Source organism: Sphaeramia orbicularis, chromosome 5 (genome assembly GCF_902148855.1).
Source record: "Sphaeramia orbicularis chromosome 5, fSphaOr1.1, whole genome shotgun sequence".
NCBI classification, from domain to species: domain Eukaryota; kingdom Metazoa; phylum Chordata; class Actinopteri; order Kurtiformes; family Apogonidae; genus Sphaeramia; species Sphaeramia orbicularis.
Window position 1 is genome coordinate 48,432,470 of NC_043961.1, and position 72,089 is coordinate 48,504,558.

General features: G+C 38.7%; 1 protein-coding gene across 2 annotated transcripts; it reads left to right on the top strand.

Moving 5' to 3' along the window:
- The first annotated feature begins 4,999 nt into the window (after positions 1-4,999).
- Positions 5,000-46,870, top strand: cbfa2t2 (CBFA2/RUNX1 partner transcriptional co-repressor 2). Of its 2 annotated transcripts, none has more exons than XM_030133937.1 (11): positions 5,000-5,238; positions 33,644-33,802; positions 33,970-34,211; positions 34,398-34,487; positions 36,432-36,616; positions 37,061-37,314; positions 40,908-40,993; positions 41,748-41,940; positions 43,610-43,678; positions 43,874-44,064; positions 45,033-46,870. In XM_030133937.1, exons 1-11 carry the CDS (start codon positions 5,037-5,039, stop codon positions 45,375-45,377), a joined length of 2,016 nt encoding a protein of 671 aa, XP_029989797.1. In that variant the 5' UTR covers positions 5,000-5,036; the 3' UTR covers positions 45,378-46,870. The 2 variants fall into 2 exon arrangements, with proteins under 2 accessions (XP_029989797.1, XP_029989798.1); XM_030133938.1 differs by lacking the exon at positions 5,000-5,238 and adding an exon at positions 21,381-21,805.
- The last annotated feature ends 25,219 nt before the right edge of the window (positions 46,871-72,089 follow it).

The following is a 72,089-nucleotide window of genomic DNA, read 5'->3' on the forward strand; positions in this document are numbered from 1 at the left end:
ACATGTTAGAACCATATATGTATTATGTCTCCTATGTATGGAGACTTATGGGACACCCTGTAGATGGCTGATGTATACAGAAGGCCTGAACTTAAACCTCACGGCACGCCACTAAATTTACTATGTTTCATACTACATTGAACATACTTGAATTTATAATTTGCACTTTATGTGAGTTTTTTTTTTTTTTTTTTTTTTTTTTTATCGCTACAATTCTATGGCAAGTCTATAGCAGTTTAATTACAGTGCACTATTTGTTTACAAAAGGAAACATACTTGAATTTACAGTACACTTATTTGATTTCAAAGATTTTTTTGTTTCGTACAAAAGTGAAAATACTTTGTTTTAGTGGTTAAAAGCTTTATTTATGTTTAAAGAGTATATTTTACATTGTTTTGGAAGAAAAAAATAAACAACTTTAAGGTTAACAAATAATCGTTTTTAATAATCGTGATTTCAATTATTGCTAAAATAATCGTGATTTTTTTTTTTTTCTATAATCGAGCAGCCCTAGTTCACATTAATATATACTCACATATAAAAGGTTGATATGAAAGGCATTTGTGCAGGAATGTTGAAATTATATGCATCAGTAGTTCACAGAAACATACAATAGAAATAGTTAAATCTGGCTTATGAGCTGCATGTTAAGGATATAGCTCAAAATAAGAATCACAGTTTTGGTAATGTTAGCCTATACCTTGCTTTGTTTTCTCTACTTTTTATGTGTTTTTTTTATTTTCAGAGGTTAAAACTAAAAGCTTGTCGATTACATTTTAAATAATTTTTTTTACATTAATACATTTTTACAGCCCATTTTGAAATACACCCATTTGCATACAACAGATGATGACAGACAATGATAATTTTTTAGCTTACCGGCCAACAGGCTGTAAGCTATTGTCGTCATGCGGCATCTGTCGGTGTCGGCATCGTCTGTCGTCTGTTGTCGTCGTCTGTCGTCCATTACAAAAATTTCAATCGTTTTCTTCTGCGAAACTACAATTCTAATTGACTTCAAACTTCATATACAGCTTCTTTATGATGATGTCAACAAAAGTTAGAGAAATTATTTGGATCCGGATCTGATTCTGGATTTGGTGCGACTTTGAAAAATATCCTTATTACAAGAGATAGGAAGAGGATCGATGCAATAACTCAGTAAATATAAATGATATGAAGTGTAAATTTCTACAGTCCAGCCCTGATGGGGAGATGACCAAAACATAATGGCCACATGCTGATCAGGATCTTCTTCTGGATCCGGGAACTTATGGAAAATTTAACATGGGCTCTTATAGGGAAAACATTTCAATCGTCTTCTTCTCCGAAACTACAGTTCTGATTGACTTCAAATTTGGTATACAGCTTCTTTATGATGATGGCAACACAAGGTATTGAAATTACTTCCATCCGGATCTGATTCTGGATTTGGTGCGACTTTGACAAATTTTCCCATTATAACCAATAGGAAGTGGACTGATCCAATAAATCAGTAAGTATCAATGATATCAAGTTGGAATTTGGATTTTTTACAGATCTGATTGGAATATGACCAAAACATGGGCTATTTCTGTAATATAATAAATACACATAACTGGGTGATAATAAATGGCATCTGGATACATTTCCCAAAGCTTTTAATTTGGCCGGTAAGCTACAGGGCCATTGGTCCTATTTTTTTATTTATTGATCTGCCTGTGAGTGTGGTTACAGCGCAGTAGGCTATATGTTAACACTGTCACTGAGTCAATCAGTGGGTCAGGTTGGCTGATTTGCTGTGTAACAGTCCTACTGATGTGATTAAAGAGGCCTGTGACAAAGATGCTGAAAGGCTTTGAAAGGGGCGGGGGGGCAATGGCCAGCTGTCACAATGAGACACCATAATGGCCACAGCAAATCCCACCACTATCTAAGCTGGCTTCTTCTGTGACTCCAGCCTCCTGCTAACTGACTAGTCATCTCTTTGTTAACCTGTCACATAGCTGGTTGACAAGATGAGTTAGATAGGACATTGTTGTCACCATCAAAGGTTTAGTCTGCTTTGACTGATGGTAGGGGTCAGTCACTGAATACGTTAGATTACACTGAATGATGGATTTACATGGTGACATAATAAATGATCATGCTGGGATACAGAAATCACTTATAAGACAGGAGACAGGAGCTGCTAAAAGGGAGATTTGGGACAGTTGATACATGTCCAAAAGTAATTAAAAAGTCACATATTCTATAAAACATCTTATCATATAAGTAATTTAACTCACACAACCAAATAACCTATTTTACTACAGTATTACATAGTTATTCTTTTTTGCTTATACCACTCAGGATTGAATAGTGTCTACTTGTATCTTCATTTCCTCCACCTCCACAGCTGTCTTCTGTTGCATCTTATACCAAAATGAAACTTCTTTCAGTCACATATGATACTTAATTTTTGTCACCAAAACACTGTGTAAGCCCAGTATTCAGTAGATAAATGAAATGTACTTTAATGTTGGAATCAAATTTGACTTGATTATCCTCAAGAAAATAAATATTATCATGTTGAGACCAAAAAGACAATTCTGGTGTGTCCCTGGGTTTCACACTTATAATGATGAATTGACATTACATTTTTTACAGACAACACTAATGTTGAATAAATGTGTTCTGTTGCCTAATCCAAATGGAATGAGATGGAAAGTCAATCGCAGGCAACAAGATAACACCAGTAATCGCCTCTATCATTGACCAGCAATGTTACTAAGCCAGTACATAAATGCACCATGTACTGGCAGGGCTGAGATGGTGAAAAGAGTGTCTTCCACTCTGTCCACAAATAAAACCAGTCTGAACACACAAACTTGATATTTGGCATTAAACAGTTTGTAGGAAATGTGTAAGAAAGTCAAAAACATTTGTTGACATTCGGATGAATAGGACACTGCAGTTAAATATCATTATGCAAAATATGGGTATTTATCCAGGTCATGATGCAAATATCACAGCATTTTGTCTTTTTTAATCACCTGGTGACACAGACAGAGAAGTCCGTAATTCATTTTGGACCCTGTTTTTAGAAAAAGCATCTCTTTTGAAAGACAAAACTGCCATTTCAATTTCTATGTCTTCATTTTGTTTCCTCTCATTTGTTTCTTTCCATTTAGTGAGTGCACCTGCTGTAGACCATGTGGGTGGTTTATGTGTGGACCTACCCTGTACCCCATACGTAACTACTAAATGTTGCACAAGCTAATTTTTTTATCTACTCCATTTCTTCCTATTACTTTCATTCCTGATCCAATAAAGCTATGAGCATAAATATCTATAAAGATTTTCTTAAATTAAGGATGAATGACTTAAAGACAGACCTGACTATTGGAGTTTTTATGATGTCTGTATCTTTTCTTTTTCCTTTTGGCCATGAAACAACACAGTCGTGGTTGGTGTCATGCTCTTTACACAGCAAGTGGTGACTCTTAGCTTCTGGGGTCCTCTGCTCCACATCAGAACAATTAGTGGCCCTTGGCCCCTGGCTTTACACATAAGGAGAAACGTGTGCCCCCCCACATACACACAGAGGTAGTGGCTGATGTGTCTTTTGCTCTAGTATAACAGGAGCAGTAGGTAATAGTCGTGCCTGCCATGGTGGACCTTAATTTGTTATTGTAGCAGAGCAGCTGTGCAGCATGCTGCTGAGAGCAGGTGGCAGCCTGGCAGGAGTGGAGGATGGGGGGGCTGGAGGGAAGGGAAGGAAGGGAGGGAGGGAAAGGGGGGTGGGACAGGAGCGTGTGGCATATGTGGGTGGCTGTAGGGGGGTGGATGGAGAGATGACGATGTTTAGTGTGTATGTGTGTGTGTCATAGGGGTAGTATAGTGCATGGCTCTCTTAGCCTGCATCAAAATATTATGCTTGTAAAGAAGAATGACACGAGAGGCTCTGGAAAGAGTCCAGGTTAGTCCTGACACCAAGAACCATTTTAGTTCAACCTGACCTGTACTAGTTTTATTTTTTTTTCTTCCTCTCATGAAAAAAATAAGGAAATGTGATTTATTCTTGACAGAATATGTGTAACTAGGAATCAGTATGTAATTATTGCAATTGGCTAAAGGTGATTACTGATGTGCATAAATGGAATAAAGAGGAATATGTCTGAAAACAAAATTATTCCAATTTCATGGGAAACGTGGTCAAAATCAGGTGTCAGACATCATCTGATTCACAAGTACCTTGATTTCATCCAGTTCATTTAAATCACCATTTTCATGAAAATGAAGTATAGGGTTAAAATATGATTTTTTTTTTACTTTGTACATCAGACAAAACCAGCAATTTTTTTTTCTTATTTAGAAAATTGAATGTAGATGTTCAAAATAAATTACTGTCTGACCTAATTTCCTACCTTTCCAAAGCAAGTTATCACTGCAAAGCTGTGGAACTCCACTTTACTTTAAAGCATTTGTGGATTAGTGGTTCATAAATTATTGAACGTTTTGGAAAAACAACCATTTAAGCCACAGTTAATGGTCTCAGTCTTAGACGGTTAAACGCTGAGTCTGCTTTGGTGTTTGAGGTTTCTCACTTACACTCATGAGACTCAACAACATGATGGACAAAAGATTTAACTCTGTCTCTGTTTGTCTCCAGAATTCATTACTCCGAGGGCATTATCAGTACATACACATACACACACACACACACACACATACACATACACATACACACACATTATAAACACAATCCACCAGCTTTTATTTCATCAGGCTCTAAATGTCCTTCGTGCTGCAATGACAATTTGTACATTTCAGGGTATAGATTTAGGCCATAAAAAGCAAAAAATCTATACACGAACACATCGGGGTCATAAACGACTTTGCTCAAGGCAGTGGAAGTGTCTGCTGTGAGGATTATGAGGGCTGATCTCCGCTGGTGCTACTGTTACTGGACAGAGTTAATCATTAGTGATGCACAGTTCCCCTGCTGTAACCAGTAGAACCGCCCACACTAATATGAGACTGTGTGGAGCAGAGAACTGATACCTGATGCCCAATGGTGACGGACATCGATCATCTCCAGCAGACACTGCATTGTTTCACTATAGAATCTCAATTTTTTATTTTTTATTTTTGCTTTTATATGTGTTTATTCAACAGAACACTTAAGGACTTGAACCTCACAATCAGCTGTTCTCCAAAGAAAGGAAAACACGCAAATACAAGGAGCATGGTCGGAATGCCGAGTGCTTTAAACTGTAAGTACGATTATAATTACATTAAATACGGTATAATCATTTACAAAAAGCCTCATTCTTCCACAGGTATGTTTTCTGAGATGCTTTGTCTCCTCTTGTCCTCGCATTCTTCTTAACATGATTAACTTCATGAATTCAATAATCAGGCTCTCATGAAAATATAGGAGGGACATTTTCCTTTATTTATCTGACTGTGAAAAGAACAAAACTTCTTCGCGCCATTATTTTCAGATTCTTCTTCCACAGAAGAGGCTAAATCCCAACAATTGACATTTAAATGTGTTACTTCAGATCATATCAAGTCATTTTAATGACCAAACAAAAACTTAGTCATCCCTTTGTGTGTTGAGTTCTTATGCTCATTAGGATCCATTAAAGTGTGGATAAACTATGCATAACACATACTCTATTGGATGCATTATCCTTGATATAGCCCCCACAAGACAGCTATTATGCTCCAATTTGATTGAATAGCAGCTTTTGGTCTGTGTCTTTTCTGCTGAGGATTTGGAGCCCTTAATCCACCAGGCAAAGTTTTTTTTCCCTCCTTCCACCATCTGGAGTTTACAGCTTTTCAAGACAAAAACACCAGGCGGTGTAAAACCACCCTGGTGCTGCTGCCGCTATATGCCAGGAGGAGGTTTTTCCCCTCTTTGCCTGCCGTTTCTGCCTGTTAAATATCAGGGGTCAATCGTACAGTAGGTAATACAAATGGGGTCAGAAGGGCCTGAGAGCATGACTAGGGTCCCATGCGTCTCTGGAACTCCCATGAGGACAACTGCTATTCTTTTTATGCACAGAGTAACAGTCATGTATGCTGATGGTGATGATGATGATGAGGAGGAAGATAAAGTGTTACAGTTTCCACTAGGGTGCAGCAGAGTGCACACTGTAATATGAAACTATAAACAAGAAAGGAAACTGAGTTTTTATAGCTGTATTTGTTTAGGAAAATATGGTTCACACACAGAAAGGGGTTTTCTTTTGTTTTAATATAATTATTGTTTTGTTTCATTACACTGATTCTTTGCAGAAAGCAAAAAAGACCCATGTGGGAACCAGGGATGCAGTGTGTACACTGGGAGAAAATGTGTTAAAGAGCTTGTAGGCTCAACATCGTGCACACTAGTCAATCATCTCCATTCTGCCTTGATTCAGTTAGCTCTACTCAGAAACATGTGCATAATTTGGAACCCCCGATAATTTTCCCCTTTGCCTTTTTCCTTCTTTCTTTGGGGTGGGTTATAGAGTCAGATTCCAATCCTCTGACATTAAAAGGGGAAATAAACGACAAAGGGGCCCTGCAGGTTTGCATTAGAGACCTAATTGGTTTTGGCTTGAGCGGACTGTTAGTGTTGCCAGACGTGAGCCCTTTGTGTTTTGCCATGTGGGAGAATTTGCTTGTGCTGCTGGTGCTGGAGGTAAAGAGAAGTGCCTGTGTCTTTTCTGAGTCAGTCCTGTGCATTTCAGCATTTCCTCAGGCTGCATTCACATGTGTCTCTGAAAAGTGCTTGTATGTGAGTGCTGTATAACTGCAGATACAGTCTGAACATGTGCATTATTTGCATGGGCTCCTGTGTTTTTGTCTTTTTGTGCTACAACTGTTTGTTTCTGTGTCTCACTATGTGTCATACATATAGTTGGCAGTGTTTTTGCAAAATGTGCATGCTTGGGCGTGTGTTTGTGTGTATCAGGCTGTGAGCCCAGTATCCTTCTCACTCCCTCTGGTCTCTGCGTGGGTCTTTTCCACCAGCACCACCACCTGTTAGTGTTTTACTCGGGCCCCAGGGCTACAATGACTGCAGAACCTTCCAGATTTGCTCATCAGGCCCATCAGATCGGCTCCTTTACCTCAAATCTGGCTCCCATTTCCTATCACAGGATCAATCTGTGCTGGATTCCCCGGTGCTGTTTAGCTGAGTCAAGATGGTGCGCAATTGAACTGGTTCAAGCCAAGCCAAGTTTGATTAATGGCTCATGAGCGACGACATTTTATTCACTGTGCTGCACTGCTGGATCACGCTTAAGTGTTTGCTAAGTGTGGTTTTAGTGGGAAAGGAGATGTTTAAATACTAAATTTATGGGGTCACTTTGTTGTCCAGAGCTTCACATGTGAGAATTAACACAAAGAATCCGGTGTCTTCTGGCTGAGTAATGAAGTGTGACGAAATTATAATTGAACCAACTTTAATTGCTTGCGTCACTTGTCCAAGGCTGGGAACAAACGTTTCACATGCAGTGAAAATTGTAGTCAAAGATTTAAACAGATCCTAATTGTAATCAGACATTTACTACTCAGTGAAAGGAAATGAAAATAACTCATCTCTGCAGCCTGTTATCAAGTTCCCTTTGTGTTGAATCCCAAACCACTGCAAACAGCATCATCAGTCTCTTCAAACAGATGCCTTGTCATGTCTTGTGTTTCGTGAGACCTCTGAGCTCTCTGTCCTGTAGTCTGGTTCTAATTCAGCACACTGAGCTCCCCAGTCAATTACTTCAGACAGTGTGGCAACCTGAAGAAAAGCTTTAAAAAAGAGAGTAGTGACCGAACAGTTAAAGGAGAAAAAAAAAGAAAACAGTGAGAGAAGGAGAGTAGAAAGGGATTAACTGTCAGAGAGAATGTGAGGCTAATTGAAGCCAGTTTTGCACAGCTGTTTCTTGTTGCTGTGCGGCACTGCATGGAGCGGCTGCGAGGATAGGATCCAGATGTGATCCTGCACTGAGAACCACCCGCCAATAACAATCCTTAGAAATACCAGCCGTACAGGAGACGAAGGCTATTAGAGTGTCCATGCTCACCTAGCCCTGACAAAACATCGCTTTTTTACCTTTGAAACATGACCCGGTTTGGGGCTTTTTGCTCCTGATTGCAGGTCTCAGCTCTACTCCTTAGTGTTGTTAACAATATCATTTGGTTATCCTGGGAGCCACCTCCATAGCCTCTGCATTCAGGTATCAGTCGGGAGCATAAACATTGCTCTGACACATTTGACTACTCCAAAAGGCGTCTCGCAGCGTTTCAGAGTAGTTTTGCATATTTGTCATATGGCTTTTGAAACACTCAACAAAGAGGGATTAAAGCCTCCATTGTGCATTCTGCTGTTTAAAGTGTTTTATTTAAATCATCATGGACAAAAAACATTGATCCTTTATGGGGATGGCGGGATGCAAGGCCCACGACTGTGCACAGGCATTTATACGCTCCTCTACTTTAAGTGGGAGAACACTGACTGGGAACAAAAGGGCCCCGTTACTTCAGAGTGCATCTGAGTGGTCAGGCAAAAAAAAAAAAGAAAAAACAAGTGAAAGAAACGTATCACCATATTATGCTTTTTTTTTTTTAATGTTCCTGTTTGTTCCCACTCCTTATGCCTGTCACTCCCCAACACCATTTTTTCCCTCTCAGACAAAGAGGAGTTAGCATTGGTTCCCCCTTTTCTCCATGCTTTCCAGGGTTTCTCCGCTGCTTCTTTCTCATCTCCTGTTTCTGACTCACGTTCGGCCTCCGTCCATCCATTCCCTCTTTGTTACCCCTCTTCTTCTCTCCCTCTGTTCCCTCCCAGTCTGCCTGCCCCTGTTCTACCCAGTTTCCTTATCCCTTTTACCTTTGGCTTGGCTCGGCCACCACGCAGAGTCGAATTGCAGCTGGTGTGTCAATGACAAAAGAAAGCTGACATTCTGCAGTATATTACTGTTAGAAGTCTCATGTCATGCTTTGATAAGATATCGGCAATACAGGTGGAACCTCTGCGGAGGATATGTTCAGGAACTTTTTATCTGTTTCTTGGAATGCTGAACCTAATGTAATTCGTCTCATAATGTTGAAACAGATGTGTTAAAATGTTAAAAGTCAGTTAAAATGTCAGTGTCAAGGGCAAAACATCTTACGTAACTTTCAATGGTAAGCACTAAAACAAACCATCTCTGACCCAAATAATCATTGCTTTACATCCTGCCCTTTGTGGCCTTGGATTGGTGTGACTTTATCAGTTTTCAGAAAGCACACAACCAGTGAATGTGACAGAGAATCTCAGCCTAAGCCAGCATCACTTTGGAGCTCCTCTCCCCACATGTCTGTTGTGAGTTTTATGACTTTTGTCAAGTTCACCTCATCTGTCCCTTCTCTGATTTCACTCCTGCTGGGCGTCCTGTTGTCAGTGAACAGGACCTGCTCTGTAGCTCAAAAAAAAAAAAAGAAATCAACGCATACACACAAATGCACACTGTCGTCTGCTCTTGCTTCTAGGGTGGAAATTGTTCTGTTGTTTATGTGCCTTGTCCTCAGCTGGTGTCTCTGTTTGTTGTCTTTGCTTGTTTGTCCTAGCAGAGTACTATGGCAAGATGTCATACCCCTTGTGGATCTGCAAAACAACAAAGCAGGTGCTGCCACAGTCCCCTGATGTTTGATTAGGACATAGTTGTAAGATTTGGTCCACAAAGCTGAGCCAAAACAGCAGGGAATAAAGAGTGAAATTTGGTTTCATTTGTTATGTCTTGAAATAAATACAACCATAGCAAATAAAACCTTTAAAAATACCTCTTTTCCATTATGCATACACTCACACGAGGAGGATTGCATTGCAACACTGACAAGTCCAAACATCCCTGAGGCTTAACCTTGGGAAATGCCAACACATGTCTGTGTGTGTGTGTGTGTGTGTGTGTGTGTGTGTGTGTGTGTGTGTGTGTGTGCGGAGGGGGAGTGGGTGGGGGGGCAAAGCCAGCCGTTATCTTCCCTCAGCTTTAATTGAGCTCTTCAGAAATCCCAAAAACTATTACATGCACACACAAACACACACACACAGAGCAAAGCCTGGAGGCTCTATCTCTGCCTGGCCAGGTGTTCTCGGCTCTGCTGCCAGATGAACCACCTGCAGATCACAGGTGTGGCCATCGCCAGGGAAGAGAACAACACAGCTGCTCCTACGGCCTCGGGGAGAGGGGAAGAGACATTGAAGGTTTATATAGATTCAACGGCTGGTAGCAGGGAGCCTTGTATATACACACACACACACACACACACACATACTGACACACATACACATACACATCAGGCAATGATGTACAGATGCAGCTATAAAGTAGCAGTATATTTATGTCGTACTGTAGGTGGGTTCCTCATCACTGGTGTGTCTGAATGTGTAGATCTGGTGACATAATATGATGGCTTTGACAAGTTGATATGACTTTAGACATCTTCTTAGTGTGACTATGTTGAAAACCAAAAATTATATTATTGGTATTGTGTGCCTTTGTTACTTTTTAGTGCTTACTTTATTGCTCCCACTAATAAAACCTAAAATATAATATCATCTGGAAGGGATTAGCTAAATGTTCGGTCTGACTGCAGAATAGCGCATTGCTAAATTTTGACTATTTTCCACCTCTGTTGCTTGGATTCATTGTTCTGACACTCAAAATGAATCATTAAGCCCCATTGATGTACATGGGCTTCATGACAACTGGAACACCCCTCTAACGAGGTTTTGGTTTGTTTTCCAAATATTTTTTGCAAGTTCTTATTGCTAGCCAATAAATATTTAATTAATAAAATCGAGGAAAGTTCTATTGGATTAATGGAGGTTTTTCTGTTAAAACAGGTGGTAAATTTGAACAGTCCAGGTGTGAACAAAACACAGCACAGTTGCAGAAAAAGGTAGACTGTTGGGATGACGTCTCTGTCTATTGTATAAAGTCGTTACTCAGTGTATGTGTTACGTCTGTGTGTGGGCTTGTTCACGTCTTAGCGAGCTCACACTCTCACACACTCTTTTAACACACGAGTTCTCCCAAACATGGAGTTGTTTATGAGAATTATTCATGTTTATGTGCCGACAATTGGGTGAGGCTGGCAACTCGGAGCAAGGTTCTGATCTGCAGTGTCATTTTCCAATTAGCAAATTGCTGCATTTAAGGACTTAACTGTGAGCGGCGTAGATAGCTATCCCTGACGGCATATCTGGTACTTAAGTTAAACAAGAGAGCGGTTGGAGAGACTTGGAGAGCGGTTGTTGAATATCATTTAAGGAGAGTTATTGGTGAGAAGGCTTTGGCGTCTGGCTATGCACTTGGCCTCCCTCTGTGGAAACTTTAGGAAGATGCAGCCAAGTGAGCGTGTGACTCATAAATTTGAAGCACACATGCAGCCACACTCTTATACCAACACACCAACATTTTCCTCCTCTGTCACTTTCCCTTTTCCCCTTTTCCTTCTCCTCACACTCATCCATACAAACTCACTTCTTGGCTTCCTTCATATCTGCACCTCTTCGATTTACTTGTCTTTATTTCGCCTCTGCCTCATATTTACATTCACACACACACCCGAGGAGCAGCCGTGTGTCTCCCCCTCTGTGTGTCGAGTGTAATAGGAGATCTGAGGGTTTTCCGTGGGTGAGTAGGCGGGTCAGGCCTTACTTAAACTAATGGCTCCCAGCAGTGTTGAATAGCCAGACACACTGGAGCCGAGGCCTGAGGTTTTGGAATGCCACTGCCGGCTCAATGCCTGCCTTTCATCGGCACCGAGTGAAGGAGAGAAAGAGAGGGAGAGAGTATGAGAGAGGGAGAAAATAACAGAAAGAAGAGGGGGAGGAGAAGTAGGAGAGAGGAAAATACGGGACCCATTTGTTATGGGTGATATGAGGATGCCTGAAAAGAAGGACACAATAGTCATGGAATGGAAGGACAGGGGGGGGAGACGGGCGGGGCAGCGGACTGTGGGGAAAGAGGGAAAGGGAGAGGCATGTTTGGGCTGGTGGGGTGTCAGGAGGGGGTAAAGTACCAGTCAGTGGTCGTTTTGTGTGAGAGCACCATGGGGACCCCCCCCTTGACCAGAGACCCATTTGTTTTTAATGCTTTCAGGACGAGTTGTGAATGAGCCAGGAGGGGATTCATATAGTTGTGAGCTAAGGCCATGTCCAACCTAATGCTGGTCATCTTAAAACCCCATTTACTTGGCCATTCCTACCAAAAACATGACTAAGTAACTTGACAATACGCCAACACATCATATTTGTGTTACAGGGCTGGGTGATCTGGATGAAAGATTATATGTCATGTACAGTACTATGCAAAAGTCAACATTGGGTCTGTTGGTTTAGTAAAATTTTAATGTCCTCTTGTCATGGGGTCAGGGGTCACACTAAGTAGTGACTTTAACCTTTAGAACACATTTAGTTCATGTTTTGTATCTTTTAAGACTGTGCATTTCCTGTTTGTGAGGATGAGAAATAAATATGTATGCTCATTCCAACCGTGGAAAAACTAAGTTAAAGGTTACCAAAGACTTTTGTATAGTACTGTATCTTCTGAGGTAGAATTACAATCCATGAAATCCCAATCACAGTTTTAGTCTACATTAGCTACATATGTAGCTGAGGTTAAGTTTTCTTGTAGTTTTCAGGAGGATTAGGGTGTGTGTGCTTCTTGCCTGAATATAAACTCTACATTTTGCAGCATTTTGGACTGAAACTATTGCAATATTTTCATAGTTCCAGGATGACGCAAACTCTATGTCCACATCCTCCAAACTGTAGAAACAGCAGTGTTATCCATTAATTACATAAACTGTGTGTGCTTCTGGAGTTTTGCAGGGAACCACGAAAATTCTATTCTAACTTTAAAGCATCTGTAAATCAGATGCATTATGTGTCAGAGTTAAGAAGCTGGCTGACTTCAGTCTTCTTCACTGTCTGAAATGGGTTGTTGTTGTACAGCAGAAATACAACATGTTATACAAACTCTACAGGTGAACGTGAACTAAAACTGAACAATTTATTGTCAACAGGCAATGAAGAATCCATATAAATGTACTCAAATAAACTTACTAGCTAAGTAACATTAAGACATCCACAGGTAGTCAGGCCACTAAAAATGTACATTAACTGAGCAGAAGATTGTACAGTACTGTTAGGTATTTATTCAAATGTAATCTGTACAGTACCTTTAAAAAGTAAATAATAGGACAATTTAAAAAAGAACACAATTTAAGATACTGATTCGCCCAACTCCAATTCCTAATGTAAAGTGACATCACAATGAAATGGGCCCATCCAAAGCCCATCATATGTCATACAAACATGCAATTAGATAGTCATGTACATTTACACAGGGGCCACATTTATTGTGATTTTACTGAAAAAAAGCCAAAGAAATCCAGCATTAACCAACATGAGCTGTTGAAATGATCACCCAGGATGCACCAATCCATGAACTAGTGTCTGTTTTTTCTGCTTGATTAACCCTTCAACAGTGTCAGATATTGTTGTACTGTTTATACTATATTTATACACATGAACCACACAATGGGTGATTTAGGGCTAGTTGAACTCAAGATCTTAGATTGGGATTCGTCTTAATTTACCATTTACCAATTTACCACAGATCATACAGATTGTGGTATTTAAAATAAATAACATGGCTGTAAATCTTTTCTACTCAGCTAATCATTTTAAATGACTCATTTACCAGTGTAATTTTTGTATATTACAGAAAGCATTGCACCATGGGTTCATACTATTAATGATTTTTGGCTAATGAGTTTATCTCAGTCCATCTTTAGCAACACTCCAACAGCTGTGACACACTGAAGTGTTCAGTTTTAGTCTGCTTTATCTTTCAGAGTTTGTGTAACATTTTTTTGCTGCTGAATAAATAATGACTGAACAAATAACAGTGAACAATCACCATTGTGAAGAGCATCAGCTGGTGGTCCAACTTCTAAATTCTGACATGCTGTGACTCAGATTTTCAATTTCATTAGTTACATTGAAGTGTATTAATGTTTTTGATTCATTCTAAAAAAAAAAAAAAAAGAACAAAAAACATTGGGACAAATTAGGCCACAGTGGAGATAATAAACAGTGCAGCTGTCACAGATGTTTGTATGTATAGGAATCTTGACTGTTTGCATCATCTATCTATTGGCAAAATATTCAGATAATGTTGATCCAATGTGCTAAAATGCAGACTTTCTAGTCTAATAACAACAACAAAGAGCCATCACATGCAACCTAACTTCCTGAGGAAACTTCAGAGGTGATGGAATTGTGATTCGCATTGTGGTTCAGGATTTTACCTCATACCTTTAGCCACACAGTGACACAGAGAGTAATGTCTGCAACTGCTACGGTGATAATGCAGAACAAATATGTTCGATTATGTAGGATATACAATGCATCTTCTGTCGGGCTTAATTGTGCAAAGACATTTCTATAAGGTGTTTATTATGGACGTACTACTGAATTTTCCATTAAAGAACAGTCCCAGCACTGTTTGTGTATGCTGTTTTCCCTGAGCGCAGAATTCTAGTTCTTCAAAAGAAAGAAACTCTGAATCAGTGAAACTTTAAATATGCAATGGATAATACCTCCATATATTTTTTGAGGTATACATCAAAATGTACCATGCAGTGCATAAGTTAAGATCTAAAAAAGGGGGCACAGAATTAGAACATTTTGGGAGAGAAGAGGATGTAATTGGGCATATTTGTGAAACAGTTTATCCCTTCAGCCACACTGCAAACCAGAACTATTTTGTGGTTTGCCAACTACCATTTAACTAAAAGTGGAGGAAGAACGATAAATTAAAGTGTTTTTTTCACATATTTATTTTGTATTCAAGCACATTGAAGTTGAAGAAAAATGAGTGTGGTGGCAGGGTGATGTTCTGGTAACCTCATCCTTCCACTTCCCACCCTCCATTATGTCCAGAAGCAACACATACAGTAAAACGTAACTGTACAATATCTGTTATATGTTCATGTAACCTATCATTTATCGGAGCCTGAGAGAAAATAGCCTGACTGTACCCTCAATTACTACAGAGAAACATTTTATTTGATTTCTAACTGTGTTTTTTCTAGTAGTAAATGGTCTTCTAGACAGAAATTGACCTGGAAAATGACGTGTCCCCATTAGATAGAAGATGCCATGGAAAATGTGGCCATGCAAGATCAGACAGGGAAATCTGACTGCATCAGATTAACAAACATCAGGAGTCTGATGAGATGGAGGGAAAGAGGAAAGAAGGAGGGGTTGGGGGCATTGCTGGTAAGATGGTTAGTGAGAAGGAGGGGTTGCAGTGATAAGGTTTGGTGGGAAAAGTAGCAGGAATATTGATAATTAACTAAAAGAGAACGACTGATCATTTACAGTGCCATTTTCAGCTGTGTTTTTTCACTCATAGCTATCAATTGCCGTTTTTCAAGTGCAACTGTAAGTGTGAATGTAAGTTATGATGAGGCAACGTCTTCTCTAGTTTTCAGAAGTCAGTTCATTCCAAACGTTATAATGAATCCCATGGTAAGCCACCTAGAACCTGATGGGAAGGGAACAAGCGAGCCACTTTGCACACAGAATGACAATAGAAAGTTTGATAAGTGATTGCCACCATGAACATAGAAAACCTCAAAGTAAAGTTTTGGAGCTTCTGTGGGAAACTGTGGCTGGGAAGTACAAAGCCATATCCTTACTATTATAATTTCTTTTACATGAAAATTTCTGTCATTTCACAGTGATTTGACAGCATCTTTTTCTCGCTTAACCCCCTTTTCTCACATTACCCTTTCAGACTCAGAGACTTCAGAGTGCTGAGAACAAAATGCTCTCACCAAGCATGAGCTGCATCACTATATGAAATCGTGGAAGTGTGAGTTTTCTTCAATGTTGACTTCTGCCTTCTGCCAGAGAGAGCTTGTTTTGTTAGAGGATACCTCACATTTCACACTTCCCTCCTGGTCTCAGTTACTTTAGAAAACAGCTGATGAAAATACCTTGGTATTCCACTGGGACGCCCATACAATGTCAGGATTGTGGGTATGCAGTGTACTCTTATGCTGTCACATAATGGCATGATGGGAATTTTTCCTGTTATTGTGCTGGTTAATCAAAACAATATTTACATGTGCATGCTGAAGTCTTAAATCACCATGCCCTGGTTACTTTGACTGTATTTCTGCATCTATTGTCATGATAATTGCACCTTATCTTAAGCCCTTTTTCCAAGCAGTTGCTGTTAAGAAGACCCCTTATTATGCTGGTTTTGCCTGTTTATATTGACAAAGACATAAAGCTGCCCGTGTGGGATTTTAGCAAAAATAAGATTGCGTATGTAGCACATTGGTAGGGTTATCACAGTTAAGAAATTTCCCCTGCAGTGGTTTTGGGTGTTGAGTGAATATTTTTCACCTGACCAGTAACCTTAACATTTCAGATCTGTAACACAGTATGATGCTTTGGCAAAGTATTAATATAAAGTCAGACTTACTGCACAGTTGAACATCTGTACTTGCTGCTCCCTGACTTACTGTGCTGACAACTCATTTTATTTCCTCAACAACACTTGTAGTGCTGACAGACTCTGAGGAATCAAACCTACAATTTTTTGTCATGAATATTGAATTTTACACCATCACTTCAACAAAAACATCTCAGGGTTCATAAGCCAGAGTCCAGAGTAACTGTAATTCTATGCTCTCTGTTGTAATGTCATTCATTGTTTCTTTAACAGCAGAATAAGCATGTTAAGCAAGCTCTGCAGGTTCCTATGTGGACTTTCTGAACTGGACAGATACTAAAGTACCACTATAAACAGAGCGAAATATACTTGCTAGTCTAGCAACGTCAACGCTAACAACCCAATACAATGTTCTCTGTGTTACTGAAATGAAAATTATTGGATTAGGAAAGATTGATCGGAAAAGCAGATCAGCGAACAAAGGAAATATCAATTCTGTAGAAAACTACTCTGCTTTTATAGCAGAATAACTGTGACAGTAGCAGTTGACATGGTCGTTTACCGTCATCTGCAGTCGACTTGACATCAGAACACTATTATAGTTTGCAATAGTTGAAGTACAAATATACTTGTGTTGTTTTTCCGTAATGGGAAGTGATTTCATTATCTTCTCAGAGGGTGAGGATCTCCCTGACCTCGCTCTCTCCCCAGTTCGCCTACATATTTGACAGTGGCATCTCAGTTCCAGTTATTTCTTCTCTGTGGTGCGTTGAACCAGTAACACTTCATCGAAGCACTAACCCCTTTCTGCAATAACAGCGCTCTGTGATTTCTTCTGTTATCGTAAATGGGGAACAACAATGGCCTCCAATGCCACAGCCCATTTTGTGTTTGTACTTTTTCTACAATGGAGATATGAGCAGATAATTCAACAGCAGGCTGTGTAAATAGAGCAAATGTTTGCACTAATAGCTGCACTTGTTCACTGTGTGATTCAGAAGTGTAAAGAGTTGTATTAATAGTGAATGTGCAGTCTTTATTGTATATACACCCACCTGAAGAATGTAAAAATACATATATTAAAAAGCAAACTGAACATGAATGGTGCGCTAATTAAAAAAGAAACATGAATATATGTAAATTGACCCATGATATTCTAAACATCTTGTGGCTTTAAATGCACACATGTACATGTAAATAATGCATGTTCAAGGCTGACATGATTTAGGGTTTTTTTTTCTTGGTCATAAAGGCTTCTCCCTTTTCCTTCTTCTCCTTAGTCTTCTCTTTTTTTACCCTTTCTAAAAAAATGCTGTTTACTTTTTCTAAAAGTGGAAGTTTGGCGAGGGAGCGTGTGAACAGAAACAGATGCTGTACACTCTTGTTCTGTCTCTCTCTCTTTCTCTTGCCGTCTCACTCTTTATCTCACACACATGCATGCAATAGCAAACAGCTGTGTGAGGCTTAAGCAGTAAACGGAATACAGTCTGCATGCATACATAACAACGTGTTGAATTTCTCCGAGAGCAGTACAGTTTGCTTCTTCTCCTTGTTTAGGAATATTTTTAAAGGAACAATTCTCAGAGCTAAGGAACATCATGAAGTTCTTCTATGGATGTTTCACAAGCATAAGCTTTCATTCAAGAGCCCTCTTAATGGTTACACTGGTTTTAGGTCTTCAGGTCATGTGCAATTGTTTTTCACTGTACGTTTTTCTTCTGGTCTGTAAATATCTGTATATGTGTATATTGTAAATTTTTTATTACTGTTTTATATATTTTATTACTTCACTGTCACTTTACTGTCACCCTGCAACAGACACTTGAATTTCTCAAAAGTGGGATCAATAAAGTCTTGTCTTATCTTATCTTATCTTATCTTATCTTATCTTATCTTATCTTATCTTATCTTATCTTATCTTATCTTATCTTATCTTATCTTATCTTATCTTATCTCTAAATACCATACTTCTCTTGCATCCTTTAAGAAGTAGGCTAGCTGCTGTAAAAAGGTTTGTACATATGGAACTTGGTATGTCGAGATGAGTGGTTACGTGACCTAGTTCAGTTTAAATGCATATCCAGCTGAACATCAACCACCTGGATGATGAAAGTGGTGATTTGAGAAAAAAGTTTCTCAACATGCTACAATAACTAATGAACCGTGTCTGTTAGCAATAAACAGAAAATCAATTAAATGCAAAATATATTGACTTTTTGGACAAATTAATTATTTTGTCAACATAATTACTTTAATTTGACATTTTTAAATAAATAATTTGTGAAAATTTACCTGTGCTTTATATAGAGTTTATGTTGAAGTCTGTACTTTTCTTGGAGCTAGTTGTTTGTTGGTATTAGCCTCTATTGCTCTTTAATGTAATTTCATTCATGGTATCTTTAAAGGCAGAAAACCACGTTAAACTATGGATATGCAGTGCAATTACTGAATATTTTAGGGTGGGCACTTGTTTAAGTTTCTCTATAAACTGAGCTAAATACACTTGCTAGTCTAGCAAACTCAACACCTACAGCCCTTTTAGCTGAATGACATTCTAAGCTAGCAATAGCTAGTGTTGCACAGCGTGGCTGCTGTAGAAGAGCAAAGAGTGACCTGGGTGCAGAAAAATCAGCCGTATCTTCCTCCATAGAAATCAGTGCACAGGCATGGACGCAAGCAAAGGAAACAATTGTTTGACTAGTTGAGTTATATCTAATGTCAAGAAATGATCAGGTCTAATTACAACAGACTTAAATTTTACATACTGAAACCACGACTGGGTTATTTGTAGTTGTGTGAAAAAATAATCCAACTCTGAAGAGCTGGTGACAGTCATTTTCCTGAATGCACCACACATAATCTTATGTGTCTATAGACAGTATCGCTCACTTGAGTATAGTGTGAAACTTGTTGTTTACAGTACATGTGTGGGTTTTCCCCTTCAAAGAAAAATCAAGATAAGAAAAGATTGGTTTTATTTGTCACATGCAAGGTTATACACAATAGCCTTCAGTGCATAGTGAATGTATTGTACTTGCAGCCAATAGTAAAATAGTTTCAGATACATCACACAAGATAAAAATATAAATATAAATATAACTGTATATCGGAGGGAGAAAAAAAGGAGTTATTTCCAGTCAAATTAACATTTCTGTCTTGTAATCTGTAATCTACTCAGTTGGTTTAACTTTACTTGAGCAGGAAAATATTGATGGTAAAACCACTTTTGTTTTTCAGTTTGTTTGGGGTTGTAGTTGTCAGCCGCTGCACCTACAAAACATTCTGAACTGTCCAAAATCAGAACTGTCATAGTTTAACCTGAAATTCATATAGGCATATAACAAACTCAGCAAACACAACAGAATAAGAGTAACATAATCAGAGGCTAATATTAATAAATCAACCTAAAACTACAACAACATGACTGAGTTTGCAGTGTTTCCTGTTTTGTATTTAGTGATAAAAGAGAACAAGGACTCTAATGGGGGTGCTCACCCTTCTGCCACCTGATGCCTAGTGCACCTGGACTTAAATCTAGATATGCTACCACCTTTTGTCCAGCAATAGTGTCAGTTGCAACTCACCAACTCAATAGTAAGTATATAATAGCAGACAGACTGTATTGCTTCAGACCTTCCTGGTTTGCATCTTTCCACCCCCCCTTCCCCCTCTTCTCTCAGCCACCTGGCCCTGCCTCTGAGCCTGCTGGCTGACCAGATGCACCCTGAATAGAGCAGGCCTTCAAGGAGACAGGAGGGGAGATAGAGGTTATTATGGGTCATTATTCAGTCAAATCCTGTTTTTTGACAACTCATAGAAACCACGTAACCCATAATAAATATTTCTGTAACTGCTCAGTGACGTGTATGTGAATTTCACCTGTGTTCAGAGTTGTTTTGATTAGATTACACCTTAAGTTTTTCATCGTCACTCAGACGTGTGGGTGTAATTGGGGCAAAGTGAAGGGGCAGCACCTTCTCCTAATGAACTGCTCGTGTTTATCCGACAGCGCTTGCTTGTTTGTTTGCATAGCCAAGTGTCTGTGGATTCTCACACATTGATCTTGCTCTTACAATTGTCAGTCATCTAATTAAAAACAGATTAATGTCTTATTTACCCAAAGCTTAGGATGAACTTCACACCCTCCTCTGTACTTTTGTGGAGTTTAACTGATGGAAGGAATAAAAGGTGGGAGTGAATAAAGCCCAATCTGCGGCAAGCTCCATCATCTTAACCTGCATTGTCCCCACAGCACCACTTGTGTGCAAAGCTGGGCATAAATCAGACTGTGATTTAAGTTTAACTCAGTGAAGATGGAGAGCAGAGCGTAGGAGAGGAGAGAAGAATAACTCATTCATGCTCCTTAAGTGTCCCCCCCCCCCATGGGTTGGCCAGTGAGGCAGGGCTGAGCCGCATGAAGGAGCTGAGACAAAAGAGGGCACCAATAAAAGAGCCTGAGAGGAGGTGTAGTTGGTATAAAAACATTTTAAAGGGAGATCCCCACTTTTCTTGGGGGTGGGGGGGTTGGTAGTGAGTTGCAAATGGACCCCTCCTCACATACATACACACACACTTTGTCTCCCTTGGCACAGGCTCTTGTTTAGCCTTTAGGTGCCAAAGCAATTAGTTATGTTAATTGCAGGGTCCATTGCCGGTGAATACAGGTTGAATAGAGCCAGTCAGCAGTCGATGATTGGCCAGGGTCCATGGGGGTGGGGGGGTCATGAGATGGGGTGTGTGTGTTTGTGGTTTGTGTGTGTGTGTGTGTGTGTGTGTGTGTGTGGGGGGGGTGACGCAGCAGGAGCACCCAGCCCATGAAAACAGAGAAGAGGACAGTGTGTGGGAAAACAGGGGAGGAGCTAGAGCTGAAAGAGAGAGACTGAGGGTAGGAGGCTCAGAGCCTGAGAGAGCGAGCACAGGAGAGGATGCAAATTCAATGACAGAAACAGAGAGTGAGAGACACAGCTTGAGAAATCCACCGCAGCAGCTGATGACTGAGTGAACAAGTTGGTAGGAGTGAAAGAGTGAGCTTCATGCAAAACGAAAGGAAAGGAGCAAAGAGACAGGCAGAAAGTCAGGGATAGAGAGTGAGTGTAGTGCGGCGTTGCGCTGGTCTGCTCAGTTATCTGTCTCCATCTGGGTGCCATCTGTGTCTCTGGCTCTGGCCTTCGCCACACTGGAGCTCACATATGTGGGAATGCAAACACATGCCTGACATATGAAGGCGTGGAGTCACCGAAAGAGACAAAAAGGAAAGGATAAGAAACCAAGAACCTCAGCACTGCAGCTGATTTTCTCTAAGGACTGAACAGTGGACTCTGCTAGAGTGGAGGTAGGACAATTGAGTGGAGATCAGTCTGGAGTTTTTGTTTGGGTTTATCTGGTTGTATCCTCAGGGATTAGTCTGCATTTTTCTTTTTTAGAAGTCTGTGTGTGTCTGCTTTCACAAACTGTGCATTTATGTCTTTAGTGTGCATGTTCCATCCTAATTCCCAGAGCTGCTCTGTACTGTACAGATGGTGCCTCATCCTTTCCTCTTTATCTTTTCATCTCTTCATCCTTGTCTGCTGAGGTAGAAGGGATGTTTGTGCCTGCTCACTTTCATTACGCAGTAAACTTCTTTTGCCATATGGATAAAATACTCATTTCTTGAGAAAAAACTCTGTTTGCATACTTGTATCTAAACATCATGTTGTGGAACTTTATGATAATTTCCCAGGTGGTGTTGAGATGTTAAGCTTGAGAAAAAATCTGGTAGAGGACCTGTATGGCTGTTTTTAATTTTTATTTTTGTTCAGTTTTCTTTTGGTTTCTTTAGAGTCTCTTTTCCAAATACATCTCAACTGAAAAATATTGTGACCACTTTCACTGTTCATGTGGAAACCTCAGGAGCAGTGGTTGATGTTCTGTTTAAGATGGTTCTGCAAAAACGTATCGTTGCTGTACTAGTGAGAACAAAAGCAACAGTCTTCACAGGTTTTGCAGCCAAAGCACTGAGCCTTCTGTGGTTACTGTATTGTCACTGTGCTTCTGCTCTTTAGCTTTGTTTTCACTTGTGGCAAGTATCAGTCTAATGCACCTGGTTATAATTGTGGAAACAGACTTTTTTTTTTTTTTTTGCACTTTGACTGATGTGAACATGCACATCAAAAACCGCTACCTCAACCAGATAAATAAACCCAACAGTGTGATTGGCTCCATATGTGAAAGGGGCTTATCTTCCTCAGCTGTCATTTACTCAGATAGTAATCAGTTTTTCCACATGGCAAGCAGAGCAGAAGAAACTAGGTAAAGAAGACGTGCGCATCTGTTGTACAGTATCCCAGACATATGGGAGGAGGAGGGAAACTGCTGTGTCTGTCTTTCATGCTGTGGCTACATGTTACACAACACTGACATCAGTGGGAAAGTGGACGGAATGCCAACGTCACATTTTTGTCCTATGGACAGGGTATAAGTAGCTCATTTTGTGATGGTTGGGTGTGTTTTCGTTGATATGAGTGGCTTTTCTTATAGTACCTTGGAGGAGAAAATTTGCTTGTGTGTGTGAAGGAGAGACAGACAGAGAGAGGAGAAAAGGCAGAGAGACCTGGCTAGTGTCACACCAGGCCAGGCCAGTCCATCTGGGAGATAGGAGAGACTAACTGACGGCTGCACAGTCTCAAAGCAGAGACCCCTGTCTGGTCTGCTGGACACTGTCACAGTCCTGACAGCAGGCACTGCTCTACTGTCAGATGCTGTGTTTCACATCCAGAACCTGATCTTTTACTTTATTTTATTTAGATCATTCACTGTTTTTTATTACTTGGATTCATTCACAATGAGAAGCGTCTCATTTTGCAACAGTGTGTGTCTTTGAAGTGTCTGATCGGAAGTGTATAGTCATGTCTGTGTTTGTGTCCATATGTGTACCAGGTGTCCTGTAGACATCGTGTCTGCTCAAATACAAGGTTGCTTGTCTCATAGTGTTTTGCAGCTTTTTTTTTTTTTTTCACTCACAACCCTCACTCCCAGCTGTGAACTTCTCGGCTGAAAGTGTAGTAATAAATAGCGAAACAGACAACCATGACCCTTGCTCACCACGCTATTATCTGAAGAATCCATCCATAGAATACCCCCCTGTTCAACATACACAAACACACACGGAACAGAGCAGCTGCCTTAAGAGATGCATACAGGAAGTGCTCTATTAGTTCCAGTGGCAAGCTCTGTGATATGTGGCCCCAGGGGTTCAGTGAGAGGTTATGTGTCTGAATTTGTGCACTTGCTTATGTGTTTGTCTGCGTGTGCACATGAAAGATTTAGGTCGTTTACTCAATAGAAACTGATCAGTTACTTACTGCTAGTAGCTCTCTGAAAGACGGTGTCATCACGGGGAAATGGCTCATGGTGGTGTAAATGTCTGTGTGTGTGTTGGTCAGTGTGCAGGAGCGTATCTGTGTCACTGAACGCCAAACCACCTGCGTTCTCTTCCTCCAAACCCCACTTACATTGTATTGAACGACCTCTCCTCATGCTTAGCGCTGCATCAGAGTTTTCATGCTGGGGTCTAATGACCCCTTGGTGGCCTGCTCACTGACCCGACTCAAGACTTTTATTCACTAGGATGGTGTGGTCTGAGGAGGATTGAGAGTATCAGCACATGCTTAACAGGCTAAATAATGACCTCAGTCTAGTTTGTCAAGTGAATGAAACCCAAGTTCTGATTTTAATTTGAATACATAGTTTACTATTGTCACAAACAGATAGCATAGTATATATTAGTTTTTATAGTATTTATAGATAATATAAATATGTTTTCTGAATATCTCCCTCAGCACTATTAACTTCTCATTTTATTTTCCTTTTGTTTAACACATTTTTAGCTTGTTAGATGCCTGATCCCCTGCAGTATCAAGTAGAACATTGTTGGCCATCAATAGAAAGTCAAGCTATAGTCCATATACAGTATAGGCATATCATACAACAAAAATAAATAGCTAAGATGTGTGCACTTAAACATTAATATAGTTAATATTATAACAAGGTCATAAATGAAATCTTCTAATAAGTAACCAATCCAAAATAAGATAGGCATTAGGAGCACTATCTTTTTTGTGGGACTTTCATAACAAATCTCGAGCATTAGGTTGTATTTAACCTTGTGTAACTTTCTTGGAAAGGCTGTTATTTTCCAGCGCAAAACCCAAATGGGAAGATTCAATTCTCAAGAGAACTTGCAATTGTAACATTTGTATGAGTTTGTGTGTTGTTAGGTGTGTGGGTGGACAAGAAATGGGTGGTGCTGCCTTTCTCCATGAATCGTCTGTCCTAGTCATTATTTTTCTGTCTCTCTTTCTTTTCACTTCATTTTCCCCCTGAATCCTTCTGGGAAAGCGTGGACACAAGATAGAAACACATATTTTTGCCAGTTATAATTCCCTTGGCTGAGACATGAAAACCTTAACTAGAAACACATACTGATAATTTAAATGCCGTGTTGTTACTACAGTACTTTTCTTGCCTATTATGGATATTTTATCGGGATGTTCATCCACAAAAAAGAAAATGTGCCGCTTTCCGGAACACATGTGAGGTTACAGCCAATACAACAACACTCAATCTCATCAAAACACTCGTCTGCCTACACATTCACAAACAGACAATCACCCCCTCCACAGCTTCAGTATCTGTGCCTCATTCTCCTCATTGTTTTGAGCACAGCTGGCCTCTTTGTTTTACTTATCTTTCCCTCTCAGCGGCTGTTGAGCTCTGGTCTTTCATACAGCTGGGCTAAGCTTGCCCACAGCTCTGTTTGTTGATTCTATGTACCGTACCTTCTGCTCAGCTTTGATTCAGCGCATCCCCAAAACCTGAGGGTGACAGATTAGTCCTCTGCATAGTTCACGCTTGAGGGAAGGATATGCAGATGTATTTGAGCACATAGAACGTTGAAATGAAAAGTTAGGATGCCCCAAAACAACTTAAGCGAACATTCACAAACACCCACTCTTACCCTTGTTATGATGCTCTGATCTGATCCCCACATCTGCTTGATGGATGTTAGTCACCCAACTTGAGGAGCTCCGCTGTCACTGAGTCAGCGCTGGAACTCTCCCACAGTGGGTCATGAAAGGCATACATCTTCAGCGTGGCCTGAGGTGATCGCCACATCTGGTTGGACGTGAGCCAAGGCCTTTGACACCTGGTCTGAAACAGGCCGGTCTTTGCGTTTTCACTGTTTTCTCATGTCTAGAGTTCGTATTATGTTTTATAGACTACTGCGACTTACAAGGTCATTGTGTGTGTCTGTGTACAGATGTCTCTTGGAGAATGAAGTTAAGTCTTATGTCTGGCTGCAGGTTAAGTAGATTGTCTCTGTTTCTAATGTATAGGAGTCACCCAGTCCTAAAACTCCAGATACATACTATGATATACAGCTTCACTTCATGTCGAGGGAGCTCTACAACCCTGCACTGAGATCATATTTTCACCCTGAGATGAAATGTGAATGGGAAAAATATAAAGTACAACTCAATTTTAATGTTGTTTTGCATCCATATGCATAGCAACTCTTGGGTTTCAGGAATCTCCATGCTTCTGATGATTGATGGGCAGGCTAACCAATTAGTTCCGCAGAGGTGAGAAGGGCTGTAACCAGATAGGCAGATAATCTACTGGCCTTGGAGAAGACAGGCTGGTGTGAGAGCGTCTGCACATGGCTTTTATGGGCTGAGGTCATGATTGACAGATTGGAATTGTCCCTGTTATGTCACAGTTGTTATTTGTGAGGTCGTGGGCATGTGCCTTGGGCAGGCTATTTCACAGGTGTGTGTTTGGATGTGTGTGTGTGTGTGTGTGTTCCTTCAGGGATAAATGTCCTCTATCCCCTCAGCCAACAACAAACCCAACACCTGGTAAATAGGGCCAATTCTGACGCTGAAGCATGATGACACAAATCAACTTAAAGCTCTATCCCCCGTGGCCCAGCTGTGTGTGAAACGCAGGCGTGGGGCTGTGTAAAGTTTGTGCCACTCTGAATAACACATACCCATTTGACCGAGTCACAATGGAGCCTGAAACTGAGAATCAAGCACATGAGTCAGGATGTACTCTCATTTTAAACATTTTGAATACCTTGCATTAGGCCATCTTGATATTTTACTATTTTTCTAGGACATTACACTGGTATATTCCAGGTTTTAGACCAAAACTGTAGTTGTACTTGAAATAATAATAATAATTGAGAATAAACTTTAGCATAAACACTCACACTTACTAACAAAGTGTAGCTATAGTTCACATTAGTGTAAGGTGCAACAAAATATTAATCTTTGCTCACATGTTGCCTACATATCCAATGCTTATGTTCTCACACTTTCACTCCTAAAATAAATAACCAGTCCTTGTGATACTATTAGGGCATTTGAAGACATTCCCAGCTCCAAAATTGCAGTGCAAATGAAATATGAAGATATTAATGACCTCAGACTGGAGTGTTCTGGAGTGTTTGCAAGGTCACTAGCATACAGCCTTGTCCAGTATATTCTGCCTTGACTTCTCCCTGTGTTCTGACCTCATGTCCACGTGGACACTATTCGTTTTTGCTTTTGGAACATCTGCCAAACCTCTCCCTCCTCTGCTTCGAGCATCACACCACTGTGCCTCTTTTACTGCTCATTCTTACTTTTTTATTGAAGACGTCTGTCTGCCTGCCTTGCCGTTCCCTCTTTCGTTTTCTCTCGCTCTGCCACTAAGTACATTTCCATCACTAGGTTTCTTTTTTTTTCCAGAATGTGGCATGCTAGATTACAGCAGTGTTTTTCTAATTATCTCACTGAGTGACGAGGTTATGTGACGGCTTCTCTCACCGTCCTCTCGTTTCAAAATGTCTTCACTTTGCCTCAGACACACATCTGGGCTTCCTCACGTGTGTGTGTGTGTGTGTGTGTGTGTATAAGCCACATACATTACCATGCCTTTTATTTTTGCCCTTCCTCTTACCTCCAGTTATCTTTTACCCCCATTTCTCTTCTACTAGAGTTGTCTTCTGCTTTCCCCCTTACTGTCAACCTTGCCACCTCCCCATCTCCCCCCTCCCTAGCAGAGTGAGGAACAGAGTGTTGACATTGGGTTTTGTCCAAATATGTAGACTACGGGGCTGGAAGGTGGTAATGAAAGCCAAGAAAAACAGCCTGGCTCTGAGTCTGACAACCAGGCTTGCCTCTCTGATGAAACCAAATGAAAACAGTATTTTCTATCCTTGTTACTCCCTCCCTCCATCCGTCGCTCCCTGCTTGTGTCCCTTCTTCTCCACCTCTGGCGCCTCTAATTTGCAGATTAATTTCTTATTCATGTTGGTGCTTGTCCAACACTCCTGGTTCATCTATAGATGTGGCATTGTGATAGCAAGTTTTGGACCTATTAATAGTGGCGACAAGCGATCCAAGCCAATTCAGCTTTAAGTAGAGAAGTGTAATAAGGCTCATAAATATGTGCCAAGTCTTAAAATGTAATGAAATAAATTAAAATTGACTTTTAGTCTAATGAATCACTTACTTACTTGAAAAACAATGCCACTATAAACAGTCTATGTGATGAAACTGTTCTGTAACGTGAAGCCATCATTTAAACTGTATTGTTAAAAGTATCCAGTGACAGTAAGTACGAATAATGATGTGAAAAATCTGTACAAAGGCAACAGTTAAAGAGCTGTCAGCCCCAAGAGAGCAATATAAATTAAGTTTATTGTAATGTCTTCTTGTCTTCAGCAATATGACACCACAAATGCACCAAAAAAGCCACTAAAACACTTAAATCCTTGAACCTGTTGTCTAGCTATGAGGTTATAACAACCTGACACCGAGACGGACCACTGACTGCTGAATTATCTGTTTTAGAAGTGGATGTGGTGGTTGTGTGAGTGTTGGCGCATGCTGCCTTGCTTTGCAGTGTGTGTGTTTGTGTGTGTGTGTGTGTTTGTGTGGGTGGAGGTCAGAAGGGAGCGCAGGATAGAGGAACAGATGTGTGCTGTATTGTGGTGGTGTGCGTGGACGAACGGGGACCAGGTGCAGCCTTTGTCTCCCCGGCATTTAAGTCCACTCGCTCGCATTCAGCCGCCTCGTGCCTCCCCTCCCTCCCCTCCCCTCCCTCCTCCTTCCTCCTCTCCTTGGAGGAAAGGCAGAGCTGTGTGTGTGCGTCTAGAGGAGGGGGCTGCATTAGCTTAGCGGATGAGGCTCCAGCAGTCCCTTCTGCCCCCAGCCCCAGCCCCAGCCCTCCCTCCACCCCTCACAGGTGACTGTTGGAGGTCCCAGCTGGCCAGCTCTTGGCCGATTAGATCCATATGGTACAGGGGGAGGAGGAGGAGAGAGAAGTGCCCATCAGTAGTATGGGTGTTAAGGGGGCTGTTAGCTTGTCCCTGGTTTGCCCTAAGCTTTAAACCAATTATTGTTTTTTATCCTTATCACCGGACTCCATTCACTCCCTGTTTGCCTTAACATTATTTCAACATTAGGAATTTTTGCTGTTGTCTCGGTTTGTTATTTTGATTCCTTGCATGGGGGCTTTAAAAAATGGAATACATTTTTATTTTTAATTGTTTTTCGGAGTGGAGGTTGATAATAGACAGAATACAAGGGAAACACAACATACACAATCTAAATATATCTGACAGCTGACATTGCTGTAAAGAACTTTAACTGTTTCCTCCTCAGTGTTTGTGCTAAGACAGACTAAACATACTTTAATCTTGTACTCCTGTATTGTGGTTATGTTCATTTCTTTGCAGTTTAAGTGTCTGCGTTTATGTGAATATTAACTTGTGCGTGTGTGGCCTGAGTACATACTTGTAGCATTGCACATACCACAAATTGTCTTTTTGTACTTTGATGAATTAGTCAGGCCTGTGTTGCATCTTCTCTCGCCTCATCTACACTGACAGAACAGAGATAGCAGCATGAATAGACGCAAAAATCCCATATCAGCAGACGCACATGACTCATGGCTTCTAACCTTTAGGAGAGAGTCTCAACTTCAGAGTGAAACCACAAGCTCAATAATCCCTAATGCTGACCACATTTATTTCATACACATCTCATTACACCAAGTGGAATGTATTTGTACTGACTCAGAGTAGGCTATCCATCGACACTTTACATAAGGAGCTAAATGGATTGCCTCTGCTCTTTATTTGTCTGGTTTCTGGTTTCACTGATTTATTCCATTCAGAGTAGTAGCTGTTAGTCCTCTCTCTCCTTTTTGTAAGCCTCATACTGAACCATCACCTGCAGAGGCACATGCAATTAAAGCCGATTGAATGTTTTAATGCAAATGAGTGTCACCTGAAGCTGAACAAACAAGGGACACCTGGCTAGCAACAACAGCCATCACTGCAGACTTTGCTTTTCCATCCCTGCAATAACACCTGTTGTAGAAAGCAAACAAGTAAGCCAGAGTAACTCTTGGGCCTATTTATGAAAAACATGAATGTCCTCAGAATGAAAACAATAAGAGAAGATAATACAGCAGCACAAAGCGGTATGAGTACACATTTCATTTTCATTTAAAATGTATTGTCATATAGTTAACATGTTCAGTATCTGTTGATCTGCTCATGGTGTCATCCAAGGACCTCAAAGTGCTGTCTTTGCTTCAAGGCATTTCCGTGTAACCCTGTTGATTTATGACGAGGCGCTTTGTGTACGTCCTCTTTGTTCGATTGGAGCGAGGATGACAGGTGGCATTTAGACCAGACAAACAGCCCACATCCTCCTCGAAGCTGATATTCACCTGCGTTAACATTAGACCACTTTGTACACTGTGTGTGTGTGTGTGTGTGTGTGCGTGTTTGTGGCTGCCGTGCCAGCTGTCTCCCCCGACAGTCCTGTGACTATATACGGTGGACTCAGGTGCTCATAAGCCAGATGAAGTCATCCAGCAGTGTACGCTGCCTAATTGACAAGCAGAGGCAATTCTCTATAGGCTGACAGCACACACACACACACACACACACACACTCACACACACACACACCTGATGTCTCCTGTTCTAGAGATTACTTCTGGCGTTGTTAACAGCAGACCTTGCTACGTCTTAAGATTGCATAAAAACACAGCTGCAACCTATTTTCTCCTGAAATGGGACACACAGTAAGACATATGCACAATATGTTTTGGACTGTTGTACATTTGTATACTCTGAGACCCCATGTTGATCTGTCAGTTAAACACAATAGGCGTACAAAAACTGCTTTTCAGACTGTTTATGGGAATGATTGCCAATTTGGACACAAAACTACTGTACAGTGCCAGTGGCGATGTGGTGACAATGTGTCAGCAAATCAAAAACAAGTACTTATGCATTCTTTTCCATGTATTGCTACTGAATAGTGCAAATGGACTGGCCAGATCCTTCCTCTGTGTATTTATATAAAGTTGTTTATATGGTAACAGTGTTGAAACTAAGGCCATATGCCCTGTTGATTCTGTTATTGAGATGTCAGTCTAATTTCCTGGCCATACGGACGGAGTGTGCAAAGCTTTGGACCCGGTGTGTGTGCATGCTGCAGGCTGCTTCCTGTGGTGCACTGGCATACCGCATGTGTGCTGCGTATGACAGTCCAAATGTCTGCATAGATCCCTCCTTCCTGCCCCCTGTGTTGGTGAACAGGTGGAACGATGGCAGGCAGGCCACGGGGCTGAGAAAGAAGGAGAGGGAGAGAGGGTGAAGAGGACTGCAAAACAGAAGGAAGAACAGTCAAAACTGTATAATGAGTCCTAGACGTGGCAGATGAGTTGAATAGGGCAGACTGAAAAATTGACTAGATTAATGGACTCAAGGGTTGAAAACAGAACACAGAGATTTGATGCCAAGAGTTTAGCAGAGTATGTTACACAATGAGGTTGACTGACTTCTGTTTTAATCCACTACACCTGAAGTATGGTTGTCATCATTATTGGTAGAAAACAAATGTACAAAAACATTTACTGTATCCTAATGAAATCCCACCCACTTTAATGTACGGAAATGAAAGAGTTACAGTGGTAGAGGCGGACGGCTGAAAGTGACATGGCATGATGGGTGTATGTTTTTACTAGAGACGATGGCTCACTCTGTCAGAGTTGTGTGAACCACATCCTATTACACTCTGACTGGACAGCTGTGTTAGAGAATGATGCTTCTTTCACCTCATAAACCACCACTGGCTGAGTGCCTCTAGCATCACATCCAAGTTAATGCACAAACCTGACAACAGAAGGCTGATTTTGGTCTGTCATCAGGTTAGTCACACAGTTAATGTCAGTTACAGGGGTGACAAAATGTTTACCATTTAAACACAACGGTAAAAAAAAAAAAGATAGATAAGATGTAGTGTTTTTCTGTTTTGTGGACATGTTAGCCTGTAGCCACTTAGTCACTCAGTTGCTGACTGTCGCATATTACATTATGTGAGGTTCATGATCCACTGCCAACTAAGATGAAAAATATGACTACTACTACATATGTTCATAGAACTGTTTGGTTACTAATTCATTAATTAGTGCTTCAACATTTTTACTATGGGCTTAATATGATATTCTTAATTATCTGCATTGTTGGGAAGGTTACTTTGTGAAATTGTTTAAAAATTAGTTAACTGACCAAAAATACAACAAATGATTTGATTTAACCACTTCATCATGATTTAAGTTTTGATTACTTTTCCAGTAAGTTTTTTTACACTAGGCAATGAATCTGAAAGTAAAATTGCATGGTAATGTTCATAATGTTTTCTGATTTTGGAAGGAAAATATTGTTTAGTTTCTTGCATTAGTAGTAATCTTCCAAATAACCATGGAATTACACCTAGACATGGATATATTCTACATCTCACTGAATACAATATGTGACATGTAACCTCTTTGTAATTACTGAGTTTTAATTCTTACTGTAACTGAATTACGTAAAGCACTTTAGTGTAAGTAATAACTTCCCAAAACTGCTTCTTTGCAATTCATTAAATATATCAGATTATGTAATTTGGATTGATGCATGATTGATCTGAACCAATGTGAGTGAATTACAAAGATAACGTTAGATCCATTGCAAATTACACACATACATCTGTAACATAACCTTCAAAATTTCAAATGTCTTTTATTAGTATAATATGCATAATTCCACCTTTTTATTCCTATTAAGTAACCTCCACAAAGGTTAAAGCTTCTAGCTCCAGTCTTTATAAACTGGGACCCTGTTGCTCAAGGCCATGCAGAGTTCATAGCTGTGAAAAAGATATAAAAGGTTTCATTGAAGCCAAAGCCCTAAAACCATGAAACCACATTTAAAAAGCTGCTCTCTGCTGACCTATGACCTGTGAGACCATACTTGTCTATTAATCGTCCATTCTTGAAGCAGTTTGAAAAGTCTGATCCAGTCTAAATGGAGACGGGACCCAGCTTTCATGCATCTCCAGGAGACAAAGACTACTTATGATCCCACGTTTCCCCACCACCATCCCCTTTGCAGATCTCGCCGAACCCCTTATCTGGTGGTCTCATTCAGCTGCAATGGCATATTGAGAAGTTGCGCTTAACATTTAAAAGCTTTGCCGATCTTGTTAGTAAAGCGTGAAATAGCCCCGTCCCCTTTTCTCTGTCTCTCCTTTATTTCTTGACCCCCCCATTTGCTGGGGAGCTCAATGAGGGGGTATTCTTCTCCCACACAAAAGCAGTCTTCAGCATTTCTTCTGTTATTGATCTGAATAGTTGGGAGTGAGGGGCTAAACTTTAGACATCTGGCTCTTTGATGGGGGGAGCAGGGTGGTTTGTGCCTGGGCAGTATGTGTTGGATGATGTGAAGTGGGCTTTGGGGGTGGGCACTTTTGTTTCTTTTGTGAGTAGGGACCTAATGTTTCTGCTTTTATTTAGTCATTTATTCACCATGATGATGGTTCAGTGAGTAAGTTTCCTCGATTTCTTTCCACTGTTTTCAGTAATACATCTATCTTAAAGCATATTTTGTTAATTTGTTTACTTCTATATTAGCTGTTTATGTTCCGCGTTCTTTTTTTTTCTTCTTTTTTTACGTTACAGTTCTAGCGTATTTAAGCAGCTGAACCTGGTTTAATTTCCCTTCAGTGCCTCCCTCGGTTTATGACATTTTTAAAGCTCTGGTTTTTGACCTGCGGCTGACCTCTATCCTCTCTCTGCAGACAGTAGAGAGAAGAAGAGCCCTGCCATGCCCGGTTCCCCTGTGGATGCTAAGACTCATTCCAGATCAGCCCCCAGCAGCAGCGCCAGCTCCACGATGCCACCCCTGCCTTCTGTCAACCCCAGTGGCCCTCGTCCGGCTTCCTTTTCCACCACAGCATGTAAATGTCACTCTTAAGACGTTCGTCATCTTGTGTTTGTCCTGTTCTTTGCTCTATGTAACCTGTAAATGTTACTTTTTATTGCTCTGCATGTATATCCATATTTAGTATTATCGGTCCAGTCTGGTTGGCTATTACTCATCATCATCCCACCTTTTCCTCAACAGTGACCAATGGAAATCATCATTCCCCGCCAACCCTGAATGCAGTACCATCTCCACCGCAGCGTTACAGCAACGGACCGTCCTCTTCCTCTTCCTCATCGCTGGCTAACCAACAGCTGCCAGCCACCTGTGGGGCACGCCAGCTGAGTAAGCTGAAACGTTTCCTGACCACGCTGCAGCAGTTTGGCAACGATATCTCCCCTGAGATCGGAGACAGTGTCCGAAACCTAGTCCTTGCCCTCGTGGTAAGTCAGTCATTATCACCACAAGCAAGATTACAATTGGACACAATGTCTTACTTCCTCTTTTTTTCCATGACTTATCCTGCGTTTGATTACAGGCTTCCTTGCCAGCGCAGTTGCACAAATTTGACCCTTAGCATTTATATGCTGCTTATTGGATGACTTTCTTAAACTTTCTCTGTTCCGTAGAATTCAACAGTAACTATTGAGGAGTTCCACTCACGACTTCAAGAGGCCACAAACTTCCCCCTGCGGCCCTTTGTTATTCCTTTTCTCAAGGTAAACACATCCTTATCCTTCTTTCCATCTTCCTATATTTGTCTTACATTATTCCCTTGGATTTCTTCCCTTTTTTTTTCTTGCACCAGTGTTTTTCTTCCCTGTTTCTAAAGTTTTAAACCATCCACTTATTTGGTTACCCTGTGGCCTGTCAGGATAATCTGGTGAAAGCATTAACATCTCATCACCCTGACATCTCTTGGCCCTATCAACTATGAAGCTTTATTAACAACCGAATGATAAGCAGACGGCCCCAAACTTAATTCAGGGTGGTATGAATAATCTGTGGTTTGTCTAAAACTAAGTATAGGTTGTGTAAATATTCATAGCGTCACACTGGGTCAAGGTTACTATCAAGATTTGTCTGCTGACTTGACAAGCAACAGATGAATGTGTGTGTTAAAAAGCCTCTTGAGCCCCTTTGTAACCAGGAGAGTCTGCAAGAGTATACTTTTTAGGAGCTCCCCTTATTAAAGCAGACCATAAATCTTCAGTCAGTTGTACGGCCGTAACTTCAAGCAGTCGAATTCTGTTCTTTTTCCACACTTACCTCTTACTCACCTTTGGAGCCCCTCCATCTGTCTGTCTGAGAGTGCTGAGACAAGAAACCTCTGTTCCACTCCTTCTACTAATTTATTGCTAAGGGGTGGGGTCCCACAAACTTAATGCCAACTCCTTGAGAATAGTGTGTCTTAAGGAAAAGAAAAGAGGGGGGGTGTTATGAAGCAGGGGGGAGTTGGACAGATGGGACAAAGTCAAGGGGTGAGGAAATAGAAAAGCGAGGGAGAGGTGGGTGAGAAGACGAGAGGGAAAAGTGGGAACTCGGAAGTGTGAAACATGCCTATAAAGTGTTCCCTTCCCTTTTTTATGGGCTCCAGTGCACCATATGGAGCCGCTGTCCCGTTAAGAGAGCATTCAGCTGCCAAGGCACCGCCAATTTAGCATCCAGCCCGCTGAACCCCAGAGAGCCCTCTGTTCAACTGACGCACAGCACATGTGTCTGTTAGCTGGGGCCCTAGGGAAAGACAGGAGGCAAAGGAGCATGGGAGACAGGTTAAAGTGAGCACAGGGGTGTAACAGAGAGGAGACAATTAGTAGAAGCATCAGCAGATTTTCTAGGAAGGCACAAAAATCGAAGGGAAAAGTACCAGACAGGCTTTAATTATCAGCATGTATGTCCGGATGACGATGATGCGAGGATAAAAAATGTCATATTAGTGGGAGTAGATTAACAGGATCCGCTGTATGGTGGTTGAAACGAGTGCAAGGAAAAGTCAGTCATATTGCACACAGCGTGGTTATTTTGTTGGTTGCTCAAGAAGAGAAAAAAAACACAGCGAGGAAGTGGCGTAATTGCAAACATACTGGCATCTGTTCCTAATTAGGGAAATGCAGGGAACAAAAGCGTGATGGAAAGATAGGAAAGAGACACTCACAGATAAATATTAAGAGAATAAGGAACGAGGCAAAAGAGAACTCTGTGTCTCATTTGTTTGGAAATGTTTCTGAGCTTTGGTATTACTGTGCATATCTTAGCTGTGACCGAGTACAGGGAGTTGGTAACCAATTCCAGCGGCAGCTTCAGCAGCAATTTAGAGTTTTCAGTCATTTTTTTATTCGAGCAAGGGAAGCCAAAAGCCAGAACTAAAGCAGCCACAGAACAACACCCAAACCCAGATCAAGTCTTAAAGCCAGACCTCAAGGAGTCAACGCCCCCCTCTTAACCCCCTTTCCTCCCAGCCAGGCGTCTTCCACAGGAGGCCAGTCTGCACAGTGTCTCTTAGGTCCGTCACTGTGTGGTGGTCTGTCTAGGACAGCTCGGGTCTGTTTATTTCCAGACCCCTGTCGTTCCCCTTCCTTATCTTTACAACATGCTGCAGGGTTCTTCTTCTTATCTGGCTTTAGATGACAATTAAACCTCACAAATCTTACTTGTCTTCCCAGGCAAACCTACCCCTGCTGCAGAGAGAGCTACTCCACTGTGCACGGGCAGCCAAGCAGACCCCAGCCCAGTACCTGTCCCAGCATGAGCACCTCTTGCTAAGCACCACCCTGGCCTCGTCTCCAGACTCTTCGGAGCTGCTGATGGAGCCAAGTGACTCCGGGACCAAGAGACACAGCCCTAGCAGGTTAGCAAGGTTCACCTTGTGTCATTCTATACTAATGTAAAATGGAAATACATTGCAGTGACTAATACATGTTCAAACACCTTATAAGGGAAGTTCAAGTTTGCTCCACCTCAAAAAATAACCACCATGTCTAAACATGTAAATGCTGTTGAAAAGTAGATGTTACAAGTCTTCATGGAGTGATTGACATGCTTTGTCTTAAAGATACCAGATTAAAATTGGCTTAAAAATATTAATAACAATAATTAATAATACACAGAAAGTTTCCTCCCTCAGTAAAATGACTGGAAAAACATGATCATATTATCATACTTAAAAACATCCCAGTACAACTTCAAGATAACAATAACACTACACTACGCCTATGGAGGAGTTTTATTATTAAGTATAACCTGGGTGTCAGGTAGAAGTCTGTTCTTCATCCTGGTGACTTATCTCCCACAGAGCAAAAGAGAATGGTTTCCATGAACGCCCCCCTGCATCGCTGGAGCCTGCAGCAAAGCGCATTTGCACCATCAGCCCTGCTCCCCGACACAGCCCTGCCCACCCGCTGCCCCTGAACGCCCAGCTTCATCCGACCCCCCCACCCCTGCAGCACTACGCCCTCGATGACATTGCAGCGCCACACATTCTGCACCGCGAGCACAGTCAACGCATGCTGGAGATCCGCGAGCTCAAAGACAGGCCCAGACTCCCTGGTATGTGGCACGAAGCCAAAGGCCTGGCATAAACACACATACACACAGATATCATATTCTGGACGATAACGGGTGGTCTGTGTATTTGTGTAGCTGTAGCCATATTAATTATATATATATATTTGTGGATTCCACATGTGTATAAACAGACGTATACAGTCTGGACAGGGAGGGTTGGATTTACTCTGCCCTCCATTTGGGGCCTGTCAGCACACAGTGGAAACAGCAGTAGCTCACAGACACACACAGAGAAACACACCTTGATATGTTCATGGTAGAGGTGCTGTGTTTACGAGGCTGTAGTCCCTTGTCTGACAGCCTCCCGCCTGCCTGCCGCCACTTAACTCACAGACACACACACACATACACACATACATAAACACATCAGTCCACACACTCGCCGCTTTGAACTGATGAACACTGATGAGAACCAGAAGTAGAGAAGTAGTCAAGAGGAAGGTAGTGAGTGTGTGAGGGAATCATCATTCTCTTCTGCAGACTGTGTGCATGCTGCTTCTTGTTGGCTGTTTGTTACTCAACTTTTAGAATTTGCGCTTTTGGCCTTGCAGCATAGCATGCACGCTTTCGTTTTGTTCTCCATGTTTGGGGATGTGCATCAGGAAATTTTTGCTTGAGCATGTGTGTGCAAACTTTTATTGCTGCTAAATGTACAATTCAATATTGCTTAAGTCACCATGTTCTGCAATAACTCAGCTGAAATGAGATAATTAAACAAGTAAGCAAGTGTACTTATATTTCTGTGTGTACATGGTAGCAATGGTCTTCAGTGATTTTCAGAGCGGCTGGTTGTGTTTAGAAGTGGAGCCACTCCACTCAGCCTGAGTGTCTCCCTACTGGAATGCTGTGAGCTCCAGGAGGGGAGGCGCTAAGGGAGAAGTTTGGGGAGTGTGTGTGTGTGTGTGTGTGTGTGTGTGTGTGTGTGTGTGTGTGTGTGTGTGTGTGTGTGTGTGGTTGACAGCTGACTTCCAGATGTGTTCAGGCTCTGGGTGCTGGATGTCTGTTTTGCATCAAAGGCTTCTCTTTTTCTCTCTTTCACCCCACTTTGTTGCTCACTATCCCCCTCAACCATCTTGCAGTTTTTCCTTACATATATTTTTTTTTCCTCTCTTAACTTTACCTCATGTCTTTCTTAATTTCAGGTTCAGTTCACTTTATTTATACGCACTGGTGAAACTGCTTTTCAGTTAAGAAAAATGCGTCCTTCTGGATATACATTTTACAAACAACGTCAACACAGAAAATAGACATAATAACAAAATGACACTAAAAAACACCACACATAGACTAAAGAAATGAAAAGCCAATATCTTTGCAATATTACCACAACTTGTTCATCTCAATAATGGCAGCTTTCAACTGTTTTGATTCATACTTTGGTATGTCGAACCTCTGTTCAGTGAGAAAAGGCTGAGATTGACTGTGCAAAAGGGTGGGAGTGGTTTTCTAAATGGAGTTGGTTACACTGATCCAATTTTTTGGAAATGACCTACTTACAAGATAAGGTGTGTTAAATCTTACATACTGATAAGATGAAATATAAAACATATGAGGTACATGTGATAAAGTGTTATTACAAACAGTGTCTACAAAGGTTTATGTACATTTATAGAGCCGATCAATAAATCTTACATGTGAAAGAAAAGTGAATGTATCTTAATATCCAGAGAACTTGTAGCACAGAGATAGACAGTAATACCCATTCTCTCATTAATTAATCAAATGTATCATTTTAACCCAATTCTGTATCTTGAAAACTATACCCAAGTAGCACTTTGGACTTAACCTTTCTTCATTAGTGACCAAGTTTCACCGCTCATCAACAGGACACTACAGTATTGTCCAAAAATCCTAGTTCAACATTAGGTTTGAACGAACAGGAAAGAGGAATGCTTCATGGACCTCCAGGCTGTAATGAAAAAAAGTGATGAAAAATGGTAAAAGAGGTGCTCTTTGGTGAAGGGACCGTCAATGCACAAAAAATACAAAAAAATCAAGGTACTCTTTTCATCAGGGGGACAAAACGTTTTCTGATGAAGACCAGCAGGCTGAAACACATTGGAGCTCAGTGAGGTCCATTGAGACATGCCATAATTAATAAAGGCATTTTAAAATTATAAGCGAGTGCCCCTCGCCCCAGTAAAGCTTCTCAAGACGTAGGCTATTTGCACAGTACAGTGACCAACCAAAGACTCACTAGACTTGCCCTCATGAATATTCATACAGATATGGTTGGTGACATCATATGATATATTTCTGAGTCAATAAGAATGATAGATAACCTTGCTTGAACTAAAATGGGTTTAACTAAAAGAAAATGTTGGTTTTGTCAAGACTATATTGACCAGATTAAATAGAACTGCATGACTAAAAACAGACAAAAAGTTTTTTTTCAATTTTCATTGACTAAATCAAGACTTAAACGTCATCAGTTTTCATTGACTAAAACTAGACAGAAATATTCATGTATTATTCTGACTAAAATACAAGTAAAATGCTCAGTTTTAGTCAACTAAAACTTGACTAGACGAAAAGGTATGAATGTGATTAAAACTAATAAAGACTGAAATGAGAGTTCAGCGCAAAGACTAGACTAAAACTAAAATTAAAACAGGCTGACAAAAACAACACTAGAGAGCGCCTTGTTTTTTTTGTATTTTTTTCCCCAACATTAAGTTTGTTGGTTTAGTAAAGTTAAAACAACCACAGATATACATTTCTCAGTCTCTTGTAATAAGATCCAATCTGGATATATGTGAAGTATGTACAGCAGGGAAAAAACTGCTTCCATAATAAAAGAGGTAGTATTTAGTGTGCCCTCCCTTTGCATTTAACATGTGTTTAACCCTTTTGTTCCAACATTATGAGATTTATTGTTTTAGTTTTCTGATGTTTTATACCAGGTTTCATTAAGCACATGTCAAATGTTTCCAGCTGTTTTTACTGCTTCTTGTCATGGGGTCAGAGGTCACTCTAAATAGTGACTAAATTTATGTGTCTTTTAAGGCTTTGCACATATTTTATGTATTTTGTTGTTGTACATGAAAAGAGAATGGAAAAATAAATAAATATTTCAACCCTGCAAAAATAACAAAGCTAGAGGTGGCCTAAGACTTTTGCACAGTACTGTTAGGTCAAACTATGACTCCATGAATAGACCTACTGGACCACTTACCAATTTGATTCAGTGACTCTCTGTTTTCTAATGCGTTTTTACCAAACCGTAGCACATTAATACGACTTCTCCCTTTGACTTCTCACATCCTTCCGTGGTAAAAACATGCTCCCATTTTACCACCATCACATCTATCTTGTAACTGAATGAATGAAACTACAGTTTAAGTGCAATTTAAGTGCCGTTTATTATTTTTTGTCATCTAGGAACAGATTAGCCGCGGGATACGAACATACATACACACACACACGCACACACACACACACACACACACACACACACACACACACACACACACACACACACCTTTTCACTCAGTCACTGTCATTTGTGGCTTCTCATGCATTAAGAGGAATGTTAATCATTTTGGCCTGTGATCTGTCTTGTGTGTTTTAATCAGGCACTAACGGCGGCTACCGCGAGGAGCCAGTGGACCACAGACTGACAGACAGAGAGTGGGCTGATGAATGGAGGCATCTGGATCATGTAAGTCAGGAGAAAAGCACCACTACTGACTTGTAGATACAGAAGGCATTCAGAATGACATTTGTTTAACTGGGCTCCTCAGAAAAAAACAGCCACAAGCCACATCATCCCCACATCCTGATGTCATGTATGAAAAAGAGAGAAAGCTTCAATTGTGTGGCAATAATTGGAATATTGTTGGTATATTTCAGGAAATGGTTCTTTTCTAGTGTTTTTCAGGGTGTTTATGGACTTATACTGCTGTCACATGTTCACATAGTAGTTTTATTGGGAAGCTATCGTTAAAAAAGTCAGATTTTAACAACTGTGTCTGTATCTAGTCAAGTTATTTATGTGGGGCAATAAATGAACAAAAAAAAATTTAAAGTGCTTCAGAGAAACACAGAGATATAACAGACAGAAATAGGGGGAATAAGTGAATAAGTGAGGGCATAAATATTCAAGATAAAATCAAACTCAAGCAGCAGTTGCCTAAAGTAGCAGTAAAATTAAAAAAAAAAAGTTACAATACGACGAAATAGAAGCCAGACAGCTGTCATGATAATAAAAAAACACACACACTAAATAACTTGAGACAGGATACAAAGAGGGAAGATCAATTGGTTGGTGGCAAACTCTTCTATAAATCAGGTCCAAGTTTGTTTATGGATGTGGAACAGGAGGTTAACAGTTCAGAGATATGACCCAGAACAACTAAAACAATCATAAAATCTAAGTTATCGGTCTGAAATAGTACTTTTTGTGCATCTCCCAGGTGTTGAACTGCATCGTGGACATGGTGGAGAAGACACGGCGGTCGGTCAGTGTCCTCAGACGATGCCAGGAATCAGACCGTGAGGAGCTCAACTACTGGAGGCGACGTTCCAGTGAGCAGGAGGACCCACGCAAAGGAGGTTCGGGCTCAGCTCCATTCTCCAAAGCGCACAGCCCCCACACCGCCGAGTCCGGTGGGTACCGTTTTATTTCCATTCATTCCACCACGTCGGTATGTTGCAGAAACCAATAATTATGTTGCCGTTTTTGTGATTGTGCCTGTTGTTGTCTGACAAAAGGAGATTGTTTCATAACCTCTGGAGGAAGCCAAACCAATAACAAACATGACTGGTAAATTGGAAGGGTCATTTCAGCCACAATACAAGAGATGAAGACGTAATTTGTCGTAACCTTAAAATAATTTTTTATTTTCAGTAGTTTTAGGATTATAGATGTGTTTTTATTCACCTCCAGTAAGTTGACAACAGAAGTATTTCAATATCTGAATATCAGAATCAGAAATACTGTATTAATCCCAGGGGGGAATTTTTTTTACTATATATAAATAAATATATATATTTGAAGTAGATAGGATAGGATAGGATAAGACTTAATTGATCCCACGTGGGGAAATTGCAGTGTTTACAGCAGCAAAAATACAAAAGACGAAGTGCAGAAAGACACGCAGAAACATTCAAGCATGCAGTAAGAAATATACGAGAGAATCTTCTATTTATAATACTTGTTCTGTAAATATATACGTATTATTTGCATATTTGCAATATAGTTGTACATGATATTGATATGATATGGGGAATTACTGTGAACTGTTGTATAGAAAATGGATCGATACAATGAGATTAAAATGAATAAGTATTTGTGTTGAACTTTTGTGAACTGTTATTTGATTGAATATCTACAGTAAAAAAAAATTAAAAATGAACTAATAAAGCAACAGTGAGCAAGAGCCTAAAATAACAACCTGTTTCATGCTGTTCATGCCGTCTAGTGGTCACTAGCAGAAATGCACCTAAGTCACATGTCAGTGTGTTAGTGAGTCGCTCTGCAGTTAGTTCCCCAGTCTGTTGTGTACTGGCAGTGTTCTCGCTGAGTGCCAGCCTTGCTGTCCCCCTGCTGGTCCATCCACAGACAGGTGCCAGGACTGGCCTCGGCCATATCGGCCACAGAAGGGCCGTCCTGCCGTCCTGCAGGCTCCGAGACCCAGAGCTGGCTGACTCTCCGAGGCGCCATCTGGGCTCCCAGCCGGGAAGCCCGCCTGCCTGCCTGAGCTCGGCCTGAGGAAGACTGTGGAGAGGGTGGAAATGGGTGGAGGTGGGGAGGGATATATGCAGGCTTAGCTGAAGAGAGATGGTGTAAATATGAAAAAAAAAGAGAAAAGAGTAGCTGTGAGACGGTATAAGAGAGATGAACCAGGAGGCGGCACAGCCCAGCAGTGACACAGACATGAACCGAGATGCAGAGAGAGAGATTTGAAGGAATGGACAGAATGTTGACACAGCTTGTTGGTCCGAAATTACCTCCAAGCCAAACACATTCCTTTCTAAAGCTGTCAGATCTCGGATCACTCCAAGACTCCGATAAACAACAATTACATTGGTTGTGTGGCCTGGATTTGTGAGATCTTTACTCAGGCGGCAAAATAAAAACCTAGATGAAACATATAACGTTACCACAGGCCTTTGTCTCAGCTCGGCCGTCTCAGTCGAGATTCTTTTGTAAGCACCTGTTACCTTTGATTGAGCTGTCAGTCACAAAGTCAAGCATTATTTCAACAATTAATCATCTTAATGTCTTTATAAGCCTTGGCAGGTGCTAATCCCTTCTGTCTCTGCTTTCCCGCAGACTCCCAGCGCGACTTTGCTCCACGGCCAGGCTCAGCATACGTTACAGATGAAATCTGGAGAAAAGCTGGTGAGATTATTTACACTGCTGATGTTTCCAGCAAAACACTTTCAGCCTTCAGCAGATATAAATGTAATAATATGTATTATTGAAGCAATACTTGAGACAACTATAAGATTCTTGAAGTAGAACATAAAAATGTTGGTGTTAAACAAGTTAAACAACCAGAGCTAAGCATGACACACGTCTCTGTCTGAAATGTAGAGGAGGCAGTGAATGAAGTGAAGCGTCAGGCCATGGATGAAGTGCAGAAGGCAGTAGCAGAGGCCGAGCAGAAGGCCTTTGAGATGATCGCTACAGAGAGGGCTAAGATGGAAAAGACCCTGGCCGAAGCAAAGAGAAAAGCTCAGGAGGACGCCATCCTGGTCATCAACGAACAAGAGGATTCCAGTGAGGTGAGAAGAAACAGACATAGACTATGTAACTGAATATATTAGAGAAAGTGGGATTTCAAGCTGGTCCACTCTTTAATGTACACAGATAGATTTTAAAACAAGATGTGAAATGCTGCAATACTGTTTATGTCACTGTAGGTTTACTGTCTCCTCTCAGCACAACCTGCTGCAGTTTAATAATGAAGCACAAATATCTTTATTTTTATCATAATAACAAAACATTTTATGTTGCACCTGTGCTTTGGTAATGCATTTAAGCAAAACCAGGATTACAGCAAATTGTAATGTCTGCAGGAACATGATTAAACTCATTTAATGTCAAAGTTTACCTTTTAATGACACAAGAATTTGTATGTTTTTACCCACTCTGTCCTTAAGACAGAGTGTATGAGTGTGTGTGTGTCTACTTTTAAGACTGTGTTCTGGCTGAGAAATACAGATTTTGGGGACACTGACAGTTCTGTCAAGTTTTTACCAAAAATTGTTTTAGAAGTTGTTTCCGAGGACACGCTAGGGGTTAATGGGTTAAAGTGGACTAAACATTTTTAGTGCTGACAGACTGTAAAGAATGACTGTAAATGTAATAAAGATATTCATCCTTTTTTTTCTCTAGGCCCAATAATGCTAAAAACTACCCATAATGCAATGCTCCATAAAATACTATATTCACACTTGTACTCGGCTCATTGAAAATGAACATTAGTGGAGTAGGAAAGTTTGGACAGCTCTGATATTTATTTAATGACATGATCTGTAGGTTTCCACTGAAAAGCAGATTTCATGCCACATTGAACGTATGATTTTCATCCATGATACCGCCCAGGCCGAGAGAAGAATCTTTTGTTCAGCATCATTTCATTTTTGATAATTCTTTCTCAATTTTTTTTAAAGATGTTTTGTGAAAGAGACAATTCTTTCTTATCCTTTATGATTTTAACTAACAATCCATCTTTCTTTCTTTTTTTCAGTGTTGCTGGAATTGTGGCCGAAAAGCGAGTGAGACCTGCAGCGGCTGCAACGCGGCTCGTTACTGTGGCTCCTTCTGCCAACATAAAGACTGGGAGAGGCATCACCTCATCTGTAGCCCGGGTCTTCAGGCCCAGCCCAAATCCGTCTCTGCCATCACCACAGCCAGGGTAGCCACCGTAACCGCAGCGGCGGCAGCAGGGGCGTCTCCAGCTGGTCTGGCAGGGGTCAAGGCCCTCGACAGCGCGCCTTCGGCATCCAGCCCCAGCGGCGAGAAGGCTTCAGTCACTTCTCGCTCCTCCACTCCCTCCACCCCGGCCTCGGCCCCTGAGACGAACGGACACTAGGAGGTGAGGGACTTTGGCGGTTACCGTGTCCTCCATCCTCTTCCCAAGCAAGGAAGCAATGAATCGGCAGCAAGAAGGAACTATTTGTGGGTGAAGTTAGGATAACAGATTTTTCATCATACTCTTTGGCAGATAAAAAAAGACAGATTATGGATGACTGTTTGAGTGATATGTCAACTGGGACTTTGGCTTTGGCAAGGAACAGAAGGACTCGTCTCAAATGCATCCATTGGATGAACAGATCTCCCTAACAGATGGAAACGTGTTTGTCATCATCCAAAAAACCCCAAATCTTGGATATGTGAGATGAGGAAAAAACTGATGATTGATCTCAGTTTATCTCTGACTGTGGGGAGGAAGTTATGAGAGGATGGCATATGAGAAAAGAAACAGGAGATTATAAAGAACCCCCCCACAAACCTCCCTGCCCCCCATCCAACCAATATTTTTCACTTTGTTGTGCATAAATTTAAGATAAGGAGGTGATGATGGGTCATGTAAACAGTGTAATAGTACCAGCCGTAAAGCATCTGTCTTCGTCCTGTAGGAAAATCTGACTGTACACTACATGACTTTCTGCAGCTCTCCTGTATACATAAATATTTGCTTGCCAAGTTCTTGTCAGGTTTCCATATGTGTGAATGCGCGTGTTCAACAGTTGTGCTGTCAGTGAATATTGTAAAGTATATGATTCTTTTGTCAAAGCAATATAAAGATAAAGTGTTCAGGTATCTCAAGCCGTTTTCTGCATCACCAAAGTTTTCAGAGAGAGTCGTCGTCATTTCCTGTATCTGTCTGTGAACAACAGGTAATTATACACTAACACCAACATCACATACGCTTTTTTAAAGAGTTTAATAAGGAACTCGAGTCATGATTTTAAATTTTCTGACATCGAGAAATGTGATGGTGACTGGATCTCATACACATAGGAAGATTCAGTTATGACTTTTATCCCGGTTGCAGTTTCACTTTGTTCACATCACCGTTCACATCGTATATGGCAGGGTCAGATGTCGCTCTAAAGTCCCCCACTACTGCACCAGAGGATCACTGATTTGTATTAAAGCTTTTGCATTTTTAATAGTATGGGAAATGAGGCGTTAAATCCATCTATCTTCAAAAGGAGAAACCGCTCGCTGGTGCTTACATTGAAAGCAGCATCTCTGTCCCACGGGGAATCTCAGGAGCTAAACTGTATTTGTATGTACAGACCATTCTGTCGTTTTTCTTTTGTCACAGTTAGGTTCGAGTCAATGTTTAGTGAGGGTCTTTGATTTATCGTATTCTGCTGTTACATATGGGAAACTCCTGTTTTTGTTGGTTGTAAGATGACTTTGTAAAGAATATTATGAGAGAATGCCTTTATTTTGTGAGCCACAGTTTTCCTCTTCATTCTTTAAACACATTCTTTTGTTATGAGGCATAACTTCATATTAAAAGATATCTTGACATGAAGTATAAAATAAAAAAAAAAACAGACTTCATTTAAATGTGTGGTGCTGTTTTCTGTGTTTGGCATGAAGGCTGTTTTGTTGAGCAGGACAAAGTCACATCACCTTATGTCTGACAGTAAATTAAAATAGATACAGGTTTTCTTTATGGTCTACATTCACACTGCAGGTTCAGTGCTCAATTCAATGTATTATTCAGATCAGATTTTTTTTTTTTTACTTTTCTTATTAATCAGATGTGAATGTGAACTAATCCTGGTCTTATATGCACATAAATAGTGGTGTTCAGATCATTTCTTTCTGTAAAAGTACTAATTTCACACTGAAAATACTCCAGTACAAGTAAAAACTGGGCCTTCCATATGTTGTTGACAAACTCAGTTCAGTCTGATGGATCTACCACATTAGCATCATAATCTTTTCATGCAATTTTCTCATTTAACCCATGAAGACCCAAACATCCACCACTGACCAAAACCATCTACTGATCTAAAATGTTTAATACCTGTTGATCCACTAATTCTATCAATACATGTAAATAATTGTTGTAAAATGCAGTTTGTCATCTTTTCATCATCAGATATGACCCATTTAGATGTTCAGAGAAACACCGTCATCTTCTACAACATTGATTCACCAGTAGAACCCATGGAGTTGGATCAATGACAGTGAATGGAGACACTTATTTTTACTTTTGGTTGTTGATATTTTTGCTGAAAAAGTCACTTTTTTTTTCTTTTTTCTGTGTCTGATAGAGTAACCCTCAACTTTAATTTGAGCTTTTATAAACATCTACATAATCAGTGAATTAAATATAGAAAAAAAAAAACATTTTCGCAGGAAAAAATGCAAAATATAGAGGATAATATTATAATAAATGGTGATAAATCACATAAGAAAGGGTTAATAGAGAGAAAAATTCATTTGGGAACTGACACAAAAGTAGCACTGGATCTTTATGGGTTAAAAGTAGATGTGGTCACAACAACCTTGACCTTTGACCTTTGTCCACCAAAATTTGATTTGAAAATGTCTTCAGTTGATCCTAGTGCCAGTATGAACATTTGTGACATTCTAATAAAGTGTTCCTAAAATATTCCATTTTAAATATAATGGAGACTGACTTGTGGTTGGATTCATCCATGCGTCGTGGTTGCATCTAAAAAAAATGTAGAATCAAAAAGTCATTGTGCAGTAAAATGTGCCTGTGAGTGTTTAACTATCACACATGATGCTTCTGGATTCATTTTACTGCTGCATTGATGTGAATGTTGCACATGTACATAACAGAACTTTGCACTGTTTGAGTGACTGCGGAGATATGATGAATGTCAATCTAGAATCTGACGGACAGATATGAATTCTGATCAGATGGATCAGACTGAGGTTGCACTGCAAAAGATCTTCTGTCTAATAAAAGAATACGTATGGAAATGTCCCATTTGGATTAAAAGATTACATTTAATGTGGGCTAATTTTGTCTGCACTCATAATATTCTCCATTCACACTTACACATTCCATCTATCCATCCATCCATCCATCCATCCATCCATCCATCCATCCATCCATCCATCCACTTTTGTGACAGTTCCAAAATATTTTTTTCTCTATATGTAACTTTTCTGAAGTGATTTATTACCATTTATAATGACATTATCCTCTGTATTCTACATTTTTTCAGTGGTCATCAGATATTTTCCTGTATTTAATTTACTGATCATGTAGATCACAGGTGTCAAACATGCGGCCCGGGGGCCAAATCTGGCCCGCCAAAGGGTCCAATCCGGCACGCAGGAAGAATTTGTGAAATGCAAAAATTACACTGAAGATATTAACAATGAACGGTGTCAAAATTCTTTTAATTCAGGTTCCACATACAGACACATACAGTCCAATTAGATTTCAAGTGGGTCAGACCAGTAAAATATTATAATAACCTATAAATAATGACAACCCCATATTTTCTCTTTGTTTTTTTGGTGTAAAAAAATTACATGAAAATGTTTACATTACCAAAGTATACTTTTACAAAAAATGTGAATAACCTGAACAAATATGAACAAACAGAAACGTCTTAAGAAAAGTAGATGCAATTTTACCAATATTCTGCCTGTTACTAAATGTTTTGTGTGATTGTAATGCACATGTGTACATGATAAACGGAGGCATAATATTGTTAAAATTGCACTTGTTTTTCTTAAGACAATTCAAGTTGTTTGTTTTATTCAGATTTTTAAGGAAACTTTGCAGATGTAAACCTGATCATAATATAATTTTACTTTTTTCACTGTTATTGTTTTACTGGTCCAGCCCACTTGAGATCAAATTGGGCTGAATGTGGCCCCTGAACTAAAATGAGTTTGACACCCCTGATGTAGATGTTCATTGAATCTCAGATTAAAGTTGAGGGTTATTACATCAAAAACAGAGAAAACTGAAGAAAAAGTGACTTTTTCAACAAAATACATCATTAACTGAACATAAACCAAGTGTTTCCATCCACTGCTGTTAATCAAACTCCATGGGTTTTACTGGTGAATCAATGTTATAGAAGATGACGGTGTTTCCACGTTCACTACAGACCCTCTGAACGTCCAAATGGGTCATATCTGATGACCATGAAAAGAAGACAAACCAGTTATTTACATGTACTGGTAGAATTAATGGTTCAGAAGTTATTAAACACTTTGGATCAGTAAATGATTTTGGTCGTCTGTGACTGTTTGGGTCTTTGTGAGTTAAATGTTATTACCAAAATAAATCAACCCTTGAGTTGAATAAAAGCTCTCATACAAAACGCCATACTGAATATTAATCTAAATTTGCCTAATTAATTAAACTGAATCCACAGTGTTTCTTTACAGAGCATCAGGGATATAATATTTATAACTGAGACTCAGAGCATAATGTTAGTTAATCATATTCATTATATAAACACCAATGAAACTTTGCTTGATGTATTTTAGACAACTATGTATACTTTTGTTGAGGTCACAGGTGTCCAGTTTGGTTCTTGGACTTCATGACTATAGAACTAAACCAATTATTACTAAAAATATTTCCATTATACAACCACAAAGCCTATTTCCAATATGTAGTGGCCGCTAAAGCCTCTAATTTTGCATCCTGTTTGCCTCTTCATATTTTGCATCATTCACTGATTCCTGGTTAAGAATAAAAGCGACTTCTTTAAATGCAAAAGCAGTGAAGGGGCTCTTCAAGAAACATAATTATTCTTAAGTGGATGGAAACTCTCTCATGTATAATGCATTCTACTCTGAAATTAATTAATATTCACATCAGTCCAGGTAAAACTAAACAGTAAGTGCCAGAAATGACTTACTCGAAGAACTTCCATTAGTTTGACAAAAGGAAGCAAATGTTGGTTCAAACAAAGGTCAGTGACGCAGTCAGAGTAGTATCAGCTGCAACCACCAGATGGCACTGTAAGCTGAGACTTCAGAGCTGCTGCTTCTCTTTGTAAATGTAAAGGACTTGTTGCAATGTGTAGATAAAGAGCAGGCAACAGCCACTTTAGCATGAAAGAATTGTAATTCCTTAAGTTGGTGATAATTACATTAATGAAAGTGGCCAAACCATCACTTTCACAGTCATTTACATTTTTGCAGATTTATGTAAATATACAGTATATTAATTTATTTAGTGTACATAGTTTATATTTTATGCTCATTCTCTTTTGTTTGTTTTAATTTCCTAGTAAATCATTCTATTTTTATTTTATTTTACTTTTATTGGCTAAAATTTGCTTAGAGGTCTTATTTATGTCTTTGTGCATAAGAAATCAATATAAGTGAATCCCCAAAGGAACTTTGTACGGTGGCCCAGAGGTGCAACAGGCCAAAAAATTATCCACTAGACGAAAAAAATTATCTACTACAAGAAAAAAAAAGGAGAACAGCCTAAAAAAATTATCCACTACATGAAAAAAATTATCTACTACAAGAAAAAAAAGAGAACAGCCCAAAAAAATTATCCACTAGATGAAAAAAATTATCTACTTCAAGAAAAAAAAGAGAACAGCTCAAAAAATTATCCACTATAAGAAAAAAAAGAGAACAGCCTAAAAAAATTATCCACTAGATGAAAAAAATTATCTACTTCAAGAAAAAAAAGAGAACAGCTCAAAAAATTATCCACTATAAGAAAAAAAAGAGAACAGCCTAAAAAAATTATCCACTAGATGAAAAAAATTATCTACTTCAAGAAAAAAAAGAGAACAGCCTAAAAAAATTATCTACTATAAGAAAAAAAAAAGAGAACAGCCTAAAAAAATTATCCACTACATGAAAAAAATTATCTACTACAAGAAAAAAAAAAAGAACAGCCTAAAAAAATTATCCACTAGATGAAAAAAATTATCTACTACAAGAAAAAAAAAGAGAACAGCCCAAAAAAAATTATCCACTGTAAGAAAAAAAAAGAGAACAGCCTAAAATAAATTATCCACTAGATGAAAAAAAAATCCCCTATAAGAAAAAAAAGAGACCAGCAAAAAAAATTATCCACTAAAAGAAAAAAAAGAGAACAGGCAAAAAAAATTATCTACTAGCCCAAAAAATTATTCACTATAAGAAAAAAAAAAAGAACAGGTGAAAAAATTATCCACTACATGAAAAAAATTATCTACTACAAGAAAAAAAAGAGAACAGCCCAAAAAAATTATCCAGTATAAGAAAAAAAAAAGAGAACAGCCTAAAAAAATTATCCACTAGATGAAAAAAATTATCTACTTCAAGAAAAAAAAGAGAACAGCCCAAAAAATTATCCACTATAAGAAAAAAAAGAACAGCCTAAAAAAATTATCCACTAGATGAAAAAAATTATCTACTTCAAGAAAAAAAAGAGAACAGCCTAAAAAAAATTATCTACTATAAGAAAAAAAAGAGAACAGCCTAAAAAAATTATCCACTACATGAAAAAAATTATCTACTACAAGAAAAAAAAAAAGAGAACAGCCTAAAAAAATTATCCACTAGATGAAAAAAATTATCTACTACAAGAAAAAAAAGAGAACAGCCCAAAAAAAATTATCCACTGTAAGAAAAAAAAGAGAACAGCCTAAAATAAATTATCCACTAGATGAAAAAAAAAATCCCCTATAAGAAAAAAAAGAGACCAGCAAAAAAAATTATCCACTAAAAGAAAAAAAAAGAGAACAGGCAAAAAAAATTATCTACTAGCCCAAAAAAATTATTCACTATAAGAAAAAAAAAAAAAAAGAACAGGTGAAAAAATTGATCTACTATGAGAAAAAAAAGAGAGCAGCCCAAAAAAATATCCACTATAAGAAAAAAAAAAACATCATCCACCTTTTCAATTACGGGGGCGCTGTTTACCCGAAAGGTGTCTTGCTTTAAAATTAAGACCACCACAAAAAATAAAAGGATAGGCTGAAAAATTTTAAGGCTTTCGGCTAATGTGGCTAATGCTAAGGAAGTACCCCACCGGAAGTGGAGGTCGTGTGCTAAAAAATAAAGTTATTTTAAAATATAGATATTTACATTAATATAGTTTGCAAAGCAGTTAAATGATTAAATACGGTTCCAGTGGCTGCTCAAGGTTAGGCATGGGCGTTAAATGGTTAAGGTTAGGGTTAGGGTATGGTTGGGGTTAGTTTTCAGTGGTAAATGGCCCTTGTGTGCACTGTGTGAAGGTTCGTTGCTAAGCTAATGCTAACGCGAAAAGTTGACGGCAACTTTGTGTTATTTTATGTTGAGAGGAGGAGAAGAGGAGCTTCCTGTGGAGCTCCACTATCATGGCATTGCCCATTTGTTTGCAGGTAGACCTCTGCTCCTCAACTCCAACGGAGTGTCTTTACTAACACTAGATCAAGAAGGACATTTTGTGGAGATAAAGATGTGTGCTGTGGTACCGCAGTGCCTCGGCACCTGGCAACGAGCTGAGCTGTGGTACCGAGCCATGGTACGCGGTGCCGTGCTGGGGTACCTGGCACCGAGCCGTGGTACCGCGGTACGTCGCGGCACCAGTCGAGGTGCCACGGCACCTCGCGGCATCAACCGTGGTGCCGCACCAGCCGAGGTGCCACGGTACCTCGCGGCACCAGCCGAGGTGCCACGGCACCAGGTGTCGGTGCCGAAATATGCACTTGCTGTCTCTCAACAAATGGGCGATGCCATGATAGTGGAGCTCCACAGGAAGCTCCTCTTCTCCTCCTCTCAAAATAAAATTATTTTAGAACTTCTTGTAGCGAATATTCATCAAAAATGATATTGAATGTCAGGCAGTTGAACAATTCAACACCGTAATCACACAATTGTTTACTCGCACTGGTAGTTCACAAAGTTGCCGTCAACTTTTCGCGTTAGCATTAGCTTAGCAACGAACCTTCACACAGTGCACACAAGGGCCATTTACCACTGAAAACTAACCCCAACCATACCCTAACCCTAACCTTAACCATTTAACGCCCATGCCTAACCTTGAGCAGACACTGGAACCGTATTTAATCATTTAACTGCTTTGCAAACTATAGTAATGTAAATATCTATATTTTAAAATAACTTTATTTTTTAGCACACGACCTCCACTTCCGGTGGGGTACTTCCTTAGCATTAGCCACATTAGCCGAAAGCCTTAAAATTTTTCAGCCTATCCTTTTATTTTTTGTGGTGGCCTTAATTTTAAAGCAAGGCACCTTTCAGGTAAACAGCGCCCCCGTAATTGAAAAGGTGGATGATGTTTTTTTTTTCTTATAGTGGATATTTTTTTGGGCTGCTCTCTTTTTTTTCTCATAGTAGATAATTTTTTTCACCTGTTTTTTTTTTTTTCTTATAGTGAATAATTTTTTGGGCTAGTAGATAATTTTTTTTTGCCTGTTCTCTTTTTTTTCTTTTAGTGGATAATTTTTTTGCCTGGTCTCTTTTCTTTTTTATAGGGGATTTTTTTTTTCATCTAGTGGATAATTTTTTTTTGGGCTGTTCTCTTTTTTTTCTTATAGTGGATAATTTTTTTAGGCTGTTCTCTTTTTTTCTTGCAGTAGATAATTTTTTTGTCTAGTGGATAATTTTTTTAGACTGTTCTCTCTTTTTTTTCCTTATAGTGGATAATTTTTTTGGGCTGTTTTTCTCTTTTTTTTTTTTCTTGTAGTAGATAATTTTTTTCATCTCATGGATAATTTTTTGAGGCTGTTCTCTTTTTTTTTCTTGTAGTAGATAATTTTTTTCATCTCGTGGATAATTTTTTTAGGCTGTTCTCTTTTTTTTCTTGTAGTAGATAATTTTTTTCATCTAGTGGATAATTTTTTTAGGCTGTTCTCTTTTTTTTTTCTTGTAGTAGATAATTTTTTTCATCTAGTGGATAATTTTTTGGCCTGTTGCACCTCTGGGCCACCGTAACTTTGTGTTGGTAAATGCAAGTTATGCAAATTTACAGGATTTCAGTTCTGTTGCAACATGTTGATGGTCATATGAACTATGTTTTCAGGTCAAAAATGTCCAGTTTCATCACAATTAATGCTATATTTTCATGTCACAAATGGCCAAGTTATACTTTAACTGAATTTACCTGAAAAACAAATATTCTATTCTTTTAGATTCCCCAACTTTTCTTACAAGATTATATACTACATATCACATGTTTTATTTTTACAGGTTGCAAAATGTAGTATGGTGCTGATCCATCCTGCTTATGTTACGCCAATACATACATTAAGAATGTCACACGTTACTTTTTAAATCAACAGTTTTCTAATAATAAGCATTTTTATAAAGAAATAACAATTCTATATTGTTATTTACTCTTTAGTATGATGATAAACTATACAATAAATATTTATGATACTAGTTTTTGCACAGGGATCATTTGTGGAAACAGTGACATGGCTGCCGAGCATCAGTATGATGGGATCTGTAACAACCATGTCACATCCGTCCACTGCCAGATTTTGTGTTTTTGTGTCAGCTGTTATTGTTTTAGATCCACAATACTAACATTTATGAATAAGAGGATAATTAGCAATAGTAAGTATATAAGTTTATTTCTAATAAAGTACTGGTACTGACCAGATCATCATGGGTAATGTCACGTCTGTCCACCAGTAAAAGTTTTCACATACACGTGCTATTCAAAATCCAATATTTCTGAAAATATAGCTTCCACTGTCAAATAATATCAGTAGTCTGTGCACAAATGTATTAGCACTATTTCAACAAAGTTCTATGCATTTCTTACAACTTTTTTTTTTTGGACAAAAATGGCCACTCATTTGACCCCCTAAGTAAATTTTATTTATATATTATTGTTATACATATTGGCATTCAATGTGGACAGCAAAGTAAGATTTTCATTGTACAGGAAAACCTGTTTCTTTACTGTACACGTGACAATAAAACACTTTGAATCTTGAATCTTTGAATAAGTTTTTTCTGAATGCAAGTAAAATGGGTCATTGAGGCTTAAAGCTAACTTAGATCCTTGAAGAATAAACCTTGCCAATGGAGACAGAAATCCACATAAACACAATGTAAAATTACAGGTTCAAATGAAAGTTCTTTATCTTGTGATAAATTAACCTATTAACAGTGTTCTAATTTCACAGCTCACTGGTGCATGTGTTAATATAATGGCGTCACTGTGAAGTGTATTACTTGTACAGATTACAGTGCGGTTTTGCACACTACTGTACAGCTGACAAATGTAGGAAAAAATACTTTCCATAAAGACTTTAATATTGTGGGGGTGTGTGATATGCATGATGAAAATGTTGTTACTGATGCTAAATCTAAACTGTACATACTCCTAAAAACATCTAGTTGTTTTTCTTTGTAAGCAACATTGATTTGCTGTTTCTACAAGAAGCTCATTCCAAAGTGTATTTATTCTCTATTAGTTGATGAATGAAGCGTGACTCATCTGTTCTCTGAGATGGAACTGCATGTGTCAGCGTGTGCTTTTCAGAATCCATGATGCTGTTTATTTTAGTGCGTATCTAGTAGCAGCATTGTGACGTTTGTCTCAACATATTCAATGTGTGGCTAAGAACTGGCTTATTCTACTTTTATCCACTGGATCTCTGCAGTCCTATGTGTCTGTTAACAATTTCTTTTACATTTATGAGTTGCCTTGGTTGGAGACCTGAAAACACACACTTCAGTGAATAACTCACATACAAGTCTTTCTGAAAAATGACAGTGAGCAAATGTACGCAGTTGCTTTTTTTGTCTGTTGGTTTGTGTTTCTGGGAGACAGGGGGGAGGGGGTCAGTCTGTCGCAAGCTACATCTTGTTCTTTGATAGCTAAAAAAAAACAGCAACATGAAATAAAAGGAAAAAATGCAGCATGTTGTGATGATTATGGAGAGACTGGTTTAATTATATGGATGGTTTTTGTACCAACATGTAGCTGCAGGCAGAGAAATAGATGTCACTTCAGATTGTAATCCCCCCTCTCCTGTCTCTAAGAATTAAAGCAGAAATATAGAGCAAGACCACAGACTTATGTAAGTATCCACGCCATAAAAGTGAAGACATGTCTCCAACTCCCCCTTAGTGGCTGACTGCAGAATAAGTCACATTCTGCCTCTTTCTTATTATGCTAGACCTTGTTATGAGTTGCTAGTTGGTGGCATAGCGGTTAGCATTTCTGTGTTCAGTTTTTGTTTTGTTTTTTTCAAAAATTGTATTAACATAATGCCGTATACAACATAGATCAACAGCAGTCAACAATAATAAACATACGGCCTGATCACAATCAAGGGTACCAGAAAGGGTGCACATATAGGTAAAAAATAATAATGCTCTATCAAAAAATCAGACAAGCCATTTATTTGTCTGATATTTCTATTTTAAAGTCCAAAATATTTTTGTATTGTGGTGTCTATTAAAATTTTGCCGGCTTGTACCCCTGTCAAATCAGAAATTATTGGGTGTATGGACACTACAGCCTAATAGCATCCATATTTAATGCCTACAAAGATATACAAATGTTTCAGCACTCAGGATAATTATGCATTGTTTATTGCATAGATGTCATGGCCAAAGCATGCATGCTGAAAAATTCCATATATTGACAGAAACAATAAAATTAGACCCACATATTTTGATATGGTGTACGGACACTACTTGGTGTACGGACTCTACAAGACTGGAATGGAAATCTGGCTTACCACATGGTCGCATCTCTGTTAGATCTGTAACTAAGTCTTCCTGGTACAGGAGTAAATAAACATTTGTGAACAAGTTATAACAATATATCTATCAGGCATATACGCCATATTATTGATGGAAGTATATTGGTTTACGGACACTACATGAATTTTGGTGAACACTGCGCCATTGAAAACATGCGGTTCGACGTAAGCATCCGTTTGCCACATTGTTACCAAATTTTCTGCAGCCAGGGAGCATACCAAAATCTGTCTAGTTGTGCATATTTGGTCATAATAATACTTAAATAACAGGTTCCCATTCTATTATCACAATTAAAGTTAAACACAGTTTTAACAATTTTCTGCCTGTTACTAAGTGTTTAGTGTCTTTGTAGATCTGATCCGTAATGCACATGTAGAAATTATCATTTGAGGCAAGATATTGTTAAAATTGCACTTATTTTTCTTAAGAAATTTCATTTTTCCAGGTTATTTACATCTTTTTTGTTTGGATAGTTTATAAAAGTAAGTATTTTCATAGCCTAATTGGGGTTTTTTGCACTAAAACACAGAAAAAAAATTAGCATTTATCATTATGTAAAAGGTTATTATGGTATTATTTTACTGGTCCGGCCCACTGGAGATCAAATTGGGCTGAATGTGGCCCCTGAAAGAAAATGAGTTTGAGACCCCTGTTTTAGAGTCGTATTAGTGCAGTGTTTTTTAACCATGGGATCACCTGGAATTCAAATGGGGTCACCTGAAATTTCTAGTAATTGATTAAAAAAAAATGAATAAATAAATAATTACCATTAAAACATTTATGGTGAGTTGAGAGAGACAATCCCAATGGGCTGTAAGGTGAACACCGTATCATTTCATCCCATTCTGACATATGGGGCGCTACAATCTTTTTACTCGGTTACAAAGACATATTGTTCCTGAGCTAAATGTCAAAAGTTCTCCATTTGCAATCCTGCAGATTTTGTAAAATCAGTGTTTGAAGTCGGTACTACTTACTTTACTCGCATAATGCTATTGTTGTCATGCGTGCTGCGGTTTGAGTCACATGTAACCTGCTGGTCCAATAAGAAAGCACAAAACATCCAAGATGGCTGCAACCAGGATGCGAGCTTCCAGCAGTTCGGAGGAGAAAAATACAACGAAAAGTTTTAAAAAACAAGCAAAAATATGCTATATGCACCTCATATCCGTAAAAAAAAGAAATACAATACATAAAAGACATGACAAACTGAAGCTGAAACTGAAGCACTGTGGTACTGTTTATCTTTCAAATGTTCATTGTGGTCAGTTTCAGAAGCTGCAGCTCTTTCATAATTCATAGTTTGAGTTATTGTTTGTTCAGTATTAATTTGCAGCCTTCTAAACACAAACTGGACTGACTGTACATATCCTAACCAAGGAAAATAAAATTCTCAATTTGTGCAGTAATCTACACCTGGCTTTTCTGCCTCTGTCCATAATAATATATATTATATAGACTAAATGTCAAATAAAAGTAACGTTTATTTGCAAAATAGTATTACATGATTAAAAACAAATTAATTTTAGCAAAACAATGTCCCCGTTTTGAATGTCTGGGGTTGCCAATAATTTGTGATGTTAAAAAAGGGGTCACGAGCCAAAAAAGGTTGAGAACGACTGTATTAGTGTAACTCAGCTTCAGTTGAGCTGTCTGTCAGGAAAAAAAAAAAGACTAACTAGGCAGATGCTCCAAAATCAAACAGATGAGACCAAAATGAGTCTTGGAAAAAATATGAACTTATAGAAAGTCTGTGGGAGCCTGGGCTTTTTGGAGTGACTCCCAGTAGCTGTCAGTTATTTTACTACTTTACAACACTTCCACACTGGTTTAATTTTGGAACTGAGGTCTTTATTCCTTGGCCAAAATAGAAGCATAAAGTACATTTGCATTAAATTCTTCTCAGAGGTGATTTTGGTCTTTTCTGGTAAATTCCATGAGTGTTCAACTCATAGAATTTCTGATGAGTTTGTTTATAAGTTATTTAATGTTATGATAAACTGTAATGACCTGTCATAGCCCCAGATCCATCAGACATGCAAATAAATCAAGCAAGGAAATTACATTAATCCAATCAACACAGCTGCTCCCATGACCATGGGGTTATACACTGTTGCCCATGAAGCTAGAATAAAATATTTGCATCTGCTTATGAAATGATTGTGACCTGCCTCTACACCTACGGTCCATGGACTCTGTAGAGAGCTTTAAGAAACACCTCAAAACCCTCCTGTTCAAAAAGGCTTTTTAGTCTCCCACCTGACCCAGGACCACCACAAACTGATTACACTCTATGTATTCATCATAACATACTCCATGTGTCAATCCCCCCCCCAGTCTCTCTATATCTCTATCGCTCTCTCTTTTCTCCTCCTTTACTCTCTCTCTCTTTAACCCCAACTGGTCAAGGCAGACAGCCATCCTTCAGGAGTCTGGGTCTGCTCCAGGTTTCTGCTGTTAAAGGGAAGTTTTTCCTCGCCACTGTCACCAATCACAAGTGTTTGCTCCTGAAGGATTCTGTTGGGTCTCTGTAAACTTAATTTGATTCTGATTTGAATTGATAAAGCACTTTGTGACTCTGTCTGTGAAAAGTGCTCTATAAATTAAAATTTACTTACTTACTTACTTACTTACTTACAATGAATGACAAATGACAATGACAAATTCCTGATAAAGTGTAACTGGGAGTCAGTATGTAGTCACTGGACCTGGTCAAAGGTGAATATAGATGTGTACAAATAGGATTAAAAAGAGGAATTTGTCGGAAAAAAAACAAACAAAAAAAAATCCAACTATATTGGAACGTGTGATGGCCGTGCCCACAGCCACATAAAAAGTTGCAGCAGCCACACTCACAAACACCACCACATGTTGAGTTATGTTGAGCCGCAGTCACTTAGTATACATACAACACGCATTGGTTTTTGTTTAACCCTCCGGTATCCCGTCCAGCAAGGCCCTTACTAAGCACCAAGTGTGCGTTTTTCGCACACTTGTGGAATAATGTCAAAAAAAATTTCATACAGTTTGTTTTTAATTCTTTTACACTTTTTTTCTATTTCATCAACTTGAGCCGTAAATAAAAAATACCAAATACTCAATAATTGTCACATTTTTTAACCCTTTAAATGCCGTGTTTGTAATGTAAACAAACCATTTTTTTTAATGCAAAAAACACAAAAAATTCATTTTTTTCAATATACTACATAAAAAGTGGATCACATATTATTTGATTTTTGCAGCTTGGCATATGTCAATGATTAACTTCAACAGTGGTTCATTTGCATGATTATTTTTGGTGCTAGGTCAAATGTTCAAAAATAGTAGCATCTGTCACCAAATGTGCGAAAAATGCACACCTATAAATCAAACTATTAAATATTATATATTGATTTATTTTACTGCTCTAATTTGATTTAATTTTTGTAAATCAAGGTCAGCCCTAATCATCACACATATCAAATAATCATTCATTTTACATTTTTTTTAACCCTTTAAATGATCTCTTTTCATTATGATGTCACTAAATTTTTTGATGCAAAAAACACAAAAAATGATTTTTTTGCAAAATGCTACGTAAAAATTGGATTACATGTTATAGGAATTTTGCAGCCTGGCATATGTCAATGATTAACAGCAACATTAACAAGGTTAATAAATTAATTTAGACCCCCATCTCGCAAATGAAGCCCAGACATCAGTAAAAGCATTATGTATGCCTTAATGGCTTTTGGATCAAAAACAGTGGTTATAATGGAAGAAATAGTGCGTTTTAGGCACACTTGGGAGAGAGATGCTAGTCTTGTTATTTTCTTTTGTTTCCAAAGTGCAAATTTTAGTTGATGGCCAGAATTTTAACCCTTTCATGCATGAATTATGAGAATTTTAGTCAAGATTTTTTTCCTGAGTGTTTTTATTCCTCTTTAGGCATGAAAAAACAATGCGATTGAATTTTTTTTAATAAACCTGTTTTTTATGAAGGTAGATTTGTTTCTTTGTTTTAACAACAACAACAAAAACAACAACAAAAATTTAAATTAAAAAAAGTGTTTGAATGCAAAAAAAAAAAAAACGATCCAAAAAACTGCATTTGAACACTTCTTTTTCTCTGATTGAAGTGATTTTTTTTTTTTTTTTTTTTTTTTAATGAAACTTTTTTTTTTTTGGTTAAAGCAATAAAGAAACAAATCCACCTTCATAATTTTATGTGGAGTTCCAAAAATCTCCACTCCGCTGGACACCATGTGTTTAATTTTTGAATATCAGAAAGTGATATACAAAATCAAAACCTTCTTAATGCAGCTAATCTGATGTTTTCTCACATTTTATCATATGCACAATTTTTATTAGCAATTGATTTACACTCAAACATGTCACTGCAGATCAGGTTTATCAAGAACAGCAAAGTTACAGTAATGGTATGAATGTCAGTGTATTATGGGATGGTGCAAAAGTGTCCACTGTGTTAACTCATATCGAACTAAAACAACAAAACCCATGAATATATTAGAGAACAGATGTAGAATAACTGTCCACTGTAGCAACCAATATGCATGAAAGGGTTAAAGATCATGCAAAAATGAACAACTTTTGAATTCTAAACTTATTTAAATTGTGAAAAATAATATGAAGTTTTTTAACACAAAGTGCCAAGTGTGCCTAAAAGGCGCACCCGGATACCAGAGGGTTAAAATTGGTTTATTAGCACTTTGATAATACACTGTCACTAGATGGAACATGCACATTTAGTTTACATTGTTTGTCATTTTGCTATAAATACATTTTTTCTTTTCTTTGAGTTACCTGGCTGCTGGATGGCATTTCCTGCTGCAGACATAAGATGGGGCTGAGGGTGGAGCAGGGTTTTATGCTGAAGTCCCTCCCATGGACCAGACCAAGAGCGTGTACATCAGAGGGGGTATTAGGGTTTCTTTGTGTTAGTTTTAGTTTATGTCTATTTACTTTTCCCCTTGTGTGTTAACTGTGGTTTGATCTATTAGTATACAGGGTGGGGAAGCAAAATTTACAATGAACATTTAGTTGTTTTTTCTCAGCAGGCACTACGTCAATTGTTTTGAAACCAAACATATACTGATGTCATAATCATACCTAACACTATTATCCATACCTTTTCAGAAACTTTTGCCCATATGAGTAATCAGGAAAGCAAACGTCAAAGAGTGTGTGATTTGCTGAATGCACTCGTCACACCAAAGGAGATTTCAAAAATAGTTGGAGTGTCCATGAAGACTGTTTATAATGGAAAGAAGAGAATGACTATGAGCAAAACTATTACGAGAAAGTCTGGAAGTGGAGGAAACAACAAAAAACGTACCAAAGCTTTTATTAAAGCTCTCAAATCCAAAATCCTAAAGGATCCAACCAAATACATGAGAAAAATGGTAATTGAACTTGAGGTAAACAAGAAGACCGTTAGAAATGCAGTAAAATATGATTTGAAGTTAAAATCTTACACAAGAACACCAAAACACTTGTTGACAACAGCAACAAATCCAACTTTAGCAGTTTTTGGGAATCATGTTTATGGCCGCCTTCTAGCCCAGATCTAAACCCTCTGGATTCTGCTATTTGGGGCGTTTTAGAACATGCTACCAATAGAACATCACACAGCAATGTCGACTTTCTTAAAGATACTATTAAAGAAGAATGGGAGAAGTTGTCACCCGAATATTTGAGGAACACTTGCACAAGTTTCAGGAAGCGTGTGAAGGCAGTTATTGAGAAAGAAGGAGGACACATAGAATAAAAACATTTTCTATTATGTCAGTTTTCTTGTGGCAAATAAATTCTCATGACTTTCAATAAACTAATTGGTCATACACTGTCTTTCAATCCCTGCCTCAAAATATTGTAAATTTTGCGTTTTTGCAATTTTGCAATTTTGTAAAATTGTAAATTTTGACCTGTTACTGTGTTGCAGGTGGAAATGGGAGAGATGCCACTTAGGATCAGAAGAGTTAGTCTGTCAATGGCGAACTAGGTTGGAATTCAGGGGCATAAAAGTTCACATCCAATTAAGAAAGTGCTAGAAGACTGCTGGGAACATAATGAATCAAATTTTAGAAGTTTTGGATGGTTTGGCCAAGCTAAAGCAGAGAGTTTGGGTTTGTGCAATTTCAAGTACTGCCCTACTGTCCCTATATCAAACATACCTCCTTGGCTTTTTAAATCATTGCATATAGACATAAATCTGCATCAGGTCATAAAGCAAAAAACACTTAAGGTATATACACAAGTTATAGTTCAGAGATATATTGACCAGCACTGTGTGGGGAAAACTATTATTTACACAGATGGATCAAAACAACTGGAGTCAGGGAAAACAGCAGCAGCAGTTTTCATTCCTAGTCATGATGTAGCGATTAAAGAAAGGGCATCAGATCATTTATCAGTTTTTACTGTAGAACTGTTGGCAATTAGACTAGCTTTACAGTGGGTAGAATTCAGAACAGAATCTGGTTATTGTATCTGATAGCCTCTCGGCTCTATCTAGTTTGAAAAGTGGAAAGTCGGTATGTAGGCAAGACATTCTGCTTGAAATTTTGAGTGAATTATATTATCTTCAAAAGAGAGATTGTGAAATAAAATTTATTTAGGTACCTGCTCATGTAGGGTTAGAAGGTTATGAGAAAATAGATCAACTGGCTAAACAAGCATTGAAAAATAAGAATGTAGGCTTTCAGACTTCTATCAGTAAGGCTGAAATGAAAAGTTATATTAAAACGCAAATGTATGAAATATGGCAGGAGTATTGGGACGGGAGTGAAACAGGTAGACATCTGTATAACATAAATTCACAACTAGGAAAAGGCAGGATTGGAGGGTGGAATCAGGAAAATGAAAGAATCATAACTTGACTTAGGATAGGACACACTGGATTAAAATCAGTCTTTACATTTAATAGGGAAACATCTAACAATGGTATGCAGCAAGTGCAGTGAGGTAGAATCTGTCAAACATATATTATTGGAGGGTAGGACATATTCAGAGCAACGTGGAAAATTATTTACAGCGCTAAGGAAACTGAAACATTCTGATCTTTCTTTGCAGGGGCTTCTTGGGAGTCAAGTTGGATGCACATATAAATATATTATAGAGTGCTTAAGGGATATTGATATTATAGGAAGGATTTCAGTTTGGTTTTTTTTCTCTGCCAAATCTCTATTCACACTCCAGTCAAGTTGGTGGCGGTAATGCTCCAATAAAATGGCTTGCCAACCGCCATAAAACCACAGGAGCAACCTGGCAGGTCTGTTAGTTAAGTTGATGTCTAGTTTTGTTTGTGTTTTTCTTCAGTAGTTATATTTTGTTGACCTCTTTTAAGGGGCCTATAACTCCCTTTTCAGTTATCTGTTTTGTAAAGATTTTTTCTGGGAAATAAATCCCTTTCTTCAGAACTTTAACCCTTTCATGCATTAATTATGAGAACCTTAGTTGATTGATTGATTGATTTTTTGAGTGTTTTAATTCCTCCTTTACTCCTTAGGCATGAAAAAAAAAACAATAAAATTGAGATTTTTTAATTTTATTTTATGGATTTACAAAAATGTCCACTCAGCTACACTAGGCATTTTATTCTTGAAGCAAAAAAACATGTATTTAAAACCCAATATCAGAAAATGATATGAAAACAATGAAGTAAAAACATGTTTAATGCTGCTAATCTAATATTTTCTCACATTTTAACATATTCTAATATTAGTTATTATTCACTTCATGGAGATAATGTCAAAAAAAAAAAAAAAAACTTTTTGTCTAAAAATAACCCCAAAACTGTTTATTACAGCCTAACAATTAACCGTTGTTTAAACTCAAACATTACTGCAGATCAAGTTTATCAAGAACAGCAAAGTTACAGTAATGGTATGAATTGTAGTGTTTGGGGTGATGCATAAGTGTCACTGTGTTGGCTGATATCCAACTAAAACAACAAAATATATAATATACATATAAAATATACATAAAATAAAATATATAAGAGAACAGCTGTAGAATACTTGTCCACTGTAGTAACCATTATGCATGAAAGGGTTAAACCTGTGTTTTGTGTTTTGACTGCTTGGTCCACGACACAGCGTAACTTAATTTTTTGATGTTGTAGCCTAAATTTTTATATAAAGTAAGACTAATGATCCCCCTTTATCTTCGTATTCATTCTCTGTTTTCTCTGACCTTTTTTCAAACATTTCTTACACTTTATCTCCTGAAAGTTGATTATATCCTCTGTGATTCAGTCCTGTCATAACATTTCTGACTCCCTCCTTGTGTCCTTTACACTGTTGTACTTTCTTCAGAATCATTTGTTAAGTAATAACATTTAATTGCTTTTATTTTATGATTCATCAACCTCCCACACAGAAGACATACTACGCTGAATGATTTCTACTGTGACCTTTCAAAATATGGTAATTATTTCACAGCAATGATCTCATACTGATCCTCTAAGAAGTTAATTACACTTGTTTGTCTTTCTACTTATAGAAGGACACTTAAATGTGTTAACAAGCCAACTTTTTCCTTAGAAATGTTCATTTCTCCTGCTCTTTGGAGACCTCAGCCAAGGAGATTATGTGATCACTTATGTTTCTGTCACTCAGTTGTATTATACGGAATTACAGAATTGATTTTTTAATGAAACTTGGTGGGAGGGTCGGGCATGGGTCAAGGACAAACCTACTGCATTTCAGAGCAGATCCATAAAAAACAGCCTGAAGCCTGGAGTTCTTCTAGGTCACTTTCCTCTAACATTAAAAGAAAGATGGTTTAATAGAAGTACAGGGTTGTGGATGGTGTGTGCAAAGGGAGTCTCATTCTGGTAGCTGAAAAGAAATTATTCATAAAATATAAGATCTTCAAAGGTACAGTAATTTATGTATGTGTGTATACATGCATCTACTCATGTGTTTGTCATCTTTTTTAAGGTTCTAGAGCTAAATTAATGCACTCACTTGGAGATGCCAAATTTTACTGTTATATAAACATGTCTCATGGAAAATTGTATTTTTTGGCATGGTCTTTGATAAGATCCTTACATGTAGGTTGTAGCAGTGATGCATAGCCAGACCTGGAATCAGTGCGTGCTTACAGTAAGTTAGCTATGCTGGAACCTCAGTGATGTGGTTGTTAATAATACATCTAATGCAGGCCTATATACCACATCTCACAGAGTCAAGTTTCCACTGTTTCAAAGAAGAGCGTAAAATCAACGAGGGGTAATGATATAAGAAACATGCAGGGCAGAAATCACAAGCAATGAAAACTTTACATTTAAATCCTTTTAACCCTCCAGTATCCGGGTGCACCTTTTAGGCACACTTTACACTTCATTTAAAAAAAACTTCATATTATTTTTCGCAATTTAAATAAGGTTAGAATCAAAAGTTGTTCATTTTTGCATGATCTTTAAAATTCTGGCCACCAACTAAAACTTGGACATTGCAAACAAAAGAAAATTACAAGACTAGAATCCAGTGGCATGCACAGACATTTTGGGGGGCAGGTGCTAATTGAAAAAATAATGGCACTTTGTGATCAGTCAATCACTGTTATTTTATTTCTCTGGAATAAACATACACATTGAAGGTTTTTAGCAAGTTAGGCAGCTACAACAATAGATCAGTGTATTGATTATATTGATTTGCGCTAGCCTCTAGCTTGTTAAGCTAGCTTATTGTGGGCAGTTGGCTAATTTATGATCAGCTGTGTGGTGCTGTATGAGACAGGCTACTTCACAACAGAGAGTTTAAATGTAAGTTATTGTTTGGCAACCGAGGTTTAAGGAGGAAACAAACACTTGACTCGATTCATTTATGTGTGTTACCTGGCTGTTGGGGCAGGGGAGGCGGTGTGTGTGGGCAATGCGTCACGTCTGTGGAGACGCGCTGTGCTGTGTGCGGAGGAGGGAGCAGGGGGAATAATTGGGGCATTATTACACGCTTTTAATCGTCCAGTATTTATAGATGATTATGTTGGCATGGGCCACAAACACTCTAAAACAAACAAACAAACAAAAAATTGGACTTTCAAAGGGGCACTTGCTTGGTCCAGAGGGCAAGGGGCTGGTGCTAGAGCACCACCTAGTGTCTACCTGTGCCTGCCACTGCTAGAGTCTGTCTCCCAAGTGTGCCTAAGATGCTCTATTTCTTCCATTTGATATGTATGATTAGGGCTGACCTTGATTTACAAATATAAAATCAAATTAGAGCAGAAAAATAAATCAAAATATAATATTTAATAGTTTGATTTATAGGTGTGCCTGTTTTTCACACTTGGTGACAGATGCTAGTATTTTTGAACATTTGACCTAGTTGACATATGCATTGACATATGCCAAGCTGCAAAAATCAAATAATATGTGATCCACTTTTTATGTAGTATATTGAAAAAAATGTACTTTTTGTGTTTTTTGCATCCAAAAAAATGGTTTGTTTACATTACAAACACGGCATTTAAGGGTTAAAAAAAATGTGACAATTAATGAGTATTTGGTATTTTTATTTATGGCTCAAGTTGATGAAATAGAAAAAAGTGTGAAAGAATTAGAAACAAACTGTATGAATTTTTTTTTGACATTATTCCACAAGTGTGCGAAATAGGCACACTTGGTGCTTAGTAAGGGCCTTGCTGGGTGGAATACTGGAGGGTTAAAAGAGCACAGTATCTGGGTGCTTTTGTTACATAGCATAAACAATACAGAGTAAATCACAAACTTAAAACTGAGTGCAGTGGTATGAGTTCTTGTCATTATGTATGCCTCTGCTCAGCATGATGCTTATATTGTGTGAATGTGTTGGAGGGTCTGCCACAGTTCATCACCACAGAGAAGCCAAAGTGACACTGAAAGCTGTACGCTGGACTTGATGTGACACCAAAGCTCATTTTGATGATGAAAAGCAGCAGGATTTCTATTTCACAGGACCACATCTGTCTTTTTTATTTCTTCACCTCTTCTCTCTTGATAGACATTTCTTTTCTGTCCCCTCACACTCTATTACCCCGTCTGCCCCTCAGAACATTTGTGCAAATGGTTTTTGACAGCTTGCTATTAGGAACACTTAAGTCTATTCAAGGTCAGGAGTGATTTACAGTAAGTGAATGTTTTTTTTTTTTCTTGCATACAGCTACTTCTGTGCTGAACAGACATTAGCAACGGAAAATATATAAATTAGTTACCGTATGCCCTGCATGTAATAACACATGGTAAATAAACACAGCTGTAAACAAGTGGTGGCAGGCACAACAAACCCCGCCCCTCGCATGTATTGCAGCTTATTTTGGCATCGATCCAGCTCATGTCATCATGTCTATGCGTGTGCTGATGTCAGTGTAACCCATAAGAGACAATGGCCTACTAAGGTTGTGTATTTCATTTAAGTGCAAAACTCACACTGTCCAGTAGGATGCGCAGTTGTGCTTTGAATAACCTAAGCCTCAACGTGCGTTCAGTCACTTCACTTCAAAGCACGCTACCTACGGTTGTCTAGAGCTAACCAGAGCGAGTAAGCAAGAAAATCCTCAAATAACATCAAATATACTGGTGTATGGGTACTAATAATCTGTTGTAAACAGGCTTTACACCTTGGCAAACGCCTGCGAGCTGTGAGAAGTGACTACTTGCTGAGAAATTACATGTGAGAATCCCGGTGAGTGTACATGTTCGCTATTAGCCGGAAGCTAATGTTATGCTATGAACTTGACATTCGTACCAGATATCATTCTAAAAAAAACAAAACAAAACAAACAAACAAACACACAAAAAAAACAATCGGGAGTTACCTGACCTTATCATAATGTTTACCTAATGTTTTGCCTGCTCTGGTGCATTTTGTATCACTGCAAATTGTAGGTAATGATTAGAATAAGCTAATGTGCTAACGCTAGCTGCTGATGCTAATTGCTAACGTGGTCCATGCCCTTATGTAGGCCTGAATTAGCATTACTGCATTGTGGAAGCAAGTGCTCTTTTCACTGTAAACAAGCTTTATGATAAAATATACAGTCATTCAGTTGGAAAGATGGTTTTGGCTGTAAAATCATAAACATTGGGTGAATACTGTTAAAATTTCATTTCATTGTTATTGTTAAATACAGTTAAAAGCCAATAAGGTTAAAAAATAGGGATGCACTGATACCACTTTTTTCCAGACAGAGTACGAGTACTTACTTTTGAGTACTTGCCAATACCGAGTACCGATACAAGTACTTATTAATCCCATTCCAGTTCTTAGTTTCTTTTGTAAATGTGCTTTATTGTCGTCATTAGTCTGACTGGAAAAAAGTACTGCTACTGACATTTAATGTGTTGGAATGAGCGTTTCTCAATTAATCCACCAGGGGGCGCCGCTCTGAATTAACCATACTGGACAAATACCATGAAGAAGAGTAAAGTTTTTTGAAAAGAAGAAGAAGAAGAAAGTCAGTAATAACAAACATGGAGACGACAGAGGTAAGCCTAACGTGATACTAATATTGCAGCGTTTTCACTGGTAAGGTTTAAAAGCTTAGCTTCAGCAGGAAGAGAAAAGAGAAATGAGCGATAAGTTTCGTTTTCACTTCTTTTGGCAGCAGTCTGCACCGCTCCGTACACCCGCTGGTATTCTCATTCTGTTTATGCATCCGTGAGCACCAGGTAAACGGATGGAATGTACGCAGAAGAAGGACAGAACACTGAATCCGTATCTGTCTGTGTCTTTAACGTTACTTGCAGTCAGCGGTACTTTTGTCATCGTCATTTATTTTGAAAAATCTCCAACCTCTTCACACTCCCCACACATTATTCCACCACCACACACCTGCTGCACTGAACTGGGAATGTCAAACGGACGTAAGTGGTATTGGTGCAGTTGTATCAGATATCTTTTACAAGTACGAGTACACACATTGAGTATCGGAGCCGATGCCCAATACTCGTATCGGTATCGGTGCATCCCTATTAAAAAGGAATGATAAATAATTTATTCTGATTAAGGAAATGTGGTTAATTTACAATTTCATGTCAACTAGTATTTTATTTGTTAAAAATAGGAATTCTATTGTTGTTTTGATACCACAGTGTGTGTTACTGCTAAAACTACATGGTAAATCATCATAACCTTGTAAGCTGACTAAGCTAAAGTACCAGACTACTGAGATGTACATTCATTCATTTGGATACAACTGTCATTATGACATTTGAATGTTAAATTTTAATGCACCTCAGACAGAAGCATAATTATAAGGACCAGAACCAAATGTTTACTTTCTGCACACTTTGTGTAGATTGGTTTTATAGTGATCTTCGAAATCTGATGGCGAGTCCAGCCTATGGTGACTGTGAGGGGTGTTAATGGTGTGCCCAGCCTGAATCCTCTGCCGCAGAAGAACTTCAACTTGAACTCTTTCCATTGGATCCAGATAAGACACAACAGCACTATAATACACTACCCGGGTAGCAACGGTTGCAACTAAAGATACTTCATCAACCAAACTGAACTCAAATCATACTTTTTTGGGGAAAGAGCTCTATTTTATTTTGAAGTTTATTGTTGTATTTTTATTTTCATAACATTGTACTCAAACAAATGCATTTCTCTTTGTGGTGGAGTAATAAATCACCATTGTTCATTTTTCTTAAATCTTGGCTATTCATTCCAACCTATCATCTCCTCTACTGAACCTAGTAGATGTGAGTGCCTCACCTGCACTGGCCCACTCTAAGGGTGCTACATCAGTATAGACATGGACAGCATAGAAAAATTTGGCCATTATAACTAAAATGGGTAAAAAAAAAAAGAAAAAAAAGATTGTAAAAATTCATAAAAAATTTTAGCTTTGTCCTACTTTTCCTAAAATACAATCACATATATTGTGGGTCACTGCCAGTCTATAAACCCAATATGGTATGAATTCAACCAACAGTTTTGCTGCTAAAGTCTTCACAAACAAAGAAACAAACCCAACCCAAAACAATACCCCTTGCCTCCCCTTGGGTTAGGAGAGTGGGTGTGAGTGTAATAAAAACATGAACACTCTTGTTGCACACTTATTTAATTCAGAAGTTACTTAAGCTATTCATCAGTGAAGATGTAGATCTAGACATAGCATACAACATGACATAAAGCAATATGTGCAAGTCTCTGCAGAGAATCTTTCAGTCAATGAGGATGAGTGACTCACTGTGCCAGAAGAACAATGTCCTCTAAGCGCTGCTTCTCACATAATCAAGTTTCCAAGGTGAAAGGATTGGAGGTACAGAGGGAAGAAACAGGACAACAGCTGTTGCTTTCTTACCTGTGGCCTCCAGTCTTTGGATTTCTGTAGCGAGAACTCACACTGGAATATGTTTGACACATATGACATTTCCACTTTTGTAGTGTATGTTATATGTAATTTCCCCGGCTTTTGTTGCATTTGTATAATGGGAATTATTGAATAAGCATGTTGTAACACCTATTATGCTGGGTTCTTTCAATTCATTTCTAATTACCCCACCCCCTGAAGGTGAGGCAAGGGGTATTGTTTGTTTGTTTGTTTACATTCTAGCAGCAAAACTATTGGTTGAAGTCATACCAAATTTGGTTTATAGATTGCCAGTGACCCATAATAGATGTGCTACATTTTGGGAAAAGTAGGTCAAAGTTAAAAATTTTTAATGAATTTTTAAAATCTTTTTTTTTTTTTTCTCCCATTTACTTAGAATGGGTGACATTTCAAGTGTCTATAAAAAAACAACAATTTAGTGTCAGTTTACTTCAAACTTGACACATATATAGACAATTGATATGATGACAAAGAAAAAGTCACTGCTGTGTTTGGAGTCTGTAAACACATAACCACATAACATTTATGATTGTGTCATATCTAACATCTGATATGTTGTATCTTAGCACCCTATTTAGGTTCAGTGCGTAAAATTTAGCTGAATGTATTCCCAGAAGCAAAAAAAATATTTGTGTTTTCTCTGGAAAATATTGAAATAAAAATAAGAATCCTCCTATTACTAACTTATAATCAATTGTTTATTTCTACAGAGGATGTAAATCTACTCTTGGGAGACCACCATTGCATAGCGCTGTGTTTATAAAGAGCT

Excerpts from the sequence above, each read along its gene's own strand:
- cbfa2t2 (XM_030133937.1), top strand. The coding sequence starts at position 5,037 with ATGGTGACGGACATCGATCATCTCCAGCAGACACTGCATTGTTTCACT. Across the intron at positions 5,239-33,643 it reads AATGCCGAGTGCTTTAAACT|ACAGTAGAGAGAAGAAGAGC; the intron begins GTAAGTACGATT and ends CTCTCTCTGCAG. Across the intron at positions 43,679-43,873 it reads TGAAATCTGGAGAAAAGCTG|AGGAGGCAGTGAATGAAGTG; the intron begins GTGAGATTATTT and ends TCTGAAATGTAG.